Source organism: Jaculus jaculus, chromosome 7 (genome assembly GCF_020740685.1).
Source record: "Jaculus jaculus isolate mJacJac1 chromosome 7, mJacJac1.mat.Y.cur, whole genome shotgun sequence".
NCBI classification, from domain to species: domain Eukaryota; kingdom Metazoa; phylum Chordata; class Mammalia; order Rodentia; family Dipodidae; genus Jaculus; species Jaculus jaculus.
This window is the reverse complement of record NC_059108.1, coordinates 94,270,559-94,336,969: the sequence shown is the minus strand read 5'-3', so window position 1 is coordinate 94,336,969 and position 66,411 is coordinate 94,270,559. Positions and strand designations below refer to the sequence as shown.

Below are 66,411 nucleotides of genomic sequence, written 5' to 3'. Positions count from 1 at the left end.
AGCTAGTTCTCTTCAGCACAAAGGTATACAAACAGCTGTGACTAGATTTAATTTGAACATTCCTGGGCTGAATTATAAATTAAGTAATTATTTTGAAATGTTTGGTAAAGCTCATATATGTTAATACATGCCATAAATCCATACAGTTACCACATATAAACTATCAATGAATATATGTAGAAATATAAATCTTATGTTAATAAGAAAATCCTTAAATTACCTCACCTTATTATTTAAATCCTTTTGATTTGATAAATTGATAAATAATTTGATATAAAATAAATTGATATAAAAGTTTGTAGGGCTGTACATATGGCTCAGAAGTTAAATGCACTTCCTGAACAAACATGAGGGCCTGAGGAGGCCTAAATTTGCAGTGTTTAAATCTATATCCCACATAAACAGCTAGGTGTAGTCATGCATGCTTATAACCCTAGTCACACAAAAGAGAGTAGAGACTAGGGAATTGCCAAGACTTTCAAAAACCAGCAAATTCAGGTTTCAGTATTCTTATGTCATATTTCCCCCCTCCACCATCATCTATGTCAAAATGTAGATGGGTTAAACACTGTGCAGGTGTTATGGAAGTAGTGAACTCCCTGTGAGTTCTTAAATGCACAGTACTTTCAATTTGGGAAGATGCACCAAAATACTCCTCCCCACCCTCTGACTTTGACATTCTTTCTGCACACCTTTCCAAAGTGTTTCCTACACTTTAAAGGTAAGAGAGAGATGTCATTTATAGTGCTGCTTTCAGTGCTTTTCTGTGTTTAGAGACTTCCCAGCCATCCAAAAAAAAAAAAAAAAATCACTTCTCTACCATGTGATGAGAACAGTGCTAATATTCTTGCCACCTGTTCTGTAATGTTCCCTGAATACGGAAGGGTGTATTAGAAATGTGGTATCTTCATCAATACAGTCTTGCCATCTTGTTCTGGAAAATAATGAAAAACACTGTCAATATTCTTGTTTGGCGGCCTCATGGGCCTCCTTAAGTAAAAACTCATTGGGTGGAGAATATCCCATCCATGGAATAGAATTTACGTACAATTTAAGACTTCAGAGGACAACATTCCCCACCCAACAGAGTATGCTTTCACTTGCTCTCTCATTCTGTCTTTCTCATTTTCTATTCTATATTCCATCCTTCAGACATTTCTTTCTTTTTATTATAAGCTAATATGTTTTAGTTATCTGACCATGATATAGACTTCAATATCATTTGCTTACAATGTCAATAGTTTTGTGGAAACTTCTTCTGTCCTTTCTCCCTTTTCCCTTATGCACTTCTTCACTTCCTGTCTTTTGTACCTTCCTCTTACTTTGCCAATGAGGTGAGTTTCTTGGAGGCAATATCTAATTTGATTATTTTCATTTTAATGCTTTTTTATTGTTATTAACAAGATGTTTCATACGGATACATCATGTCTTGGTACCATCTTTTCCCTAATCACCACCATTCCATTGGGGACACTTCTCAGAGGGGTTGCAGCTATTCCCCACAGGGTTGTGGTTTATGCATTGTGGAAGCAATAGCCAGTCATTCTGGGAGGAAGGAAATGGCTCTTGGCATGATGTCTGGACCTGTGGCCCTTACAATCTTTCTGCCCCCTCTTCCACAAAATTCCTTGAGCTGTGTGGATCAGTTTTAAAGTCACTTCAGTGATGAGCTCTTAGAAGCCTCAGGATCTCTGCTTTGGTAGGTATTGAACGTCCTCAGGATCTGTCTCCTACACCCTCTCACTGATTGCCAGGTACAGTATCCAAGCAGCGCTCTTGCTTGTCTCCCCAGTCTCTCTGTGGTTTCAGCTATGGCATAGCTGAAGTGTGAGGGGTACTTTATCTCCCACAGTCACATTACCTTGTGAAAAACAAAAAGAACAGATTCTTAAATGGAGAATGAAGTCAACATAGTTTAAATGGGATAAGCATTATTAAGTTAGGAAGAATTTAATGTATGGAAATCCTCTTTTAACCAAAGACTAGCAAGAGCTTGACACTAGAGAACTTAATCTTTCTCTCCATAGGATTCTGATCATGTTCCCAATTCCAGATATGAGTTCCTTTACACTAAGTGGATCTCTTAGCCAATCAGAAAGCTATTGATAACCCACTGAGGCTGAGAGCCACTATTACATTGGTGTTTACATCCTTTCAGGGTGTTTGCTTCTGAGTAGCTCAGACCTCTGGTTGCTGAAACTGTTGTTGGCCAATATGCCCCAGTAGCTCATATAACACTTTCCAGCACTAAATAGGCTAACTATCTGGGGACTGGCTTTCTTCTAAATTCCATCCAGGTATCTCTATACTCTGTGTCAGCAGCATATGGTGTTTTCAGCAACAGGGACTTAGATTTTGCCCCCAGCAAGTAATCAAGTACTTAGATGGAAAGTTATCTTGATTTGGAGACCTGATAGGTCTCTCTGATCAACAGCTTAATGTGGGTCCCAACCAGTCTTTGGTACTGGGAATTAAAGGTCAGAGACATACACACAAATATTGCTTTTAAGCTAAGTCTTCATCCAACCCTCACCAGAGCCCTACTTTTCAGGTTCCTCCTCCTTACTCCTTTTGAGGGTTTTAACTTTTAGGCTATCATCAAGGATAAAGGTTTCTATGGTATCATCTCATTTTTGGTTTTAACTTTGTGTTTGTTTTCCCACTCCCCTAACCCTTCCCCCATACCCTTCCAACCCTACTGGCTGGGCCTTAGTTACTTATCAGGTATGACAGCAACTCCAGCAGGTTAAGGTTAGGAACTACAGATAAGTGAAACCATGTGGCATTTGTCCATCTGTGATTGTGTGAGTTCACTGAGTATGATCTGTTCCAAGTCTGTCGATTTTTCTCTAAATGTCATTATGTCATTTTTTACTACTGCTGACTAGAATTCCATTGTAAAAATGTACCACAATTGCATTATTCATTCATCCAATGATGGGCATCTAGGTTGACTCCAACTTGTAGCTATATTGAACAGCTATAAACATGGCTGAACAATTGTCTCTGTATTGATGCATGGAACACTTAGGATAAATGCCCAGTAAGGGATAACTGGGCCTGTTGGTAACTGTATGTTCATCCTTTTCAGGAATCTCCAAATTGACCTCCATAGTGATTGTACAAGTTAACATTCCCACCAACAGAGGATGAAGGTTCCTCTTAACCCACATCTTTGCCAACATTGTTAGATTTTTTTTAATGATTGCCATGCTTACTGGAGTAAGGTGAAATCCCATGGTTGTTTTAATTTGCATTTCCCTAATGGTTAGGGATGATGAACACTTTCTTAAATATGTGCTAGCCATTTGTAATTCTTCCTCTGAGAACTCCATATTGAGTTCTCTGCCTCATTTATGGTGGCTTGTTTGATTTTTTTATTGTTTAGTTTTTTGAGGTTTTTATAGATTCTAGATTATGAGGCTTCTGTTAGTGGTATAGCTGGTAAAGATCTTTTCCTATTAAGTGTGTAATCTACTGGCTCTTATGATGTGTTTGTGCAAAACCTTTTTAGCTTTATGAGATCCATTGGCTGGGTGATTAATTTCCTGGGATGTTGGTTTTTTTTTTTTTTTTCAGGAAATATTTCCCCATTTCTATATTGTGGAAAGTGCCTCCTCTTTTGTCTTCTAGTATGAGAGGCATTTTAGGTCATATATTGAGGTCTTTAGTTCATTTGGACTTTTTTGTGTGTGTATGGAGACATGAGTGGTTCTAGTTTCTTTTTTTTTTTTTTTTAACATATGGTCATCTAATTTGCCCAACACCATTTGTTGAAGATACTGTCTTTTCTCCACTCTACATTATTAGCACCTTTGTCAAAGATCTAGTAGTTGTAGTTACTTGATCTAATGTCTGGGTCTTCAACTCTGTTCCAATGTTCTGTGTTTCTGTTCTTATGCCAGGACCATGCTGTTTTTGTTACAATGACATTGTAATATAGCTTAGATAATGTATGGTGATGTCACCAGAGGGGTTGTGTGTGTGTGTGTGTGTGTGTGTGTTTTCCTGAGGATATGTTTTGAATATCTTTTGATATATGAGGCCTGCTGCCATTCCATATGGATTTTGGTATCATTTTTTCAATCTCTGTGAAGAATGATGCTGGTATTTTTGTTGGTATTGCATTAAATCTTTATGTTGCATTTGCTAGAATTGCCATTTTCTCAATATAAGATCTACCTATCCAGGAGCATTGGAGGTGTTTCCATCTTCTTACATCCTCCTGTATTTCTTTCTTGAGGTTGTTTATTTATGTTTTCTTTATACAGGTCTTTCACATCCTTGGTTAGTATTATTACAAGGCATTTAATTATTTTATTGCTAGTAAAAATGTGACACCCTCACTGATTTCTTTCTCTGTATATTTGTTCTTTGCATATAGAAAGGCTACTGATTTTTTGTGCATTGATTTTGTATCATGCCACTTCACTGAAGTAATTAATCATTTTTAGAAGTTTTGAGATGGAGAATTTCAGGTCACTTATATACAGGATCATGTATTCTGCATATAGGGCTAACTTGACTTCTTCCTTTCCAGTTTGAATGTCATTTCTTTCTCCTGTCTTACTGCTTGTGTTAGTCCTTTTGTAGTATGCTTAAGAGCAGTGGTGACAGTAGGCATGTCTGTCTTATTCCCCAACTCAGTGAAAACTCCTTGAGTCTATCCCCCTTAAGTAGTATGTGGACTTTGGGTGGTTTACATATAAACTTTATTGTATTGGCATATAAATCCTCCATGCCTATTCCTTCAAGCATTTTGATCATAAAGTGGTATTGTATTTTGTCAAAGGCCATCATCTCTGCATTAACTGAGATGATCATGTGGTTCTTATACTTAAGTTTTATGTGGTGTATTATACTTACCAATTTTCATATATTGAACCAACTCTGCATCCCTGGGATAAAGCCTTCTTGTTCTAAGTGGATAATGCTTTTGCTTTTGATGAGTTGTTGAATTCAGTTTGCAATGATTTTGTCAGGATCTTTGCATCTAAATTCATGAGGGTTATAGGCCTAGAGTTTTCATTTCTTGTTCATCTCTGACTGGTTTTGGTATTAGTATGATGCTAGTTTCAAAAATGGAGTTGGGAAGGACCCTTTGTTCTCTGATTATGCAAAATATTTTGAACAAAAATGGTTTCAGTTCTTCATTGAAGGTTTGATGGAATTTGGCTTTGAATCCATTGATCCTGGGCTTTTCTTTGTTGGATGTCTTTGATTAACTTTTCAATCTCAATAGAGGTGATAGGTTGGTTAGGAGATTAATCTACTCTGAGCCTAGTTTTGGTAGGTAGTATGTGTCTAGGAAGTCATGCATTTCTTCCAGATTATCCAGTGTTTTGGAACAGAGGATTTGGAACTATGCCCTAATAATTCTTTCATTTCATTAATGTCTGTGGTGACCTCTCTTTTTCATTTCTGATTTTGTTAATTTGAGACTACTATTTTTATTCTTGATCAAATTGTCCATCATGTTATTAATCTTGTTTATTTTTTCAAAGAATCAGCTCCGTGTTTCATCAATTTTTAAATTGTTTTCTTAGTTTCCAATTCCTTAATTTCTACTCTGATCTTCATTATTTCTTTCCATCTAGAGCTATTACTCTTGGATTCTTCTTGTTTTCCAGTGTCTTAGGTGGACAATTGGGTTATTAATTTGAGACCTCTCTGTCTTTGATATGAAGACATTTAATGCTTTGAGTTTTCCCTTTAGGAATGACCACATTGTGTCACATAAGTTTTTGTAGGTTATGTTTTTGTTATCATTCAATTCTAGGTATTTTACAATTTCTTTTTGATTTCTTCCCCAACACATTCATTGCTTAAAATTGTTTTATTTAGTCTCCAGTATCTGGTGGAGTGCTTGATGTTTCTTTTTTTGCTCATTTCTAGTCTTAAAACATTTTATCTGATATGATGCAGGAAGTTACTTCAATTTTCCTGAATTTATAGAGGCATGCTTTATGGCTTAATATATGGTCTATTTTGGAGAAGGTTCAGTGGGATGCTGAGAAGAATGTTTATTCTGCATATTTGGGGTGGAACACTCTGTAGATGTCATAGATGTCTGTTAGGTGTAGTTGATCTATGGTATTGTTGAGTGCTATTATTTCCCTGTTGATTTTCTACTTGGCTGATCAGCCTATTGATCATAGTGGAGTATTGAAGTCTCTGACTATGATGGTATTTGTGTTTATTTTTCTTTTGCTGTCAAGTATTTACATTTATAAACTGTGGTGCACCTGTGTTTGGCACATATAGATTTGTGATTGTTATGTTCTCATGTTGGATCATTCCTTTGATGAGTAAGAAGTGGCCTTCTTTTTCCTTTTTGCTTACTTTTGGTTTTAAGTTTTTTTTTTTTAATCAGACATTAATATAGCAACACACACTTTTCTATTTTCCTTTGCCTGGAATATCATTTTCACCCTCATAAGGTGTTTATCTTTAGTGGTAAGGTGGGTTTCTTGAAGATAGAATATATAACAGTCTATTTTTATACACCTTGTTAAATAGTATCTTTTGATGGGTGAGTTAAGACCAACAATATTTAAATTTATTACTGTGAGGTTCATATTCATCCCTGCCATGACGTGGTGTTTTATGGGATTTGGTGGCTTATTATGTTTGCACTTTTTTTTGATACTGGTCTAAGTTTGGTTATTGTGATCTTCTTTTTGTTGGCTTTTGAGATTGCTTGTTTAACTGTTTTGTGTAGAATATTCCCTGAAGTATTCTCTGTAGATTTGACTTTTTGGTCATATAATCATTGAGTAGACTTTTTTCATGGAAAGTTTTCCCTTAACTGTCTATTCTGAGGGATACTTTTACTGGACATAATTGCTTGGGTTGGAAGCTATACATTCTTAGACTTTGAAATGTTCCATTCCAGGCCCTTCTGGCTTTCAGAGTTCCCCTTGCGAAATCTGAGGTAATTCGATGGGATTCACTTTGTATGTAGTGACTTCTTTCTGTCTTGCTGCTTTTATCACTATTTCTTTGTTTTCATTGTGAACACTTTTAACTATGATGTGCCTTGTTCTCATTTTCTTTTTTTTTGTTTGTTTATTTATATATATTTGAGAGTGACAGACAGAGAGAGAAAGAGGCAGAGAGAGAGAGAGAGAGAGAGAGAGAGAGAGAGAGAGAGGGGGGGGGGGGAGGGAGGGAGAGAATAGGCGTGCCAGGGCCTCCAGCCACTGCAAACAAACTCCAGATGTGTGTTTCCCCTTGTGCATCTGGCTAACATGGGTCTTAAGGAATTGAGCATCGAACTGGGATCCTTAGGCCTCATAGGCAAGTGCATAACCACTAAGCCATTTCTCCAGCCCCGTGTTTTCATTTTCTTGATGCTTCCTGGAATTCATTCTTGCATTTGTTCAAGTCTTCATTAAACTCAATCAATTGGTTGTTGAGATCTTACTTTTGTTGACTCACCTTCAATTCATTCATATCTTTTTTTGATTTTCTTCAATAAAGACTCCTGTGAAATCTGAATGCTCTAAGAGATTATTCTGTTCAATTTTATTAATATGATTGTTGCTCTTTTGATTGTTTGTTTCCAATTCAGCAATTGCTTTAACCAGGGTCTCATTGGTTGCTGTGTTTTCATTTTGTGATTGTATTTATGTTTATTGCTCTATGACTTCATTGGAGGATTTCATTGGGCAACTGGGCTTCCTTGGTGGACATCTCTCGGTTTTATGACATTTGTTGGCTGTTTTGTATTATGGTATAGCCATATTGGGGGAATGCATTATTCTATTGAGGGAGAATCAAGTTTTTGTCCTTATAAAATCTTCAGATTGTGTTCAGACCAAGGAACAGGGAGGCGCTGGGGAACAGGGAGCTCTGGCCTAATCACTGTGCACACATGCTCCAGCATAGTGTATCTGGAAATTCTTGATCATTTAATATATATGAAAGAGATAGGGAGGTAAAGAAAAAAGAGGAGAGAGACTGGATGTGCCAGGAGCTCATGCCACTGCAAATGAACTCCCGATGCATGTGCCACTTTGTGCATCTGGCTTTATATGCTACCAGGGGTCAAACCCACACCTTCAGGTATTGCAATAAAGTGCCTTTAAGCACTGAGCCATCTGCACAGCCTTTGATATATTTTTTTAAATTAAATCCATCTTCATCTTTTAGTTGATGAATTGCGTTCACTGGAATTACATATATTTCAGTCCTGAACAAAAGATGATGTTATCTAATTTCCCTATATTCTTCTTCAACATCTCTAATATAAAATATATAATTACACTTCATTAAAATTTCACCAAAAATTCCAGATGATGTCCTGTATAAGTAGTTTTTCTGTATTTGCAAGCTGCATGCTCATGTAGCTGTCTACAGATACTAGGTATCTCTTGTACTCAAATTTCTGCTTAAGTTTTACTATTGCTGGCTTTTCTATAAGTCTATCAGGAAAGGTTTGGGGTTGAGAGTCAAACTCATTCTTAATTCAAGTGAATGTTGCAGGCTACTAGCTTATGACACAGTTGAATCTGCTCCCTGAAGACTGGAACAGCAACTGCAGGCCTAGTCCAAAGAGAGTCAAAAGAAATCTAAATTCAGGCTGTATATTAGCTCAAAATTTGTCTCTTGATTGTGTACTATTGATGGAAACTTTAGTCATACTACTTGTTTTATTTCCCTCTACATATGTCTGTAGATCAACCTTACATTTCATCCCTGTTTATGAAGTCTTGTATGGTATTTACTTTCTACACAAAAAATTTTGTGTGATCTATGATTAGTTTATTTCCAGAATTTTTATTTGTTTCTTTCTCAATTCCTTGCTGAATTTTTCTTCCTAGTTTTTGAGTTTCTCTTCCATGCTACTAGCAATTTTGTTTCCTTAGGTAACTTTTTTCTTGAAGTCCTGAGTTCATATTCTTACCTCACTCATCTGCTTATTTGATTATTCTCCATGGTCATTGATGCTTGTCAAGAGTATGAATAACATCTTTGTTACTATTTTTATGGTATTAAGGAGACTTGCTGGCTGCTCCTTTTATGACAAACTACCACTCAGTTTTCTTCTGCTTTTCTATACCTATTTATTTATTAATAAGGTATATGGTGTTTTCATGTTAAAAAAATTAATTTTACTTGATTAAACAGACACAGCTTCTAATGTACCAGATTGTCCTGAAGCCCCTAACATAGCTCCAATCAGCCCCATATTAGCCCTACCTGGTAATTCTATCTAGGCAGGTATTGACAAACAAATACAACTCTAATTATTTTTGACAAATATTCTCAGCCTAAGTCTGCTTAAACTAAGTGACATTTAATTCAAATCAAATACAAAAAGCCATGAGAATGGAGACCTTCGTGAACTAGTATACAGGTCAATTTTTAAAAATTTAATACGTTTTAGCCTCCTTCAGTATTAAACAAAATGGTTAATTTGCACAACTTTTATATGCTCCAATGTGTCAAAGTGGGCTTTGGGGGAGTTATTATTATTATTATTACTAGTAGTAGTTATCGACATATTTTGTATGTTAATGTCACAAAATGATACCATCCTTTCTTTCCTCCCTTCTCCTTTTCTGAACAGGCCTTCCTCATTGGGGATGCAGGTCAACCCCATGGGGATTGTAGGTCATGCATTTTGGGGGCAGCGGTCATTTATAGGGAAGAGGCAATGTCTCTGGGCAAAATGCCCCAATTTGTGGCTCTAACAATCTTCCTGACCCCTCTTCAGCAAAATTCTCTGAGCCATGCTGAGAACATTTTAAATATACCTCAGAGATGGGCAATTAGGAGCATCTGGATCACTGATTTGGTAGGTGTTGAGTGTCCTCAGTATCTTTCTCTATCACCCTTATGCTGTTATCAGATTAATTAATAGAGCAGCATTCTTGCTCATTTCCCCAATTCCTCTGTGGTTTCAGCCTGGGTAAGGGTGGAGTGAAATGGGTTGTTTATCTCCTCAAGTCCAGTTCCCATCTGAAACAAAAGAGAAACAGATTCTCCAATGGAGAATGAAGTCAATGCCAGTTAAATGACATAACCATTATTAATTTAGAGAGAATTAAAAGGGGTTAGAAACTCTGATAGTCTAAGGTTTGTGGGACCTTAACAATGCAAAACGGAATTATTATCTGGATATGATTCTGACTTGTTTTCCAGTTTCAGATATGGTTTCCTTTCCATTGAGTGGATGCGTTAGCCAATCCAAGAATAGTTGGTTACCCACCATGGCAGTCTGCCACTATTGCACTTGTATGAACATCACATCAAGTTGTTTCCATCTGAGTCGCTTATACTTAGAGTTGCTTGGACAGATGTTGGCCACTTTCCCCTGGTAGCTCATGTATTGCCTTCCAGCATGAGATGGTATAATTATCTGGGGACTGGATCTCCTTCAGATTGCAACCAGGTCTCTTCATGGTCCACACCAACAGCATTTGTCTTCAGCAGTAGGATCTTACCATTAACTTCTCGTGGGTAATCAAGTGCTCTGAAAGATATCTGTCTTGTTCATTTTGGGAGATCTAGTAGGTCAGTCTGATCAACAGCTCATTGTGGAAGTAGACCACATCCTGGTACAGGCAATTACAGGCCAGCACCAACAGAAAAGAAAGAAAGAAAGAAAGAAAGAAAGAAAGAAAGAAAGAAAGAAAGAAAGAAAGAAAGAAAGAAAAAAGAAAGAAAGAAAGAAAGAAAGAAAGAAAGAAAGAAAGAAAGAAGGAAGGAAGGAAGGAAGGAAGGAAGGAAGGAAGGAAGGAAGGAAGGAAGGAAAAAAAGGAAGAAAAAGGAAAGAAAGAAAGAAAGAAAGAAAGAAAGAAAGAAGAAAGAAAGAAAGAAGCCAGAAAAGAAAGGAAAACAGTAGAAATTTGAGGTTACATTTCATCTCACTCTCACCAGGGCCCTTGAATTCAGATGCTTACTCTAAGGTTTGCTAGAGGATTCCACCTGTTAGTCTGATTTCTAGGATATAAGACTCTATAGTACCAGTTCTATTTGGGTGCAGATTTTGTTTCTCAACATCCCCATGTCTTTTCTCTTCCCCCAAGCCCTTCCCTCCTTATTGTCCAAGCCTCAAAATACTATTCAGTTATGTCAGCAACTTGGGCAAATCCAGGTTAGAAACCACAGAGTGAGATCATGCAAAGGTTGTCTTTCTGTGATTGTGTGAGTTCACTTAAAATGATCTATTCTAAGTTCAAACATTTATCTACAAATTTCAATGTGTCATTTTTTCTTACTGCTGAGTAGATTTCCATTGTGTAGATACAGCACATATTGGTGGATTCCAGTTTTTAGCTATTATGAATTGAGCAGCTATAAATATGGTTGAGCAAATATCTCTGAACTGAGATGTGGAGCTTTTAGGGTAAATGCCCAGTAAGGGAATAAAAGGGTCTACTTTTAACTCTATATTCATCCTTTTCAGAAGTCTACAAACTGATTTCCACAGTGGCTGTACCAGCATACATTCCCACTGAGAGTGAGAGTTTCTATTTCTTTACAGCCTCACCAACATTTGTTTTCATTTGATTTTGTTGATGCTTTCTCTCATTACTGGGGTAAAATGGAATCTCATTTTTGTTTAATCTGCATTTGTTTAATGGTTATGCATGTTGAATATTTTCTTAAGTGTTTGTTAGTCATTTGTAATTCTTCCTCTGAGAACTTCCTATTCAATTCTCTGCCCCACTTTTAGAGTGGGTGGATTGTTTGGATTTGTTTATTGTTTACTTTTTGAGATTTTTGTAGATTCTAGATATTAGGCTTCTGTCAGTGGTGTATCTAGCAAAGATTTTCTCCCATTCAGTGAGTAACCTATTTGCTCTGTTTATGGTATGTTTGTATGTGCTAAGGATTTTTAGCTTCATGAGATCCCAGTGGTTGAATGCTTGCTTAATGTCCTTGGCTACTGGATTTTATTCAGGAAGTCTTTTACCAGTCCTATATCATGAAGAGTGCTTCCTATTTTTTCTTCAAGTACTTGAAGAGTTTCAGGTCTTATATTGCAGTCTTTAATCCATTTGGACTTGATTTTTGTGGATGGTGAAATGAGTGGATCTAATTTCATTTTTCTACATATAGTCATCCAAATTGTCCAACATTTGCTGAAGATGCTGTCTTTTCTCCAGCCTACATTATTGGCAACTTTTTCAAAGATCAAGCAGTTGTAGTTGCTTGCCCTAAAGCCTGAGTCTTCAATTCTGTTGATTGGTCTATGTTTCTATTTTTATTCCAGTATTATGTTTTGTGTGTGTGTGTGTCACTACAGCTTTGTAATATAGCTTTAGATCTAGTATATTGATATTACCAGAAGTGTTTCTTTTGCTGATGATATGTTCAGTTATCTGAGTCTTCTGCCATTGGATATGAATTTTGAGACTGTTTTTTTTTCAGTCTCAAGTAAGAATGTTGCTGGTATTTTTATTTGGTATTCTGTTAAATCTATGTATTTCTTTTGGTAGATTTGCCATTTTCAGAATATTAATTCTACCTCTTCAGGAACTTGGGAGGTACTTCCAGTTTCTCAAATCCTTTCTTTAGGGTTTTTATGTTTGTTTTTTTTTTAATTATTAGTTATGTACACAGTGTGGATACAAGCATGTTGATACCATTGAGAGCCTCCTCCCTGTCTTCCTCCCTCCGCAGGAACCCTCCACATTGGAGAATATGGGTCATGCATTGTGGTGTTAGCCATTAGTTGTAGGTAAGAGGCAATGTCTCTGTGCATAATGTCCTAATATGTCGCTCTAACAATCCTCTGACCCCACTTCTGCAAATTTCCCTGAGCCCTGATGCACTCGTTGAATGATCTGTTCCAGGTTCAACCATTTTTTTTTTTTTTAACAAATTTCATTGTGTCATTTTTCCTTACAGCTGTGTAGAATTCCATCATGTAAATATACCACATCTTGGTTATCTATTTGTCTAATAATGGAAATCTGGGTTGATTCCAGCTCTTAGCTATTATGAATTGAGTAACTGTAAACATGGTTGAGCAAATCTGTCTGAGCTGAGGCATGGAGCTTTTAGGGTAAATGCCCAGTAAGGGAATAAATGGGTTTGTTGGTAAATCTACCATTTTAGGAGTCTCCATATTGCTTTCCACAGTGCTTGTACCATCTTACATTCCCACCAATAGTGAAAGGGTGTTCCTATTTCTCCACAACTTCACCAGCATTTGTTTTCATTTGATTTTTTTAATGTTTGCTATCCTTACTTGGGTAAGGTGCAATCTCATAGTTGTTTTAATTAGCATTTTCCTAATGATTAGGGATGATGAAAATTTTCTTAAATGTGTTTGTCATTTGTATTTCTTCCTCTGAGAACTCCCTCTTCAGTTCTTTGCCCCACTTTGTGAGTGGGTTGTTTGACTTTTTATTGTTTAGGTTTTTGAGTTCTTTGCAGACTCTCGAAATTAGGCCTCTGTCAGTGGATAGCCAGCAATAAATTCTACCATTCTGTGGGTAATCTATTGGCTCTGCTTATTGTATATTTGTCTGTGAAGAAACTTTCAGCTTCATGAGATCCCAATGGTTGGGTGATTGTTAAAGTTCCTGAACTACTGGGGCTTTGTTCAGTAAGTCTTTTTCCATTCCTGTATCATGGAAAGTTCCTGTTTTTTTTTTTTTTTTTTTTTTTTTTTTTTTGTTGTTGTTGTTTTTTTCAGTAGCAACCAAGTATCTGGTTTTATATTTAGGTCTTTGATCCATATGGACTTGTATATTGTGCATGGTGAGATGTGTGGATCGAGTTTAATTTCTTGCATATGATTAACCAGTTTTCAGGCACCTTTGGTAGAAGATGCTGTCTTTTTCACCACCTATATTGTTAGAGCCTTTGTCAAATACCAAGTAGCTGTAGTTACTTGACCCAATGCCCATGTCCTCAATTCTGTTCCCTTGGTCTATAATTCTGTTTTTATGCCAGTACCATTCTGTTTTTATTACTATGGTTTTGTAACATAGCTTTAGAACAGGTATGGTGATCCTACAGAGGTGTTTCTTTTGATGAGGATATGCAGAGATATCCTAAGCCATCTGCCTTTCCATCTGAATTTTGAGATCATTTTTTTTCTTTGTGAAGAACAATGTTGGGATTTTGATTGATATGGCATTAAATCTGTATATTGCCTTTGGTAAAATTGCCATTTTCTTTCTTTTTTTTTTAAAAAAAAGTCAGAATGATAAATGCTTATTTTTTAAAATTATTTATTTATTTATTTGAGAGCAACAGACACAGAGAGAAAGACAGATAGAGGGAGAGAGAGAGAATGGGCGCGCCAGGGCTTCCAGCTCTGCAAACGAACTCCAGATGCGTGCGCCCCCTTGTGCATCTGGCTAACGTGGGTCCTGGGGAACCGAGCCTCGAACCTGGGTCCTTAGGCTTACAGGCAAGCACTTAACCGCTAAGCCACCTCTCCAGCCCGCCATTTTCTTTTTTTTTTTTTTCAGATGATTATTTAACTTGTAAATTTTAATAGCTTAAATTGTATATACAGCCAAATAAAAACTTGCATTAACAACTGGCTTGTGGCCTATGATCAAGGCTAACTTCCTTTCCTTGCTCAGGCTATAGATGAGAATGCTGTGGGGTCACCAAGAGGAAAGATGCCAAGATTAAACAAATAGGAAGATATATCCACTTTACATGGAGAAACAGCCTTGGGTTCAATACCTAGGACAGGGATCCAGCAAGGCAGCCAGGACCTGGACTAACCAGTGTGATATAAATTTGGAATGGGATAACAGGGATGAAAAGCCTGAATTTTCCTGCCTGCTAACCCTTGTCCAGCCTTGGGCTGGGCTACAAGGAGTGTTCAAGTACCCACTTGTGGCCAGGCCACCCAAAGCTAGCACTTCCTGGGGGTGGGAACCCAGTCAGGCCTAAGTCTGGTTTGGAATGGAAAAGGGACCAAGACTGGGTCTCCTGCTTTCCTACTTAGCTGATAGGGCATTCTGCCCCCACCCCTAACTTGTACCTGCAAGTCTATTTTTCCACAATGTTCATAGAGCCAAGGATGTGTCAAATGGGTCTTCTCTGTGAACCTCATTTAACATGAGTTAGGCTATTGCTTCTACCAGATAAATGCTAGAATTTGAATATGACCCAAAGGATCAACAAGAAATGGGCACAACAAGGAGAGGGACAACAGCTAATGCCCACCCTCATTAGCTTGGTTCTTCCTGGTAGGTCTCATGCTGGAAAGCCTTCGCCCAGTGGATCCCTGTATGTAGGAGGGTTTTCTCTTTATGGAAGCAAAGCCTGATAGCAAATTCCTTTAGCCCTGGCTGAGCCCAACTCTTTGTTCCTGTCCCAGAAATTCCAATGTCCACTTCTTCTTTAGGTCTCCTGGGCACCCATAGGTGGTGGACACTGCCACACAGGCCTATCAGCAGTTCTCAGAAGCCCTTCTCAAGAAGCCATGCTTTAAGCTGTTCATCAAAGTAGCCCTTGATGCGCAGAGTACCCGGCACCTCAACCTGGGTGACAGGTGTCTTCCCTAGAAGTAGTCTCAGAAAATCTTTCACATCCTTTTGCAGGGCCCAGATGTCCCCTTCCACCTTCCGGATCACAGTCATGTGGCGGTTGCATGTGTGACGTCCTTGTACACGGGGATATTGTGCATTAGAGAGCGTTGAACAGTGTAGGGCAGGTTGGGTGGGGGATCAGCCAGCAAATGCCGCAGCTCAACTGGAAGCTGACTTTCCCCTGGAGCAGGGCAGCCTGGAACAGAGCAGCTGCCATCTTGGACTGCCGTCTGCACAAACAACCAGCTCGGACCGCCAAGAATGCCATTTTCACAATGTTAATTCTGCCTATCGAGGAGCATGGAAGGTCTTTCCATTTTCTCAAGTTCTCAATTCATTCTTTGAGAGTTTTTTTTTTTTTTTTTTTAATGTTTTCATGGTATAGGTCTTTGACATCCTATGTCATTCCTAGGTATTTTTTGTTGTTGTTGCTATAAAAAATGGGACAATGTCACTTCTTTCTTTCTCTGTGTCTTTGTCTTTTCCATATAGAAAAGCTACTGATTTTTTTTTTTTTTTGCATTGATTTTGTATCCTGCCACTTTTATGAAGGAATTTATCACGTTTAGAAGTTTTGAGATGGAGACTTTAAGGTCACTCATATGTAGGATCATGTCACCTGAAAATAGGCCTAACTTGACTTCTTCCTTTCCAATGTGAATCCCTTTCATTTCTTTCTCCTGTCGTATTGCTTGGGCTAGTATTTCTAGTACAATATTCAAGAGCAGTGGTGAGAGTGAGCATTCCTGGTCCTGTTCCTGATATCAGTGGAAACTCCTTTAGTTTTTCTCCATTAAGAATTATTTGGGGGGCTCGCGGGGGAGGCGGCCGAGAGCGAGGCTGCGGCGCCTGGGGCCTCCGCTCCGCCCTCTTGTTCAGCTCGGCTGCCCCCCCCAGGCCCCGAGGGAGGGAACCGTGTCCCCGCCCGCCGCGCCACCACTCAGACCCTCGGGGCCGCCGTGGGAGCAGCCGGCCGGGCGCATCGCGGGCCGCATCGCCGCGCATCGGACGTCCCCTCCTGCAGGTGCCTGGGACGAGGCGCCCGGGCCGCCCAGCCCGTCCTCCGCGTCCTCGCTCGCTGGCCCCCCCCCCTCCACCTCCGGGGAAGCGGCCGCCGCGGGCCCGGCACTCAGCATGAACCGTAGCCACCGGCACGGGGCGAGCAGCGGCTACCTGGGCACCATGGAGGTGAAGAGCAAGTTTGGAGCAGAGTTTCGCCGGTTTTCATTGGAAAGATCAAAACCTGGAAAGTTTGAGGAGTTTTACGGCTTAGTGCAGCATGTCCACAAGATTCCCAATGTTGAGGTTCTGGTGGGCTACGCAGACATCCACGGAGACCTGCTGCCCATAAACAACGACGACGACGACAATTATCACAAGGCGGTTTCCACGGCCAGCCCACTGCTTAGGATTTTTATACAAAAGAAGGAAGAGGCCGACTACAGTGCGTTTGGTACTGACACGCTCATCAAGAAGAAGACTGTGCTAGGCAATGTGTTACGCCCAGACAACCATAGGAAGAAGCCTCACATCGTCATCAGCATGCCCCAAGACTTCAGGCCCGTGTCTTCCATCATAGACGTGGATATTCTGCCCGAAACCCACCGCAGAGTCCGTCTGTACAAGTATGGCACCGAGAAGCCTCTGGGGTTCTACATCCGGGATGGCTCCAGTGTCAGGGTGACCCCACACGGCTTGGAGAAAGTCCCAGGGATCTTTATATCCAGGCTTGTCCCAGGAGGTCTGGCTCAAAGCACAGGACTGCTAGCTGTTAATGATGAGGTTTTAGAAGTGAATGGCATCGAAGTTTCTGGAAAGAGCCTAGATCAAGTGACAGACATGATGATTGCCAACAGCCGCAACCTCATCATCACGGTGAGGCCAGCCAACCAGAGGAACAACGTTGTTAGGAACAGTCGGACTTCCGGCAGCTCTGGTCAGCCTACCGATAACAGCCTTGTTAGCTACCCGCAGCAGGCAGAGCCAAGCTTTGAGCCCGATGACCAAGACAGTGACGAAGATGACATCATTATTGAAGACAGTGGGGTACGGCAGCAGATCCCCAAAGCTGTGTCCGATGCCCAGAGCCTGGAGTCCTTGACACAGATTGAACTCAGCTTTGAGTCTGGACAGAACGGTTTTCTCTCCTCCGCTGAGGCGAGCCCTGCTCCCGCGGCTGGCCGCGCCAGCCCGGAGTCTGAAAGGCGTGCTCCAGAGCAAAAGCTCTTAGAGGAAGATGGGACCATCATCACTCTATGAACCTTGTGTGGATGTTTCCTGAGTGAGGGTGCCATGGGGACCTACCTGGACGTTGGGCTCATAATTAAAGCTATATACCTCTGACTCAAAGCTGGGAGTAGGCATGAGAAAGATCCTCACGCTGACACATTGCTGGGAAGTACGAAGCAGCTCAGAGTGCGTGGGCGTGCGCATAGGGCCTCTGCTACTTTTTCTCTGAAAGGTGGATGCCAGGCCCCATGCTGAAAGTTCTTTGGAAGTGGTTGCATATTAACCTGCTATTCAGAGCCTGGTTCATTTGGCTTCTTACTATGTTTAAAAAAAAAATTTATGGCGGGGGGGGGGGGGGAGATTGGCGCACCAGGGCCTCTAGCCACTGTAATTGAACTCCAGGCACTTGCGTCACCTTGTGCGTCTGGCTTACATGGGACCAGGAGAGGAGACCATGGATCCTTAGGCCTCGCAGGCAAGCGCCATAACCACTAAGCAATCTCTCCAGTCCTGTATTTTTAATCTGTGATGGGACGAAGTTGATGCTTTTGGCATGCTGAATCTCAGCTCTAGATTCCTAAGACAGTTTTAACTTTTAAAAATGTGCCTCTGTTGTTAATTGGGACAGATTTTTTTGTTCAAATGCAGTGTTTTTAGTTTAGTGTTTTTTCCTTTCTCAGTTCTAAGAACCAAACCAGTTGTCTATGCTTCCTGTTACCCATCTCTGGGTGGTTCACTGCTCCAGGCTTGGGTCACATACAGCTCTCACTGGTGTCCCCACCACGTAGCTTCACAGTTTCAGGCTGCCGTAAGCCCACTGACTCCTGTGACCTGCTCTTGTCCAATGCACTGGAAATCATTCCTGTGTTGCTCGTGTGAGCCGTGTGGACTGGGAAGATGCCTGGATTAAGAGAGGCACACGCGGGACATACTTGTGCACTTTTTACTAGAACTACTGGGTTGTCCTTTATGATAGTCTCGAGGAGCACAGCTGACACTTGGTGACCCGTCTGTACTGCTCTCCTCCGGCTGGGAGGGTCACTTATGAGGCTGTTTACTACTGTCCAGTGCACCAGTGAGGGTCTGGGAAGGACAGTGCTTCCTCCGTCTCGCTGAGGCCATAGCACCGCAGTCTGCCCCGTGACCCAGGCTCTGGGAGCTTTTGGAGAGTTATTTATTAACCTGATGGTAGGGCATGGATGCCTTTAGTAACCATCGTGTGCTATGAAAACTATGAAGATTCCAATGACTCCGTTGTGAAGGATGTTCTCTGTACATGGTAGGCTCGGAATTGAAGCGTCAGTTGAGTGAACGCCACTAGACTCGGCCCTCTGCCGTGCTGAGCACCTTGCCGCCCAGCACATGATCGCGAAACCTAGCTGAGGGCGTGTCACGTGACACAGTACTCCTGTTGCAGTCTCCACATTCTTCCTCCTGCACCACTACCTGATAATGGCATTCCAAGTTCCACGCTCAGGAGTCGTCAATATTTGACTCTTGAAAGGCAAGATAATGCCAGGTGTGGAAGGCCTCCTTTCCTTTCTACTAGGAGTGGCGCAGGGGCTCAACATGTTAGTAAGTAAAAGTACTTTTACACACCACCTCTTTTTTTTTTTTTAAACAAAGTTTTAACATAGAACTTTTCTCTTGGGGAAAAACACTTCAGGGCTTGACTTTTGTACAAATTTTAACTGTAAAGTACAGATTTATCTTAATCTGTGAAAATGGAGAAGAAAGCTGCTAGCTACTCTTAGCTGTCCTGTGAGGGTGTGTCAGTGTCAGTGGTGTCTCCATCTCTCTGTCTTAAATTTCTGGGGAGATAACTGATGGATGGCATGCTGTAAAGCCAGCGGCCTGGGTTCTACAGCGGATGCTGACTCACGGGTATCAGAGCTGCTGCTTCAGATGCACCTTAACGAAAGTGTCAGCGGCTCTTGTGGACAGGCCGTGGTCCTGACCGTCAAGCCCGGCTGAAGTCTCTTCTGTCTTCAGATTGACGACGTTCTCAAGCTGTCAACATGACATATGTGCTTTTGTGAACCATGAATTTTCTAATTAAATTTTACATGCTATAACATGATTTTTACATGAATAATACTTTGTTTAAACTATCAAATGTCAGTATTTTACTACAATTTTATTATAAAATGTACATTATCACTAAATGAACTTTGATTTTAAAAATCAAATTAGCTTTAGTTGTATATTATTTTTTAAAAATAAAGATAGACTTGTATAAAAAAAAAAGAATTATTTGGGCTTTTGGAGCTTTATATATAAGCATTATTGTGTTGAGATATAAACCCTCCATAGCTGTTCTTTCCGGTGTTTTTATAATAAAGTGGTGTGGTATTTTGTTAAAGACCTTCTCTGCATCAATTGAGATATTCATGTGGTTCTTAAGTGTTACATTTATTTAGGTGGTGCATTATGTTGACTGATTTCCATATGTTGAACCAACATTGAATGTCTGGGATGAAAGCCTACTTGATCAAGGTAGATAATGCTTTTGATAAGTTGTTGAATTCAGTTTGCAACAATGCTGTTCAGGATATAGGCATCTAAGTTCTTTAGGGATGTAGGCCTATAATTTTCTTTCTTTGTTTTGTCTCTGTCTTGTTTTGGTATTACAGTGAAGCTACCTTTATAGAAGGAGCTGTGGAGGATTTCCTGGTCTCTGTTTATGTGGAATAATTTGAGAAAAAAATTGTTTCATTTCTTCTATGAAGGTTGGAGAGAATTCAGCTGAGAAGCCATCCTGTCCTAGACTTTTCTTTTTGGGAAGTTTTTGATTAACTTTTCAATCCCCATGAATGTGATAGGCTTGTTTTAGAGATTAATTTGCTCTGAGTTTAGTTTTGGTAGGTGGTATATGTCTAGGAATTCATCCATTTCCTCCAGAATATTTAATTTTGTGGAATAGTGGTTTTGGAAACATGCCCTGATGATTCTTCCAGTTTTGTTTATGTCTATAGTGATCTCTCCTTTCTCATTTCTGATTTTCTTAATTTGAGACTTCTCTCTTTTTTAACCTTTGTTTATTTTTTATTTATTTGAGAGTGACAGACAGAGAGAGAAAGAGACAGATAGAAAGAGAGAGAGAATGGGCACGCCAGTGCCTCCATCCTCTGCAACCAATCTCCCGATGCATGTGCCCCCTTGTACATCTGGCTAACATGGGTCCTGGGGAACTGAGCCTTTAGCTGGGATCCTTAGGCTTCACAGGCAAGCACTTAACCCGTAAGCCATTTTTCTAGCTCTCTTCTTTTTTCTTGATCACTTGGCCAGCAGTGTGTCAATCGTATTTATTTTTTCAGAGAACCAGATAGAAGGGTCCAGTCTTTTGATCTATCCTGATAGCCCGTTTCTTTTAATGGGGGAGGTAAGACCATAGATATTTAAGGTTATTACTGTAAGGTTTGATTTAATCCCTGCCATCATGAGATGTTTTATGAAATTGGGTGCTTACTTTCATTGTATACTGTTTTGATTATGGTTTAATTTGGTTATTATGATCTTCTTGTTGGCTCTTGGTATTGGTTGTTTGACTGTTCTGTGTAAAGTATTTACTCAAGTATTCTCTGTAGATTTGGCTTTGTGTTCATATAATCATAGAATTGACTTTGTCATGGAATTTTTTTTTTTCCATCATCTATTATGAGGGATACTCTTGCTGGGTAAAGTAGCTTGGGTTGGAAGCCAAGGTTTTTCACACTTTAAAGTGTTCCAATCCAGGCCCTCCAGGCTTTCAGTGTTTCCATTGAGGAATCTGATGTTATTCTAATGGGATTACATGTTGTGAAATGCTTCTCTATTGCTGCTTTTAACACTCTTTATTTTCATTGTTAAAAGTTTTAACCATGATGTGTCTTGGAGAATTTTGTCTTTAGATCTGCCAATTTGGTGTTGTGTAGGCTTATTGTATTTGAATGAGCCTCTCTTTTGCAAGATCCAGAACATTTTGTTCAATAATTTTTTCAGTATGTTTTCTTTGCCTCTGGTCTGGATTTCCTCTCCTTCTGGTATACCCATGATCTGGATGTTTGGTCATTTTATGGTGTACTACAGTTTCCATGTATTCTATTCACTTGATTTTTTGAACTTAGCAAAGTTTTTGGCCTCCCAATCAATTATTCTGTCTTATCTTCCTGGTCAGATGTTCTGTCTTCCACTTGAGTACCTCTATCGGTGAGTGGTTCTAGAAAGGCTTTTTAAATAATTTCTATTTGATTTTTGTTTTCTATTGTGTTATTTTATATCATGCCCATCTCTTTTTTTGAGGTATGAAAATATGAGGAACTTCAGTTTGAATTCCAATTTTCTTGATGCTTCCTGTAGTTCATACTTGCATTTGATAAACTCTTAATTTAGCTTAATCAACCAGTTGTTTAGGTCTTCTGTATCTTGACTTACCACAATTTATTCATATGTCTTGGAGGGTCCTAATAGTTTCTTCAATCAAATTAAGCCACTGTCAATGGCTGAATCCCCTAGGAGATGATTCTGTTCAATTTTCTTGATATGAATTTTGGTTCTTTGGTAGCTTGCTTCAAGTTCTGCAATTTATTTATTTATTTATTTATTTTAAATCAGGGTCTCATTGGTTGTTTTGCTTTTATATTGGGAATGAATTTCTGTTGAATTCTCTATGATTTCATTGGAGGCTTCTGTAGTAAGACTAGGCATCTTTGGTGGAGATCTCTCAGTTTTCTGACTTGGCCTTTTACATTGTTGTCTACCCATTTTAGGAAGACTCTTTGTTTTATCAAGGAGGAAGCAAGTTTGTGTCCTTTGGCCCATTTACCCTCTGACTCAGGTGAACAGGGATGTTGGTTCTTAGTGTCCAGTCAAGATACCAGAGGAAAAGGCCTGAATCCACAGTTCATACACGGGCTAGCCCTCCCTGAGCAATGCACAATCAGACCTACCAAGAGTAGGAGACTAGGAAGAGAAAAGGAACAGGGATCTGGCCTACTTCATGCTGTGTCCTCGAAGACATAGACTAGTGCAGGCAGCCTAGACCAGGGCGCTGGGAGGAGTTCAGATATGGGTCCCACCTACTCACTCCAGACAGCTGAACCTGACCATGTACTGATCATATAGGAGCTCAGATCTGGAAGGAGGTGGGAGGGGTCCTGAAATGATACGGCCAACTCACTCCAGACCGCAGCACCTGTCCATACACTGTTCATGCAAGAAACTCAGACCTGGGTGCTGCCAGAGTGTGTTTAATTGGGATTTATTCTGTTTTGTATTTTTGTTTTTTCTCTGTTTTGTATTGTAAGGCAGGATTGTCTCCAGAATATCTGAGATTAAGGTGCCCACTGGGATTATGGTATCTACTCTGAAGGAGAAATAATATGACACTATATATCAGGGACACATAATTTTTGTTTTGTCATCCTATGAACTCATGATTCTCCCACATCAGCTTCCCAAGTGTTGGGATTATAGCCTGCACCATAAGATCCTGTTTTAAGAGTGTTAATTTTCAAAGGTATCTCAGACCTCACTATTCTCATAATGATTAAGCCATTTTTTCCTGGAGTAAATGCAAGTCTTTCCCAAAATTACAAAAATGATGATTATAAAATGTGCTCATTTTATTAGTTTGTTCAGCTTTTTCCATTGCATTGTAGATTTTTATAGAGCATGACTCTGCTTTTTTAAAGTGGCCCACTCAGGAACTACAATTGTATGTTATTTTGTTTTTCATTAAATGTGCTTACTTTGATAAGTTACTATGATCAATGTTATAAATGTTCCCTGGCTAATTTTCTAAATATATCTTTCTGAATCTTTTCCTGGATTCTGCTATGAATAGAGTATACTATTCCTTTTATTCCAGGCACAATTCATAGTTCAACCATGTTTTTCCAGTTTTTCAAAATTATAGTTCCAAAAGTGACTGATTTTACATACACTGTTCTCTCCCTTTCTCCCAAACAGTGGCTTTGTAAAGAATTCCCAACATTACTTTATTAGTAATATTGAGTAAAAAAAAATACTTATCAGTAATATTGAGTAATAAATCACTGAATATTCTCATCACCTAGAAAGTCTTCAGTATGATGTCACACTTGAATATTATTCTGAAAGATCCTGTGAGAAAACACCTCATCCCACAGGGCAGATCATTAAGCAGGGCATTCTTTTTGTTCTTTGGAGAAGACATGCTAAATACCTCCAAAGTAAATAAGGGAAACTACTCACTCAGTACTTGTTGAAGAAGCATACATGTGATGAGCATCAAGATGAAGCCTATCAACGAGCTGCATACAAAACTTTCCTTTAAAAAGGTAAACATGGCTCACATCTCACAAAGCACTGCCTTAGAACTGGTTGTTACTTTGAAAGGACCTATGAAAATTCCATGAGAAAATTTTAATTTCGCTGGACTCATTTTCTTGAGTTGTCCTTTTGTTTTTACATGCATATAGACAATTTGCTTGTGTGAATCTGTTTTCTCTTTCAATTGTGTTTTGTTTTTCTTTCCATATACATTTCAATTATGTATCCTTTGAGGACTTCATGGATGTGTTATGTAACATTATACTATACAATGCTGTTTTTAAAGTGAGCTGAGTTTATACTAGAAAGAAAATAAAATAGACATGATCTCAGACTAATGTCTGATTTTGCAAGATCTTTCTTCAATGAGAAGCCACTTTCTGTTTCAAAGGAACTGGGCACAATAAGGACTTGAGGTGTTCATGGGGATGTGGAATGTACTCTAAAAAGAAAAATAAAGTGATGTCAGAAAACAGGCATATGAATATGATTAGAATCTACAGCAAGAAAATCAGAAGCTACTTGTTTGTTTTCATCAATATGAGTGTTAAAGAATAGAAGTAAAAGGCTGGAGATCTGGTGAGGTGGTGTAATTCAGGTGTCCCCCATAAACTTAGGTGGTCTGGATTCTAGGTTCCCCAGCTGATAGAAATTGCAAATCAAGGCCTCCTGGCAGCAGTGTATTGTTGGGGCCAGGCTTATGAGTGTTATAGCCAGTTTCATCATGCCAGTGTTTAGCATACTCTCCTGTTGCTATCGTCCACCTAATGTTAGCCAGGGGCAGGGGGTGATGTCATGCCATCATTTTCCCCTGCCATCATGGAGCTTCATGTCGAGCCTGAAAGCCAAAATAAATCTCTTTTTCCCACAAGCTGCTCTTGGTTGGGTGATTTCTACCAGCAATAAAAACATGACTGCAACTGTAAAGTGGGACAGAGGAGTGGGATTGCTGCTACACAACTTACTGCATGGCTTTGGCCTTTTGGAGCTCATTTTCAAGAGAAATGTTGAAGGATTTGAAACCTAGGTCTAAGAGATGCCTTGCAATGCTGTAAGTAGAGCTTGATGGACTATTTTGGTCAGAGTTGAAAGACCTGAATGCAATAAGAACTATGGACTGGGGCTGGAGAGATGGCTTAGCAGTTAAGTGCTTGCCTGTGAAGCCGAAGGACCCCAGTTCGAGGCTTGGTTCCCCAGGTCCCACTTTAGCCAGATGCACAAAGGAGCACACGCGTCTGGATTTCGTTTGCAGAGGCTGGAAGCCCTGGTGCGCCCATTCTCTCTCTCTCCCTCTATCTGTCTTTCTCTCTGTGTCTGTTTGCTCTCAAATAAATAAATAAAAACTTTTAAAAAAAAAAGAACTATGGACTGTGAGGTTTCGCTTGTGAGGGTGAGAAAGAGCTTTGCTTGGATTGGGCTAGCACTTTGTGTGAAAAGCTTGCTGTTATGCCCAGGTCCTGAGAAGTTGTGCAGGGTTGCTTTGTATAGAAATGAACTGGTGTGAGCAGAAGGATATGGCACAGAAAATAAATGAAATCTTTGGGACTAAACTGCTGTCTGTTCACCTGCAAATTGTTTGAGAGATTACAACCATTGAGACTGGGCCAGCTGACCAGCCCTGGGGGAACAGAAACAATGTAGACTCTTTTGAAGGGGCCTAAGTGCTCAAGGAGTATCCTGTTCTTTGAAGTTTGCTTTATACTCCCCTCGACTAACAAATTGGCACCCTACCTGGTATTGTCGAGTATAAGAAATGGTGGAAAGAGGGTCATTGAGTTTTCAACATGGTCTTGTGTTTTGGAAATGGCCATGGTAAGTGCTATGCTCAGTTCTATGTTTTGCAGTGTGAATGTTTATTCTGTGCCATTATGGCTTTTTTAAGGTTATTTTTTGGTATTATGGCTCAATTTAAAGACCTTGGATTATGGGGATTCATGAACATCACCAGAATTGAAAACAAAACAAAACAAAAAACTATGAGGGGCTGGGTGTGGTGGCACACACCTTTAATCCCAGCACTCAGGAGGCAGAGGTAGAAGCATCAGTGTGAGTTCGAGGCCACCCTGGGACTTCATAGTGAATTCCATGTCAGCCTGGGCTGCAGTGAAACCCTACCTTAAACAAACAAACAAACAAACAAAAAACTATGAGGACTTTAAAACTTGCATTAATGCATTGCATTTTACATCATGTATGGTTATCAGTTTATGGGGGCCTGGGGCAGAATGTGGCAGTTCGATTCAGGTGTCCTCCATAAACTTAGGTGGTCTGGATGCTAGGTTCTCCAGTTGGAGGCAATTGGAAATTAAAGCCTCCTGGAGTTTGTGTATTGTTCGGGCCAGGTGTATGGGTGTTATAGCCAGTTTTCCCATGCCAGTGTTTGGCACACTCTCCTGTTGCTATTGTATACCTTATGTTGGCCAGGTAGTGATGTCACCCTCTTCTCATGCCATCATTTTTTCATGTGCTCATGGAGCTTGCCCTCAAGCCTGAAAGCCAAAATAAACCTCTTTTTCTCACAAACATGCATTTGGTTGGATGATTTCTACAAGTAATGTGAACCTGACTGCAAAAGATGGCTTAGTAGTTAAAGCACTTGTCTGCCAAGGCTAACAACCCGAATTTGATTTTCTAGAACTCACATAAAGCAGTGCAGAAGGTGGTACATGTGGCTGGAGTTTGTTTACAGTGCCTAGAGGTCCTGTTGTGTCCATTCATTCTGTCTCTGTGTCTCTCTCCTGTCTCTACTTACAAATAAACAATGAATATAAGAAAAATGCAGGGTATACTACCAAGGTTCCAGACTCCTTAGGAAGCCAGTCTTAAATAAACTCACCTCCATTCCAAGTGAAGAAGTTCAAAAGTTGAAGTGTTGCCTGAAAGCAGGATACTGTGAGTGGTATGTGAAGAAACAAACATTTATAAATCTGCTAATGTTCTTGTATCAGTTGAAGAAGCACTGACATTTTAAACTATTTATATTTTATGTTCTTTCATGTATTATTATGTTCTAATTTCTTTTTTTTTCTTATATCATGGCTCCAGTCTTCTATCAGTGAAGCTTTTCATTTAACATGTACATAGTAATATCACTACTTGAAACACAGTACACTTTTTACAAACTGAGAAATGTATACTCTGTAATATACATGTGCATTTTAAGATAACAGAAAGTTATTTAGCTATCTACACTCTATTGTCTTGGTTTGAAACAGATTTCCCCCACAGACTCTTGTGTTTTGAATGGTTTATCCCCAGATGGTGGCAATTTGGAAGGTTAATTTGCTGGGGATGGATTTAGTGATGTTATAATCCAGCTATCCCCTTAGCAGATCTTACCTCTATCTTTTACTGCTTTATGCTAGCTTCTGTAGCAAGAAGTGATGCCTAGCTTCTGTTCTACCATGCTTTTGAGCCATGATGAAAGTTCCTCTTGAGACTGTAACCAAAATAAACCTTTCCTACAGTTAGTATATTTGTTCCAGCAATACAAAGGTGACCACAACAAATTCATTTCTATTATTAACACTATTTACTTGGACAAAAATTGATTCATTAGAGTATGGTTTGTAATGCTCCCAACTATACTTGTCCAACATGTATTTATATGTGTGATGATTACTGCATACCATCACATTATTAGTCATAAAAATATTCATTTGCTGATGCTTAATGTCAAGAATGCATCATTATATTATAAAAAGTAGTTGTTGCAAGGCTGTTCAGATATTAAAGTTCAAATATACCAACAGAAGTTGCTAGTCAGCTTGGGTATAAGAAATTATTATTTTTTTAGTTAGAACACTATAGCTAAAGAAATATATTCTGCTGATATAGATATTTACACATTAGTGTTGTAATAGTCAACTTCTCATTTCCTGGGACAAATTACCCCACCAAAATCAATAAGGGAGCAAGGGTTTATTTCAGTTTCAAGTTTACAGTCCATCATGGTGGGGAAGGCATGATGCAGCTGGTCACATTCAGAGCAGCGAGGAGGCAGAATGTTCAATGCTATTGCTCAGCATATTCCTATTTATATAGTCCAGGACCTCAGCTCATGGAATGGGTTCATCTCCAGTTATTGTGGATCTTCCCACTCAATTATCATAATGAAGATAGCCCTTCACAGTGCCCAGAGGCTCACCTAATCTACATAATCTCTCACAGGATACTCTAGGTTTTGTCTAATTGATAATCACTATAAACCACTAAAGCTGTTATCAGTAGACTCTGGGCACATATAACTGGCAATCTTTCACATTTTTCATTTTATTTAGTATTTTTCCTTTGTGTACTCACTGTTTATGTGATTATTGATTATCTAAACTACCACTCATTATTTTGCAGACATTAAAGGATATACTCATGTCCTTTAAATAGGAGTTGAAGATGTAAGAATAGAAGATGAGGACTTTCAAGTTTGTGACTACTATTTATTTCCACTTTGTGTTCAGAGATGTGAAATAATTAAGTATGATATTGGCCATGTGGACAATCTCATTTAAACCAGTATTGTGGATTTTAAAAGTTAATGATTTACTTATACATCACTAAAAATATCCAGATAGTTCAGGTGTGCTTAATAAATTGTCAGAATTCTGAATGGTTTGTCGCCTTGGAGGCAACTGCTATTACATTCATATCAGTACTAAATAGTATTTCTTTTCTGGTGTGAGAGATTGAATTCAGAATCTTCAAGATGTTAGGGAAACATTTTACCTCAAAGCCACATCTCCAACCTGGTAAATTGACCATATATATATTACATTTGCATTAATTATATATACATGAACAGCAAGATGAAAACAGAATCTCTTTCTATGTAAATAAATACTTTGGGACCAGAGAGAAGGCTCAATGGTTAAAGGTACTTGTTTGCAAAGTCTGATGGTGTAGGTTCAATTCCCTAGTTCTTATGTAAAGCCAGATGCATAAAGTAGCACATGTGTCTGGAGTTCATTCCTGCAGTGGCAGGAGGCCCTGGCACACCTATGCTCATTCTCTCTTTTTCTGCCTGTCTATATCTCATAAATAAATAAATAAGTAAATACTTTGTAGAGGTTGATTTTTATAAAGTCAGTTTTCTGCATGTGTAGAAAATGTATTCACATATCAGTTGCAACTTGGGAGATAATGCATGGGCCAACACAGTGTCTTTTCCACATAACTCATTATCTTAGTCTCAGCTGAGAGAAAGATTTTATATTTTATAATTGTAGCTCATGTTAATAAAATGCTATGATTATTCACTTGCCATAAACCAGTTACATAGGGAAATGAGCTTAATGAAAACTGGAGCAAACAGGTTGTGTAGAGGGGCAAAGTACAGCAAGACATTATGAAACTCGGCTGTAAGTTACAACAGTGAATTCTGGAACTGGGAGATAAACTAATAATTTGGAGGCAGTTTCCATGCACCATACACTAAGTATAAAGGCATTGTTCTCAAATTGAAGTGGGAGCATTGATATAAAACTGACATTCTGTAGGGACGTAAGCAGTAATTGAATTGAACAAGCCACGTGTGTGTGTTTGCTCATTATGCGCACACACATTCAGGTGATGCATATGTATTAAGAATTTATCATGAAGCACCTGCTCAGCGAGGTGGTAAGCTCATGCATGGAGAGAAGTTTCTTGTACATTCTTCTAGATGCTCAGGCTCTTGAGCATCAGCAGTTCTAGCTTTCCTTCTTTGATAGACATATGCCTCCTTTCAGACATATTATTCATGAATTTGGTTTCCCTAAAAATAATTAATTTAAACATTAATAATTAAAATGTGAAATGTTTCATTACATGTATCTTAAAGGATACTATTATAAAGGTATCCCATGAGCAATCATGCAAATTTTTCTGTTCAGAAATTATGAGATTTTCAATTGTGTTTCTTTAACACTGCTACTATAAAACTTTCAAACATTCATACCTTCAAGACTCAGATTTGGTACTCCTTTTTTTTTTGAAGAAGGAGAAACTGAACTCTGCAAGACAAATAGTGCTTTTGGATCACCTAATATATATAAAATCCATGACTTACATGTGGATTCCCAACAGTCAGTCTTAAAAGACATACTGTTTGGAAGAATAACCAACAAACTAGAAAAGTACTCAAAAGCAAGACAGAACAAAATTTATTCATTATTGATCAAGTTTTAACTTTCTTGCAAAAATATCAAATATTTGGGCAAATGTGTGACCAAAGAAATAACATAATTGTTGGCATAAAGCAAAGGACAGGGGATGAATTTATCTTTTACCCTGAGATCAAACACCAGTGTCATAATATAACACTTCAATACTCCTCTTTAGTTCCCTTGGGAACTGCATGTCTTCATGGTTTCAGCAGAGTAGCTCATCACAAAAATAGTTTAGAAAATAATGCCTTTTAGAAAAATCAATCTAGTTTGTAATATAGATGGTATAAGATGACATGAATATATTTAAATACACTATTATGTTATTTAATATTTAATTAATTAATAAGCCAACATATTTGTTAATGGTCATAGAAATACAGAATCAAATCTATTAAAGGACTTTCTGAGTCATATTTTCTTTGCAAAATATTGATTATCTTTATACAAAGAAGTCCAGAAAGAGTTAAATTTTAAGCCATGTATAAAAGTGGAATATAACACAAATCATATTAACTCTGTTCTTACTTTTTAGTAAATGATCCAAAATATAAATTATTAATGTGATTATATTTTTTTTTATTTTAGCAAAATAAATTATAACAGAAAATGGTAGAGAAGTTAACTTCATTTTTTTTTCCTCTAACACAATTTAAATTGTTATCTATTCTTTGTAGCTGTAATTCATTTTAGGTGCTAAACTCATGAATAATGTTATTTTCAAAACCAAAATATGTTTTGTAATTATTGGTTACAAAGAAATATAAAAATGTTCACATTTAGCCAGTTTTCATAGGGTAGATTCTTATGGCAACAACCCTTTAAAAAATTAGTTCCCCTTGGCAGTGGAGACACACAGCCACCATGAGAAATTTCTGAATCCTGTGTCCAAGCACCTTGCAAGTGTCACATTTTGTTTCTGCAATCCAGTCTGGAGTCTGTATTGCCACTGGCAGACAGCTTTAATGAAAGTCATCTCCCAGGCAGCTGCAACTTCCACTTCAGTTTTAGTCACAGCAGCTCTCCTGATTAGCCCCTGCAGGAACTGCCACAAGACTGAACCTAAATCTGCTCTCCAGAGCCATAGACATGCATAACACAAGGCCACTAGCTATCAAAATTCATAAACACAACACGATAACCTTTCCATGTACTTTAATCATTCTCTATGCTCAGAATAGCCATAGATGTTCATATAATGTGCATTGTCAAAGAACCTTAAGAATAAGGCTAGTAATTTGTTATTGTGCAGTTTTGCCCACTAATGATATATGATGTACTAGAGCATGGAGAGTTAAAATAACAGCAGTGCCCATGACCAACCACAGCTTCATTCTAATCCTTTGTATTTATTTTCCTGTTACCCCATTCTCCCTTCCTGAGTTTTTCTGTAGACCTCAACAGGTGCAGGAGTTGCATAGTTCTCTCCAGTTCTTATGTAGTGAAGGCACAGCATGCAGGTACAGTTTTACTCAGAATAAATTTCATAATCAAATAGTATAATTGGACTTTTATTTCACAAATTTGTTATGATTGTGCAAGATTTTATTATGATAAAGTTACAAGTTCTGGATTTTGGTAATTCTTTCTGACTTTATTCAGTCAGGTCAGATGTTGATAGATTATTCTGGACTCCTTGGATGTGTGAACATTTGAGTCTCTGTGTAACCTGTAGGATAGATTAAGTCCTGGGGCAAAGATATATGCAGAAGTGGTAATCATGTATGCAAAGGGATCCATGAGTGTAATATTTGCGGGGAAGAACGAAAGAAAATGACATTATGTTATAAAACAGAAGGTTTGGGGGAAGAGAAAAGCTCTTTGTGTTAAGTAAAAATATAGTCAAGTGTGGTGATATATTCCAAGTATGAACTTGGAAGGTGCAAGAAGGATAATTAAAAGTTCAAGGTCAGCCATGACAGAATTTAGGATGATCCTTTGGAAAAAATGTAACTAAATAAAATGAGTAAGTAAATAAATAAATATGTGAAATGAAGCAAGAAAGGAAATACGAACACTAATCACCTATGAAGCTATGGTAGAAATTTACATAGTATCTCCATATTATACCTCTGTACAAGTCTCACAGAGAGTTTTAAGGACCCTCTGAACCACATTCTTCCTAATATCTTACCACTGCCAATGCAAACATTTTGGAGACATAAAGAGGAGAGATTTGAGCTATGCTAGAGGACACCTGAAAATGTAGACAATGACAGGGTTTAGAAGAATAGCAGTAAAATAATTATATAAGCTGATATTTATTGAGTATTGCTATATTTAATACTCTTTAAAGAAAGAGTGTCAAAATAGATTCAAAAGAAGTCTGTGCTCATGAAAAATGAACAGCAGCTAGGTCCCATATGAGAATAGGTAAAGCTGTGCTCAAACTAATTCTGGGATGGATATGGGACTGAATAAAGCCAGAATAGGAAGATTGCAGAGGAGATAAGAATTGAAGTCAAGAAAGAAGGGGAACAGGACATGTATATTTGCCAAACTTCTCACAACAAAAGTAATGTTCTTACCATACCTGAGGTTGCACATAGTGCTATCTGTAGGGCAGCACTTAAGAGTTTGAGCCAAGCAGAATCTGCATTTAGTCCTTGATCTGACAATAACAATAGGACAGTTTATAAACATTATGTATATGGAAAATGCAGGGCCCAGATATGACTTAATGTGGTCAATATGTGGTGGGATTTGCATTCTCCAGTATATGAAGATCCAAACAGCAAAAGCAGATAGCAGCTGAGCATAGCACAGAATGGAGTTGGACTTTCCTCTGTCTTGACTTAAGCAGCTGCCTGATAACAGATAAGAAGGGTGGATATCAGAGTGAGGCTGGGATATTTATGAGTTATGTAGACAGATGCTGGAAAGCACTGAAACAGTCAACTAGAGGAATGCTCAGAAAGAAGCCTATCTTTTGTATGTGTTACACAATACAAAAGATTTAACCCTAGGACTAAAGTAATTTTAGGATGTATGCCATCTCTTCCCCCTCTCTATGTTCCTCTCTGTCTCCTTCATCATTACCTTTACTTTTCTTTTTCTTTCTCCCTTTCTGACTGGCCTGAAATTATGTAGTCAAGTTTGGCCCTGATCTTGCCATCCTCCCATCTTAACCTCTTGAATGCTAGCATTACACACACAGATGGCAGTGTGACCACGTTTTTTTGTACCTATCTTTGTGCACAGATAAGAATGAGGCAAATATCATACTAAAAGTCACTCAGCAGAGTAAGGATCAGTGCATTTCAGCAATGTGATTCCAAGCACAAAGATTGACAAGTGGGTTGGCTTGAATACAATGTGCCCTAAGCCACAAGTATTTGTAATTAAATTTCTTACTTAGTCTCCAACACAAAGAGCCCTGATAGAGGAGGTCTATCATTGGGCGTAGATCTTGAGTCAAACTCTAAGGGGTGTTCTGAGCTAACATGGCCTCTGCCTGTTCTTTGTCTCACTCTACTAAGGATATATGAAGTGAGCTACCTAATTCTGTCATGAGAAATCTTCCCCTGTAAATGGTAAACCTGAAATAAACTTGTTACTCCCATAAGCTGTGTTGAAGTCAGGTTTGCATTGGTGGCAGAAATCACCTGACCAAGAGGAGCTTTTAAGAGAAAAGGTAAACGTTTATTTTGGCTTACAGACTCAAGAGGAAGCTCCAAGATGGCAGGGGGAAATGATGGCATGAGCAGAGGGTGGAAATTACCCCTGGCCAACATGAGGTGGACAACAGGAACAGGAGAGTGTGCCAAATACTGGCAAGGGGAAACTAGCTACAGTACTTATAAGCCTGCCCCCAACAATATACTGCCTCTTGGAGGTGCTAATTCCCAAGTCTACATCAGCTGGAACCTAGCATTCAGAACACCTAAGATAATGGGGGTCACCTGAATTAAGCCACCACGTTCCGTCCCTGGCCCCCATAAACTGGTAACCATACATGATGTAAAATAAAATTCAATGTATCCATCCAACTTTAAAAGTCCCCATATTTTTTTAATCAATTCCAATGATGCTCATACATCCCCATAGTCTAAAATATTTTAAATGAGCCATAATACCAAAAAGTAACCTCAAAAATCCTATAATGGTATAGAATAAACTTTCACACTGCAAAGGATGACATTGGGTATAGCAAAGAAATATTCAGCCAGTACAAGATTTAAAGCAACCAGGGCAAACATCAAACTCTGCAGCTTCAAGTACAACAGTTCTAATTAGTGACACATCTCCAAGTCTGATAATTCTAACCAGCAACAAGTCTCTGGCATTCCAATTCTGCCCACCCCCAGCTAGGCTACTCACAGTCATGGCAAATATCATCAGGGCCGGCAGTTTTCCTTAGCAACCATCTCATGGTCCCAGCATCTTCACTGGGTTTGCACTGCAATCCACAGATATCCTCATGGCTCCATTGGGTCCCCATGCAGACAATCCTGCTTCATACTGCCCATAGCCATTTCCAACTCAATGACCTTCTTTTTCCTGCATTGTTTATACTCCACAATACCAGGTAGGGAACCAATTAGTTAATGGTGGGGGGGGCAGGCAGATAAAACAGACCTTAAAGAACAGGACACATCCTGAGCACTCAGGTCCCTTCAAAAGAGTCTACATTCTTCATGTTGCCCCAGTGAAGTCACCTGGCCTAATCTCAAAGGTCGTAATCTCTCAATTGCAGCTGCATGGGCAGCAGTTCACCCAAAGATTTTTGTTGTTGTTGTTTTGTTTTGTTTTGTGCCATATCCCTATGCTCACACCAGTCCACTTCTTTTTTTAATGTTTTTTTATTAATTAGTTTTGTATTCAGCAAATACAGTCAGTTTGGCAACATTATTAGGCTCATCCATGACCTACACCCTTCTCATTGGCCCCTCCTTGTTGAGGTATATGGGTCATGCATTCTGGAGTTAGCCCACAGTTATGGGTAGAATAAATGTCTCTGCATATCATGACTCAACATGTGGCTCTGACATTATTTCCATCCCCTCTTTGACAAAATTTCCCTGAGCCATGTTGGGTTCATTTTTGGTCTGCTTCAGTGATGAGGTGTTGGGAACCTCTGAGGCCTTGGCTCTCTGATTTGGTAGGAGTTGAATTTTCTCTGTGTTGGTCTCCTTCCCCTTGTGCTGGTATTTGGTTTATCAGGAAAACAGAACCCATGCTAGTTTTGCCAATTTTTCTTAGTTTCAGCTGGGGCCCTATTGAGGTATGATGGGGTGGCTCTCTCCTTAGGATCTATATCTAACTGATAAAGAGAAGCAGATTCTCCAATAGAGAGTAAGTTAGCAGCAGGACAAATGAGATAACCCTTACTTTTTTAATACAGAGTTTAATAGGTGTAGGGCCTCTTGTACCCCATGATTGATGGTAGCTTGATATTGGAGAGTGGGCTTCTGTTTGGATATGGTTCTGACTTGTTTCCCAGCTCCAGCTATGGGTTCCATACCACTGAGGGGATCAGTTAGCCAAATCAAGAGCAGTTGGTTCCCCACCATGGCTGTGTGCCACTATTGCACTTGTGTGGGCATCACAACAGGTTATTTGCTGCTAAGTAGGTTAGACCATGAGTTGCTTGGACAAATGTTGGTCATTTTCCCCCCAGTCACCCATGTAGTACCTTCTGGCACTAGACATGCTGACTGCCCGGGGACTGACTGTCTCCCAGGTTCCAGCCATGTCATTCCACTTTAGGTGTCAAATGCATATGGTGTCTTTAGCAGTAGGGCCTTATCACTAACCTTTGGTGGGTCGTCAAGTACTCTGACATAAATCTATCTGTCTTTTAGGAAACCTTGTAGGTTTCTCTGATCAAAAGCTCATTGTGGATGATAGCCCCATGCTTGTACTGGGAGTTACATGTCAGTGCCCACTAAGAAAATGAGGAAAAAGATAACTAATATACAAGAGTTAGAGAGAAGAGAGAGAGAGAGAGGGAGGGAGGGAGGGAGGGAGGGAGGAAAGATGTAGAAGATTAAGGTTAGCCTTGATCCTATCTTCTCCAGTGTCTTGTGGTTCAGGTGTTCCCTCTAAGGGCCTGGTGAAGGTTCAGCCATTTGGTCCACTCCTATGCAAAGCAACCCTGCACAACTTCTCAGAACATGGGCATAAAAACAAGTTTTTCACACAAACTGCCTTTATCCCAGTCTAAGCAAAGCTCTTTCTCACTGTTATAAGCCAAACCTTACAGTTCATAGTTCTTAATGCATTCAGGTCTTTCAATTCTGACCAGAATAGTCCATCAAGCTGTATTTATAGCACTGCAAGGCTTCTCTTAAGCCAAGGTTTCAAATCCTTCCACATCCCTCTTGAAAGTCAGCTCTAAAAGGCCAAAGCCACAAAGTCAGGTGTTTAGCAGCAATCCTTCTCCTTGGTACAACTTTACTGTTGCAGTTAGGTTCATATTGATGGTAGAAATCACCCAACCAAGAGCAGCTTTTGGGGAATAAAAGGATTCATTTTGGCTTCCAGGCTTGAGGGGTAAGCTCCATCATGGCAGGGGAAAGCAGTGACATGAGCAGAGGGTGGACATCACCCCCTGGCCCACATAAGGTTGACCATAGCAACAGAAGAGTGTGCCAAACACTAGCAAAGGGGGAGTTGGTTATAATACCCATAAGCCTGCCCCCAACAATACACTGCCTCCTGGAGGCATTAATTACCATCAGTAGGGACCCTAGCATTCAGAACATCTAAGTTTATGGGGGACACCTGAATTAAACCACTACAAGCTGCTTCTTGTCCCGTGTTTGTTCTATCAAAAAGAAGGTAACTGTGAAAAGAGAACATCATCTCAGCACTGGAGACACTGAACTGCTATAAGAAAAACTAAGGGTACGTCTTACTTACTTGTGCTGAGATAATACTGGAAATGGACCACAGAAAATGAGATAAAAACCCAAGTACTAAAGTGAGTTTGAAAGATAGTAGGTTTACACTTCTGAAAAAAAGTGAAAAAGAGAAAGGACTATACTTCCTTAAAACTATGTGATTAACAAAAGTTGTCAAAATGAACTTTTTCAAAAGTCTGAAAATGAGTTAAAGACCTCTTGTTATTCAAGAAGCCTTCATTCAAAAATTTGACAATGAATTCTGAACAGGGTACACTGCTTGTAAAAGTTGACTAGAGCAATTTAATTTTGGCTTTTGGACCAAAAGTTTGGCAGCAGGAAGACAGAGGGAGGATTTTCATTCTTACCTAAGAAAGTTAATATATGTAAAACATTGACACTGGTATTTCTTCCTATGTCTCTGAAAGCAGCTTTTTGTCTAGCTTGATGTGCAGGGCTTGACACAACCTTTGCAGAAAGAATAAATGAACTTAAGCACACACGAGGGAATGCAGTTCTACTTGGTGGATACTGTTTGCTTAATGTAGTACCACTAATTATGAAAAGAAGCTAGCAATGACTAATGCTATCTTAGGACAATTCTAAATATCTCTGAACTATTGTTTTTAATTTGTAATTAGAAGATGCTATTATTCTCACTTAGAAATGAATTCTTGTATTAAGTTCCACACACAAAATAACAATAACTAAGTGGTAATGAAAAAAGTTAATCATGCCATTTACTGTGCATAGCAATGCTTTATGTGTGTATAGGAATTTCACTTATTCACTTTATAATAATTCACTAAGATACTAGAGGTGTCTTCATTTTACAAGGAGACATAGACACAGAGAAGCTAAATAAAATTTGAACCTAGGAGATAAAATGCCAGAATTGTTTTCATAATTTGATTCTATGTAATTTTCTACCCCATCTTGACTTAAAGACTTGAATTTTTCTTTACATCATTGAATAATAACATTTATTTGTTCATACTGCCTTGTAAGAAAAGAAGAAACAAAAAAAAAACATGTCCTGTAAAGTTAGACATCTAATGTGCACTAGGAAAAACCTAAAGAACTTAAACATGAAGCCACATGGAAGTCTTGTACTACGGAATTGTCCTCTATATGTGACTATGCCTTTCCCTTGTGCTCATGCTAAGTCTGTAATCAAATGATCTGCTTACACACATGTGTAGTTACTCATGTTCATATATGATGAAGTTTCATATATGATGAAGTTTCATATATGATTGTTTCTAGTAGAGGTAAAAGGTAGATAGCACTCTCAAATAAAACAGATAGGTATAAGAAGCTCCAGTTTGTAAAAGGAGCTGTGGGCCAAAAATATTCTGTAGCTAGAGACAGAGTATGGAAATTGCAGGGCACAAAATATTCACTGCCCCCTCCCTCTGAGTCCACCAATGGCCTACTTCCTCTCCCATGTCTGCTATAACATGAAAAGCTGAAGACCTAATTTATAAACCTTTCCAGTTTGGCGGCTCTCTCCTGATTGCTCCTTACCTCACACCTGATTTCAAATGTCAAAGAAAATCAGAGCCCTCCTGAGCGTAGCCTCATTGCAAGAAACCCACTTTGGGGTACCCTTTGGGCCACTAAAAGCTTTCTCTTTGGCTTAGTAAATTGTCTTTGCTTCCCTCACTCTTGATTGCCTGCAATTTATTCTTTGTGATTGTGAGACAAGAACTTGGCAAACAAGAAAATGCATGTGACTTTTCCAGGGGAGACATGAGCAAGTATCTAATCATCTCATATAAGGAACCAATATCAGAATGAAGAAGTGACTCCACCAGTGAGCATATTGGAGTTGCATATGGGAACATGGGTAAGGGGGTTGCTTACAGTATGGGGGAATCAGAGACAGCTGCATCAACAAAAAGCCCATCCCAGCTTGGGTGACAACTCACAGAAGGTGTGCCCTGGATAACTCGAGGCCAGCTTGGCTATCTATAGACTCTCCTTGACCTAAAAGTTGTGAATGCTTTTAGGATTTTCGGAAGGGGCTTTGTGAATCTTGCTACTGTTCTGAGCTCCATCCTTAAAAACTACATGAGCTTTTCTCCTTCCACAAGAGGAAGTGCTTCCTTGTCAAGAAAATTCCTACAAAAAAGTGACCTCTTCTAACCCAGGTTCAGGGGCTCTGTTCACAAAACACCTAACAAATATAGATGTTCTATGGTAGGAACAAAAGATTATATATTCAATTTGTTCTTTACAGTCTGTTCTCCAACTGGTAAAAAACTGGATTAAGTTGTCATATTTGCCATGCCTTTTTTTTTCCCCTATGTGTCAGAAGTTAACATTCTAGGGATGGCAAGATGGCTTGGCCATTAAGGTGTGTTCTTGCAAAGCCAGAGGACCCAGGACCCAGATTCAATTCCCCAGGACTCACATAAGCCAGTTGCACAAGGTGACACATGCTTCTGGAATTTAGTTGAAATGGCTGGAGGCCCTGGCATGCCAATTTTCTCTCTTGCCCCACCTCTCCCTCTCTCTCTCAAAATAAAAAGAAAAAAGAAGAAATAAAATAGAATAAAAAGTTAGCTTTCTACACTAAGCCATGGTCCATATTCCTATTACCACCAACCTTAGCTTGGGCAAGTTTGACTTGTCCTCTTTCTAGACTTCACTCATGTCTTCTTCCATTTTGTGACCCATATTCACTGGTCCCTATATTTTTTATTACATGCTCTTATCTAGACCATGCTATAGTTTAATCACTCAGTTCATTGATTTCTATCAAAGGTCTATAATAATGGGAAAAGTTTCATGGTTTAAATTAGAAGGCTTAAAGGTATAGTATTTTTTATAATTTTACTTTATTTTATTTGAGAGTGAGAGAGAGAGAAAGGCAGAGAAAGAGAGAGGGGGGAGAGAGAGAGAGAGAGAGAGAGAGAGAGAGAGAGAGAGAGAGAGAGGGAGGGAGAAAGGCATATTGACAGAGAGAGAGAGAGTGAGAGAATGGGCACACCACATTCTGTAGCCACTGTAGATAAACTCAGAAGCATGTGCCATTTTGTGCATCTTGGTTATGTGGGACCTAGGAATCAAACCTGGGTCCTTAGATTTCATAGGCCAGTGCCTTAACCACTAAGCCATTTATCCAGCCCTATTATTAATTTTTTATTATTGATAACCTCCATAATTATAGAAAATGAACCATGATAAATCCCTCCCCCAGTCATTTTCCCTTAACAACTCCACTCTCCATCATACCCCTCCCCTTCTTAATCAGTCTCTTTTTTATTTTGATGTCATCATCTTTTCTTCCTATTATAATGGTCTTGTGTAGGTTGTGTCAGGTACTATGAGATCATAAGTATCCAGACCATTTTGTGTCTGGAAGAGTGCATTATAAGCAGCCCTGCCCTTCCTTTGGCTCTTCCGTAATCACCCTGAGCCTTGGTAGTTGTGGTAGAGATGTTGCAGTGATGAACACTCCTTTGTACTTATTCTCATCACTATGGTGTCTTTGAATCATCCCAGAGGTCTCTACCTTCTAAAAGGAGAAGCTTCTGTAACCAAAACTGAGAATAGCATGAATACATGGGTATAAAGATAAAGAGAAGTGATAACTGGGCAGTTTGATGAGCATAATATATCCTTTAATTCAGACACCAGCAGGTGATTTGCCCTTACAGCTCATGACTTCCCCTGTCATAAGTTTTCAGTATCAGGCATAGATTCTCTAGTGGAATGGGTCTCATTTGGTTTCCCTGATCCCAAATAGGCCACTAATATACCCACTGTCTCATTTACCCTGAATGGCCCATGCTAAGGCTTGCAGTATCCACTGTTGTTTATCTTCACTGGTGACTTCTCTCTCTCCCATGGAGCTACATGCAGTATACTTTTTCCAGCTTTCCATCAGCTGGTCTGCATGGAGAAGGTTTTCATATAAACTCCAGAAAGAGTTCTCAGTGCTCTTGTAGTGCAAGCATGTGAAGTCTTCAGCAACAGCATCTTATCTTCTATTTCTTGTGGGAAACCAAGAGCTTAGGCTCAATAGCCTGTAATGTTTTGGGGGCATCAGGGACCTCGATGTATAACAACTCACTGGAAGGTATCCATTCCTGGCACTGAAAATTTTATAGTAACAATCTATGGCTTCTGAATGTGCCACTGTCCAAAAGTGTAGGTTTTCACATGATTTATTCATACCCTCTAAGATTTTCATTAGCCATATGTACAAAAGAATTTATGTCATTTGGCTTTCTGGGCCTGGGTTACCTCACTAAGTAGAATTCTTTCCAGATCCATCCATTCCCCTGAAAATTTCATAATTTCATTTTTTCTTTACTGCTGAATAGAACTCCATTGTGTAAATATATCACATCTTCATTATGCACTCATCAGTTGAGGGATTTATAGGCTGGTAAAATTTCTTAGGTATTGTGAATAGAGTGGCAATTATTTCAATTGTGGCAATGAGTCCTTAGGATATATGTCTAGGAGTGGTATAGATGGGTCATATGGCAAATCTATTTTTAGCTATCTTAGGAACCTCCAAACTGATTTCTACAATGGCAGTTTTAGATTACATTTCCACCAACAGTATTAAAAGGTTTATCTTTCTCTGCATTTTCCAAAAAAAATATTGTCATTTGATTTCTTGATAAAGATATTCTGACAGGAATGAAATAGAATCTCAAAGTAGTATTAATTTACATTTTCCTGAGGGCTAAGGATGTAGGGCATTTTTTACATGTTTATATGCCATGTATATTTCCTTTTTGATAACTCTCTATTTAATTCCATAGCCCGTTTTTAATTGGCTTGTTTGATTTATTATTTAGTTTTTAAGTTCATCATGTATCCTGGATATTAATCCTGTCAGATGTACAGCTGGTAAAAATTTTCTCCCATTCTGTAGGTTGCCTCTTTGCTCTATTCACTGTGTCCTTTGCTATACAGAAGCTTTGTAACTTCATGAGGTCCCAGCAGTTAATTAGAGATTTTATTTCCTAAGCAACTGGGATTATATTCTGAAAGTCATTGCCTATGCTTATATGTTGAAGGGTTTTCCCTACCTTTTCCTCTAACAGTTTCAGTGGTTTGAGTCTGATAGTATGGTCTTTGATCCATTTTCTACATGGAGAGAGATAAAGATCTATTTTCATCCTTCTACATGTAGATATTCAGGTTTCTCAGCACCATTTGCTGAAGAGGCTATCTTTTATCCAGTGACTATTTGTAGCATTTTTGTCGAAGATCAGGTGCATAGAGTTGCCCAGACTTATATCTGGGCCCTCTATTCTGTTCCATTGATCTATGTGTCTGTTTTGTGACAGGAACATGATGATTTCTGTTACTATGGCTCTGTAATATAGGTTAAAATTAGGTGTGGTGATACCAACAGCCTTTTTTTATTATTCAAAATTGTGTTGGATATTTGAGGGTGTTTTTGTGCTTCCAAATGAATTTTAGCAGAGTTTTTTCAATTTCCATGAAGAATGCCATTGGAATTTTGATGTGGATTGCATTAAATGTGTAGATTGATTTTAGTAAGATTGACATTTTCATATTGATTATGCCAATCCAGGGAGATGGGATATCTTCCATTTCCTAGTGTCTTTGGCAATTTCTCGCTTGAGTGTTTTAAACTTTTTATTGTACAGATCCTTCACTTCCTTGGTTAGGTTCATTCCAGTATACTTAATTTATTTACTTAATTTTTTTAGGTAATTGTGAATAGGAATGATTTCCTGATTTCATCATCAGCATATTTGTTATTAGTATGCAGAAATGTTACTGATTTCTGTGTTTATTTTGTATCCTGCTACATTGTTAAAAGTGTTTTTAAGTTCTGTTTGCTGGTAGAATCTTTAATGTCCTTTGTGTGTAGAATTATACTGGCAAATACTGATAATTTGATATCTTCCTTTCCAATTATTATCATATTTATGTGTATCTTTGCTATATTGCTATAGCTAAGACTTCTAGTGCTATATTAAATAAGAGTGGGGATAGTGGACAAGCTTGACTTATTCCTGATTTTAGTGGAAAAGTTTCAAGTTTAACCCATTTGGTATTATGTTGGTATAGGTTTGTCATAAATACTATTTATTTCATTTAGATATATTCCTTCTTATAGAGGTTTAATTCAGGTGTCCCCATAAAGTGAGGTGGTCTAAATGCTAGGTCCCCAGCTGATGGCACTTAAAGCCTCATGGAGGCAGTGTATTGTTGGGGGAAGGCTCATGGGTATGATAGCCAGCTTCCTCTTGCTGGTGTTTGGCATACTATCCTGTTACGGTTATCCACTTGATGTCAGCTAGGCAGTGATGTCCACCATCTTCTCACGCCATTGTTTTTTCTCCTGCCATTATGGAGCTTCCCCTCAAGACTTCAAGCCAATACAAACTTTTATTTATTTATTTTTTAAAGCTCCTTGTGGTCAAGTGTTTTCTGCAAGCATTGCAAACCTGATTGCAACAGTAAAGTTGGTATTGAGAAGTGGTGTCATTCTTGCTAGAAATCTAACTGCATGTCTTTTAGCCTTTGGGAACTGACTTGTGGGTGGAATGTGGAAGGATTTGAAACCTTGGCCTAAGAGACACCTTGCAGTGATATAAGTACAGCTTAATAGACTATTCTGGTCAGTGTTGAAAGACTTGAATGTAGTAAGAACTATGTACTGTGAAGTTTGGGTTGTGAGGGTGAGAAAAAATTTAGCTTGGACTGGGCTCTAAGCATTTGTATGAGAGGCTTGCTGTTAGGCCTATGTCCTGAGAACTTGTACAGGGTTGCATTGTGTAGAAATGGACTGGTGTGAGCATAGTGATGTGGCAAAGGAAAATGAAATCTTTGGGCCTAAACTGCTTCTTGTTCAGCTAAAATTTTATGAGAGCTTACAACCATTCAGATTGGGCCACTCGGCCTGCCTTGAGACAATAGGAAGAATGCAGATTCTTTTGATGGGATGTCCTGTTCTTCAAAGTCTACTTTATCATTCCCCCCTCAGATTACCAAATTGGCAGCCCACTGGTATTATGGAATATAACATGGAGAAAAGGGAAGGTCATTGAATTTGCAACATGATTTTGTATTTTGGAAATGGCCATGGTCAGTGTGAAGCAGGCTTGTTGGGTTACCTGCATGGAAACTTAATAGAGCCATGAGGATGAACCAGGGGGTTCAGCAGATACCTGGTGGAGAAGTCACGACAATGGGATGGATGGCTGCCAAGAAGAGTTTCTGGCACTGGACAAAGTTTTCTGTGAGTAGCCTAGATAGAGGGTTGGAATTAGAATCCCCAATACTTGTCAATATGGTTAGAATTATCTGACTTGAAGACTTTGCATTAACTAGAGTTATTGGACTTGGAGTTATAGAATTTGATGTTTGTCCTATCTAAATCTTGTATTGTTTGAAAATTTCTTTGCTATGCCCAGTGAAATCTTTTGTAGAGTGAATTTTTTTTTCTTTTTGAGTTTTTTGAGGAGTTTTTGGTATTATGACTCAGTTAAAAGACCTTGGAATGTAGGAATGGGAATTAGGATTGAGGGAAACTATATGGATTTTTAAAGTTGGACTGAATGCATTGAATTTTATATAATGAATGACTATCAGTTTATGGGGGTCAGGGGCAGAACGTGGTGGTTTCATTCTGATGTCCCCCATGAACTTAGGTGCTCAGAATTTCAGATCCTCAGTTGATGGCAATTTTGGAATTAAAGCCTCCTGGAGGCAGTACATTGTTGGTAGCAGGCTTATGGGAGTTATAGCTAGCTTCCTTTTCCAGTGTTTGCCACACTTTCCTGTTGCTGTTGTCCACTTGATGTTGGCTGGGTATTTTCTACCAGCAATGTTAGCCTGACTACAATACTTCTAATTCCCAGTTTTCTGTACGAATTTTATTAGAAAGGGATGTTAGATTTTGTCAAATGCCTCTCTGCATCTATTGAGATGATCATGTGATTTTTGACCTTCAGTCAATTTATATAGTGTATAAATTTATCAAATTGCATATGAACCATCCATGCATCTCTGGGATACAACCTGCTTAGTTAGGGGTAGATAATCTTTTTGATATATTCTTGTATTCTGCTTGCCTATACTTGTTGAAATTTTTTGCATCAATGCTTATGAGGAGATTCATCTGTAATTTATCTTTATTTTTCTTCTGTGTTTGACTGGTTTTGGTATCAGGGTCATCTGGCTTCATAGAAGGAGTTTGTTAGAATTCATTTTCTATTTTATGGAAAAGTTTGAGAAGCATCAGTGTTAGTTCTGTGAAAGTCTGATAAAATTCACAAATGAATCCATCTGGGTCTGGAAAATTTTTGGTTGTGAGAGTTGTTATAACTGTTCAGATCTCCATACTTGTTATAGGTTTATTTAAGTGGTTAATTTCATCTTGATGTAATTTTAGTAGGTCATATACATCAAAGAAATCATCCATTTCTTTCAGATATTGAAACTTAGTGGAGTATGTGTTCTTAAAATATGTTCTTATGATTTTCTGAATTCCTTTAGTATCTGTTGCAATGGTACCTTTCCACTTCCAAAATTATTAATTTGTCTCTCTTCTCTCTTTCTTTTGGTCAGATTTGCCAAGGGTTTATCAATCTTGATTATCCTTTCAAAAAATCAACTCTATGTGTCATTGATTCTTTGTATTTTTTTGTTTCTATTTCATTATTTTTTTCATAATCTGTATTATTTATTTCTGTCTATTGATTTTTGGTTCACCTTGTACTTTTTCCAAGGCTTTAAGATAAAGCATTAGCTTCTTATGACCATTATAATTTCTTAATACAGGCACTTAAAGCTATAAATTTCCCTCTTACTCCTGCCTTTATTGTGTCCCAAAGATTTTGGTATGTTGTGTTCCCATTATCATTTGATTCTATGATTTTTTTTTTTTTGATTTCTGTCTAGATTTCTTCTTTAACCCAATCATCATTTAGTAGTATATTGTCTAATGCCCATTATTTTATGTATGCTCGTTTTTCTTGCTGTTGATTTATAGTTCAATTCTATTGTGATCAGATAAAGTGCAAGGAACTATTTTATTTTTCCTGCATTTGTTAAGATTTGCTTTGTATCCTTATATACATGGGCTATTTTAAAGAATGTTCCACGTATTGCTGAAAATAATAGGTATTCTGAAGCTTTTGAGTGGAATGTTCTGTAGATATATGTTAGGTCCATTTCTTATATGACTTCATTTAATCCAGATGCTTCTTTGTTTATTTTATATTATTTTATTTTTGTTGAGATGACCTGTCAGTTGATGAGAGTGGGATATTGAAGTCACCCACTACAACTGTGTTTGATATTATCTCTGATCTTAATTCTAACAGTGTTTGTTTGATGAAATTGGGAGCTCCCGTGTTAGGTGTATACAAGTTTAGAATTGCGATGTCCTCCTTTAGGAGTGTTCCTTTAATGAAATCAAGGGATATTCTTTACAATTATGGAAGTTGTCAATAAATATATAAAAATTTAATAAAAAAATTTTAAAAATAGAGCCAGGTGTGATGGTGCACACCTTTAATCCCAACACTTGGGAAGCAGAGGTAAGAGGATTTCAGTGAGCTCAAGGCCACCCTGAGACTCCATAGTGAATTCCACGTCAGCCTGAGCTACAGTGAGACCCTACCTTGAAAAACCACAATAAATAAATAAATAAATAAATAAATAAATAAACAAACTGACCTTCTTTTAAAAAATTTTTTTTTATTAGTTTTCTATTCAGCAAATACAGGCAGTTTGGTACCATTCTTAAGCTCATCCGTGACCTACCCCCTCCCAACAGCCCCTCCTTGTTAATGTATATGGATCATGCATTGTGGAGTTAGCTCACAGTTGTTGGTCTGATAAATGTCTCTGCATATCAGGACCCAACATGTAGCTCTGACATACTTTCCATTTCCCTGAGCTATGTTTGGTTCATTTTTGGTCTGCTTCAGTGATGAGGTGTTGGGGGCATCAGAGGCTCTGGCTCTCTGATTTGGTAGGAGTTGATTTTTTTCTGTGTTGGTCTCCTTCCCCCTTGTGCTGGTATCTGGCTCATCAGGAAAACAGCACCTTTGATTGTCTTGCCAATTTTCCTTAGTTTTAGTTGGGGCCTTTTTGAGGTATGATGTGGTGGCTTTCTCCTTAGGATCTGCATCTATCTGAAAAAGAGAAGCAGAATCTCCAATGGAGAGTAAGTTAGCACCAGGACAAATGAGATAGCCGTTACTTTTTTAATACAGAGTTTAATAGGTGTAGGCCTTCTTGTACCCCATGATTGATGGTAGCTTGATATTGGAGAGTGGGCTCATGTTTGGATATGGTTTTGATTTGTTTCCCAGCTCCAGCTATGGGTCCCGCACCACTGAGGGGATCAGTTAGCCAAATCAAGAGCAGTTGGTTCCCCACCATGGCTGTGTGCCACTATTGCACTTGTGTGGGCATTACAACAGGTTATTTGTTACTAAGTAGTTTAGACCATGAGTTGCTTGGACAGATATTGGTCATTTTCCCCAGTTGCCCATGTAGCAACTTCTGGCACTAGACACACTGACTGTCTGGGGACTGACTCTCTTCCAACTTCCAGCCATGCCATTCCATTTTACGTGTCAGCTGCATATGGAGTCTTCAGCAATAGAGTTTTACCACTGATCTTTGGTTGGTCATCAAGTACTCTGACAGAAACCTGTCTGTCTTTTAGGAAACCTTGTAGGTTTCTCTGATCAAAAGCTCATTGTGGATGATAGCCCCATGCTGGTACTGGGAGTTAAAGGTCAGTGCCCCCTACGAAAATGAGGAAAAAGATAACTAATATACAAGAGTTAGGGAGAAGAGAGAAAGAGAGAGGGGTATGGAGAGGGTGAGGGAGGGAGGGAAGATGTAGAACATTTAGGTTAGACTTGATCCTATCCTCTCCAGTGTCTTGTGGTTTAGGTGTTTCCTGTAAGGGCCTGGTAAAGGTTCAGCCATTTGGTCTGCCTTTTAGGAAGTAGAATTTTATGGTACCATTGCCATTTGGGTCTAGATTAGTGTTTCCCACCCCTTCAATGCCATCCCCTACCTCCCCCTCCATCCTAGTGTCTAGTCCATGAGATGCTTGCTGGGTATGTAATGTATCTTGAGTAGATTAAGTTTAGGTGCTGTAGATGAGTGAGACTATGTGGAATTTTTTTTTTTTTCTGTGATTGGGTAAGTTCACTGAGAATGATCTGTTCTAGGCTCAACCATTTTTCCTCAAATTTCTTTGTGTCATTTTTTTTTCTTACTGCTGTATATAATTCCATTCTGTAGATATACCACATCTTAGTTATCCATTCTTCTAGTGATGGACATCTGGATTGATTCTAGCTCTTAGCTATTACAAATTGTGCTGCTACAAACATGGTTGAGCAAAGCTCTCTGGCCTGTGGTTTGAAGGTTTTAGGGTAGATGCCCAGTAAGGGCATAACTGGGTCTGTTGGTATCTCTATAGTCAGCTTTTTTAGGAGTTTCCATATTGGTTTCCAAAGTGGTTGTACCATCCTACATTCCCACCAACAGTGGATAAGTGTTCCTACTTCACCACATCCTCGCCAGAATTTATTTTCATTTGATTTTTTGATGTTTGCTGTCCTTATTGGTATAAGGTGGAATCTCATAGTTGTTTTAATTTGCATTTCTCTGATGATTAGGAATGATGAACAGTTTCTTAAGTGTGTGTTTGCCATTTGTGTTTCTTCCTCTGAGAACTGCCTGTTCAGCTCTTTGCCCCATTTTGTGAGTGGGGTATTTTACTTCTTACTGTTTAGATTTTTGAGTTCTTTGTAGATTCTAGAGATTAGGCCTCTATCAGTTGGATAACCAGCTAATATTTTCTCCCATTCTGTGAGTAATCTATTGGCTTTGCTTCTTGTATGCTTGTATGTAACAAAACTCTTCAGCTTCATATGATCTCATTGGTTGAGTGACTTTTTAAGATCGTGAGCTACTGGGGTTTTGTTCAGGAAGTCTTTTCCCATTCCTCTGTTATGGAAAGTACTTCCTAAATTTTCTACCAGTAGTATTTCAGTTTCTGGTCTTATACTGAGGTCTTTGATTCCTTTGGATTTGAGTATAGTGTATGGGGAAATGTGTGGATCAAGTTTCAGTTTTCTGCAAGTGGTTATCCAGTTTGTCCAGCACCATTTGTTGAAGATGCTGTCTTTGTCCTAGCCTATATTTTTCAGGCCTTTGTTGAATATCAAGTAGCTATAGTTGCTTGGCCCAAAGTCCAGGTCCTCAAGTCTATTCCATTGGTCTATACTCCTGTTTTTATGCCAGTACCATGCTGTTTTTATTACTGTGGCTTTGTAATATAGCTTTAGATCAGGTATGGTGTTGCCACCAGAGGTATTTCTTTTGCTGAGGATATGTTTGGATATTGAGGCCTTCTGCCTTTCCATATGAAACTTGAGATCATATTTTCTATCTCTGTGAAGAACACTGTAGGGATTTTAATTGGAATTGTGTTAAATTTATATATTGCCTTTGGTTGGATTGTCATCTTCACAATGTTAATTCTGCCTATCCAGGAACCTGACCTTCTTTATCTTTCTCAACTAATGTTAGTTTGAATCCTACCCTGTTAGATATTAGGAAAGTGACACCTACTTGTTTTCTACATCCATTTGCTTGAAATACCATTTTACACCCTTCCACCCCAATATACTGTCTGTCTTTTATGGGTAAGGTGGTGGCATAGGAGCCTAAGAAGGGAGATAAGCAGAATAACAACAAACTACATTCTTCATGTGAAAAGTGAAGGTGCATAAGTTATTATCTACCACAGCAGAGAAGCAGGAGATTCTAAAATCTTTTAGAAAGGAGGTAACCAGTCAGAATTCCTTCAAGGCACCATTGGCCCCAGTTCGTGCATATGCCCACCTGGCCAGTGTAGAGCTGGAGGAGCAGCAAACAGGTGAAGGGATTATCCACTCACATCAGCCTCCTCAAAGTCAAGAAACCTGAAGGAGAAGACAGCAGGGTCCAGCTGAGCAGAGACCACAATCAAGAGCAGCTTGGCAGCTCTAGTAAAACTCCAGGCATCTTGCAGCCTCCCATCCCCCAACTCTTAGTGCTGTAAATCATGGAAACCACTGGAGAACGCATTACCCCCAGCACCGTCAGTCAGAACATGAAAAACATAGCACAACCCAGAGGGATCAAAGTGGTTACTCAGCATTGGTGAGATTCAAAGCCATCCCAAAAGGTAACAGGGCCTACTTACACAAAGCCATGTACACAGGCCTTCACTGGCAGTGCTAATCTCTATATCCAGGTCAGGACAGGTTATGTGTTACATATTTGTGGTTGGCTTTACCATTCTCAAATAAACTATAGTTTGGGATTGACTATTGTTGCTTATGATGTTTCATGATTCACAGGGCCTTTGTCTTTTTCTTCTGTCATTATTGGGGGCAGGGTCTGACTCTGCCCCAGGCTGACCAGGAACTCATTTCAGACTAGGAATCTCAAGCTCCTAGGGGACAGGATTAAGGGTGTGCGGCAACACACACCTTTAGGGACTTTAGATTTATTAGATTATCTCTTTGTTTTAATCCCCACTCTTGCAAAAATTCTCTGTGCTGGTTTGGATTGAATGTGTATATTGTTCAGTTGAATTTTAGATATTTCCAATAAATTGCTCCACGAAGTCTGCTAAGATATAGGTTTAAATAGAATGCACTGAGGGCTGGAAAGATGGTTCAGCTGTTAAGGCACTTGCCTGCACAGCCTAAAATTCCCAGGTTTGATTTTCCAGTGTTCACATAAAGCAAGATGCATAGTGGTGCATGCATCTGGAGTTTGCAGGGGCTAGAGGCCCTGGCAGGTCCACTTCCTACCCTCTGCTCTCTATCTCTCTATACCTTCAAATGGTTAATAAAGAAATAAAAATAAATAAAATAGAACTCACTTCAAATTTCTATAGTTTAGAGAGGTGGAAACTCAAAGAAGTGAAAAAACTTGCTCAATATTAACTATTGAGTTCTTTGAATATTTTTCTTTGCAAAATTGTGCAAGTGTGACCTTTACCAACTTTCTCCTATATAGCATAGAGTGAAACTATAATTTCTGTTGCTAAATTTCTTCTCATAGAATTCTTTCTCAGGTGAAATGGTTGTTGTGCTGAAATATTGTGTTTTATTAGAGAAAAAAGTACACTATTAATGTATATTTCAAAGTTTAGCTTTAACAAAATATATGATTTGAAAAAGATGGACCCAGATAACATTATATCTAAAACCACATGGCAATGGTATACAACTCTACTTCCTAAAAGGCAGAACAAATGGCTGAACCTTCACCAGACCATTACAGTGAACACCCAAACCACAAGACACTGGAGAGGGTAGGATCAAGGCTAACATTAATCTTCTACATCTTCCCTCCCTCCTCCCACCTCTCTCTTCTCTAACTCTTGTATATTCGTTATCTTTTTTTTTTTTTCAGTTACCAAATCTTTAATAAAGTATTTCAAAATGCATTCACATACGAAGTCACTTAACTTCTGAAAGTTACACACACCTGGCATCTATCTTAGGTCAATTTTACTATTATTTACATTGTACTCTCTCATAACATTTTCCATTTTCAAGTATTCATAATTTCTGATGAATGATTGAGTTAACATTACCAAGTATATATTTTTTTAATTTTTTAAAATTTAATTAAATAGTTTTGTATTCAGTAAATACAGTCAGTTTGGTACCATTATTCAGCTCATCCATGCCCTACCCACTCCCCTTGGCCTCTCCTTGTTGAGGTATATGGGTCATGCATTGTGGAGTTAGCCCATAGTTATGGGTAAGATAAATGTCTCTGAATATCATGACCCAACATGTGGCTGTGACATTCTTTCCATCCCTTCTTTGACAAAATTTCTCTGAGCCATGTTGGGTTCGTTTTTGGTCTGCTTCAGTGATGAGGTGTTGGGGGCCTCTGGGGCTCTGGCTCTCTGATTCGGTAGGAGTTGAATTTTCTCTGTGTTAATCTCCTTCCCCCTTGTGTTGGTATCCGGTTCATCAGGAAAACAGCACTCTTGCTTATTTCACCATTTTTCTTAGTTTCAGTGGGGGCCCTACTGAGGTATGATGGGGTGGCTCTCTCCTTAGGATCTGCATCTATATGAAAAAAAGAAGCAGATTCTCCAACAGAGAGTAAGTTAGCACGAGGACAAATGAGATAACCAGTACTCTTTTTATAGAGAGTTTAATAGGTGTAGACCCTCTTGTAGCCCATGATTGTTGGTAGCTTGATACTAGAGAGTGAGCTTATGTTTGGATATAGTTCTGACTTGTTTCCCAGCTCCAGCTATGGGTCCCATACCACTGAGGGAATCAGTTAGCCAAATCAAGAGTAGTTGGTTCTCCACCATTGTTGTGTGCCACTATTGTACTTGTGTGGGCTTCACAACAGGTTATTTGCTGCTAAGTAGGTTAGACCATGAGTTGCTTGGACAGATATTGGTCATTTTCCCCCAGTTGCCCATGTTGCATTTTCTGGCACTAGACGTGCTGACTGTCTGGGGACTGACTCTCTTCCAACTTTCAGCCATGCCGTTCCATTTTACATAGCAAGCACATAAGGTGTCTTCCACAGTAGGGTCTTACTGCTAACTGTTGGTGGGTAATCAAGTACTCTGACAGAAATCTGCCTGTCTTTTGGGAAACCTTGTAGGTCTCTCTGATCAAAAGCTCATTGTGGATGATAGCCCAATGCTGGTACTGGGAGTTAGAGGTCAGTGCCCACTAAGAAAAGGAGGAAAAAGATTACGAATATACAAGAGTTAGGAAGAAGAGAGAGAGAGAGAGAGAGAGGGAAAGGGAGAAGGAGGGAGGGAAGATGTAGAAGATTAAGGTAAGTCTTCATCATACCCATTCCGGTGTCTTGTAGTTCAGGTGTTCCCTGTAAGGACCTGGTGCACGTTCAGCCATTTGGTCTTCCTTTTAGAAAGTAGAATTTTGTTGTACCATTGCCATTTGGGTCTAGTTTTGTGTTTCCCACCCCATCGATGCCCTCTCCTCCCTCCCCATCCATCCTAGTGTCTAGTCCACGAGATGCTTGCTGGGTATGTAAGGTATCTTGGGTAGATGCAGGTTGGGAGCTGTAGATGAGTGAGACTATGTGGCTTTTTTTTTTTTTTTTTTTTTGGTGATTGGGTAAGTTCACTGAGAATAATCTAACTCTTGTCTATTAGTTATCTTTTTCCTCATTTTCTTAGTAGGCACTGACCTGTGATTTCTGTCAGAGTACTTGATGACCCACCAAAGGTTAGTGGTAAGACCCTACTGATGAAGACATCATATGTAGTTGACACATAAAATGTAATGGCATGGCTGGAAGCTAGAAGAGAGTCAGTCCCCAGACAGTCAGCGCTTCTAGCGCCAGAAGGTGCTACATGGGCAACTGGGGGGAAAATGACCAATATCTGTCCAAGCAACTCATGGTCTAACCTACTTAGCAGCAAATAACCTGTTGTGATGCCCACACAAGTGCAATAGTGACACACAGCCATGGTGGGGAACCAACTGCTCTTGATTTGGCTAACAGATTAATTCAAATATTAGAATTCTATCTCTACAGTCAGAAAAATAGAAATGTCTCCAGTTCAAAATAAGGGTAGGGAGAGAAATATTGTTGTGAAAAGTAAACACAAGAGGAAAAGAGTTATGACTACTAAGTGATAATTGTTTGAGTATTCATAACTGTAGCCATATATTCAAGAAACCCTAAAGATAAAATACGCAGGTAATACCCTGGTTTTTTTTTGGGGGGGTGCTCTTCTAGGTGCAGTATTGCTCTGGCCCAGCCTGACCTGGAATTCATACTGCAGTCTCAGGCTGGCCTTGAACTCCTGATGATCCTCCTGACTCTGCATCCTGGGTGTTGGATTTAAAGTCATGTGCCACCATGCCCAGCTATTTGTATTTTTAACTGTGAATTATATACAGCAAATCAATTCTATGCTTCAATTCTCATATTATTTAAGCATAGAATAAGATAGGTGGAGAATAATTTCATATTGGCACATGTTGCAGTCAGGTTTGCATTGCTGGTAGAAATCACCCAACCAAGAGCAGCTTGTGGGAAAAAAAGAGGTTTATTTTGGCTTACAGGCTTGAGGGGAAGCTCCATGATGGCAGGTAAAAATTGTGGCATGAGCAGAGGCTGGACATCACCCCCTGGCCAACATAAGGTGGACAACAGCAAGAGAAGAGTATGCCAAACACTGGCATGGGTAAACTGGATATAAAACCAATAAGGTTGGCCTCAACAATGCACTCCCTCCAGGAGGCATTAATTCCCAAGTCTCCATCAGCTAGGAACCTAGCTTCAGAACACCTAAGTTTATGGTTGGTCACCTGATTCAAACCACCACATTCTGCCCCTGGCCCCCATAAACTGATATCCATATATGATATAAAGTATAATGCATTCAGTACAACTTTAAGAATCCCCATAGTTTTTATCAATTCCAATGATGTTCATAAATCCCCATAGCACAAGGTCTTCTAACTGAGTCATATTACCAAAACATCCCCCAAAATCCCATAATGGCACAGAATAAACTTTCACAGTGCAAAAGATGGCATTGGCCATAGCAAGGAAATATTCAACCAATACAATATTTATAACAACCAGGGAAAATATCAAACTCTGTAGCTTCAAGTACAACAACTCTAGTTACTGACAAATCTCCAAGTCTGATAATTCTAACCAGCAACAAGTCTCTGGCATTCCAATTCTATCCCCCCAGCTAGGCTACACACAGTCCTGGAAAACTTCATCAGGTCTGGCAGGTTTTCCTAGCAGCCATCTCATGGTTCTGGCATCTTCACTGGGTCTTCACTGCAATCCAAAATTCATCGTCATGACTCCCTGGGGTCTCCATGAAGGCAACCAGCAAACCTGCTTCATGCTGCCCATGGCCATTTCCAAAACACAAGACCATGTTGCAAACCCAGTGAACCTATCTTTCCTACATTTCTTGTACTCCACAATACCAGGCAGGGTGCCAATTTGTTAATCCAGGAGGGAGACTTTGAAGAACAGGACAAACTTCTTGAGCTCTCAGGCCCCTTCAAAAGAGTCTACATTCTTCCTGTTGCCCCGATGCAGGACAGCTAGCCCAATCTCAAAGGTTGTAATCTCTCATTTTCAGCTAAATTGGCAGCACTTTCAGCCTAAAGATTTCTTTCTGCGCAATATCCCTCTGCTCACACCAGTTCTTTTTTTTTTCTTTTTTATTTATTTATTTATTTATTTGAGAGCGAGAGACACAGAGAGAAAGATAGAGAGAGGGAGAGAGAGAGAATGGGCACACCAGGGCTTCCAGCCTCTGCAAATGAACTCCAGACGCCTGCACCCCCTTGTGCATCTGTCTAACGTGGGACCTGGGGAACCAAGCCTCGAGCTGGGGTCCTTAGGCCTCACAGGCAAGCACTTAACTGTTAAGCCATCACTCCAGCCCACACCAGTTATTTTCTATACAAAGCAACCCTGCACAACTTCTCAGGACCTGGGCATAACAGCAAGCTTCTCACACAAACTGCTAGGCCAGTTCAAGCAAAGCTCTTTCTCACCCTCATAAGCAAAACCTCACAGCCATAGTTCTTACTGCATTCAGGTCTTTCAACTCTGACCAGAAGTTCATCAAGCTGTACTTACAGCACTGCAAGGCATCTCTTAGGCCAAGGTTCTAAATCCTTTCACATTCCTCTTGAAAATCAGCTCCAAAAGGCCAAAGCTACAGTCAGTTGTCTAGCAGCAATCCCTCTCCTTGGTCCCACTTTACTGTTGCAGTCATGTTTTCATTGCTGGTAGCAATCACCCACCAAAGAGCAGCTTGTGGGAAAAAAAGAAGTTTATTTTGGCTTACAGGCTTGAGGGAAAGCTCCACTATGGCAGGGGAAGTCGATGGCAAGAGCAGAGGGTGGATATCACACCCTGACCCACATCAGGTAGACAACAAGAAGAGGAGAGTGTGGCAAACACTGACACAGGAAACTGGCTGTAACACCTATAAGCCCGCCCCCAACAATACACTTACTCCAGGAGGCATTAATTCTCAAATCTCTATCAGATGGGAACCTATTTTCAGAACACCTAACTTTATGAGGGACACCTGAATCAAAGTACCACAGCATACAATGACAGGCATAAATATCTCTCAAATATATCTTTTGAGTCAAAAAAAAGTCAGTATGAAGGATCATATGATAAAATAATGAACAAAACCTTGGTGTTATAATATTTTTGGTAATATCGTCAGTGAGTCAGTGAGTGTATATGTGTGTGTATGTGTTCACATGTTTAGACAACCATCTATGTGCAGGTGCTCGTGTGTGAATATTCATGTGGGGCAGCAGAGGTTGGCATTGCTGTCTTTCTTGATAACACTACATTATTGAGGCAGACTCTCTCACTGAACCCAGAGCTCATGAATATTGCTGTCCTGCTAACCAGCTTGCCACAGGGATCCCTAGCTGCCAGTGGTAATATTATAGGCAGTCAAGAGCACCCCTGCATTTTTGTTATTTCTGAGGATCTCAACTCAGGTCCTCACACCTGTGCAGCAAATTCTTTATCCATTAAGCTATCTTCCCAGCCCTCAATTTTAATGTGATGGAAAGAAAAACTAAGACAGAACAGATGACCTGTTATTTTTCACAATTTTTCTGCCAGAAAATAGTATGTAAATCTAGAATTATAACAGCAAGTTGGCCAACCACTTCTTGCTTTGTCTATTTTTAAATATCTCTTTTATAGTATAAATATGGACGATTATTCTCAAGGCCAATGTAGAGATGCAGAGAAAACTTGGGGAAATCAGAGAATAATATGTATAGATTGTTCTGCCCATAATTCTCCCTTTACTAGAGAGCCAGAGTACTGGAACAAAAGTGGTGATCATAAGAAAACAAGCTAATAAAATTCAAAAATAGTTCAAAGAAGGTGGTGAGTTATACTGGTGGAGGGAAGAGGGCTTGGTAGACATGTGACTGTGGTGATACATGCTGCAGGTTGATGGGTAATTGGCTGGTGTCTGTCACTCTGGAATGGTGATAAGAGACTACTATTGTCTGGGAAGGGCATCATGTGACCAAGTTGCATGGTACTTGAAACAGCCTGGAGCATTAGGAAAAGGCTTGAGCACAGGAGGTATTATATTTATTGGAGAGTAGGATAAAGTGTAAGGAATGGTTTAAAAAACTTCGGGAACTAATGAGAACTTAAACAATGGATATCATTTATTTGGCACTAAGTTCTTATGAGGATATTAAAAGATTTTAAACAAAAAGTAAGTGATCACATTTTTGATCCAGAATGTCACTGCCATAACACTGAGAACAGTAGATTGATATACTAACCTGGAGTGACAGGCCCAATATGATAAAAATGCAATAAATTAAATGCAGGTAGTTGAGAAACAGTGCCTATTTGGGTAAAATCAAAATTTCTGAGCAATTACAAATGTAATAATAGATGTCTAATGTTATTCTGAATAATGTATAGTTCTGTATTTGCTTAAAAATAAGATCGATATTTATAATGTTGAACTTTGGGAGTCAGTACAGTAAGAAATGCCTACAACAGATAGAAAACTGGAAGTAACTATAGGTGATTTGTGTTCATATTACCCTTCCAGTTTCATGTCCCATATGCATTTATTTACTTACTTGTTTCATAGCCAAAAAGTGGATTCATCCAAGAAGTTAAGAAGACTTTAGAGAATAAATTTGCATAAATTATTTTCTTTCTGAATTATTTTAATATTATCTGAGAAAAAAAACATAATGCTAATACATGTTCAAAAATTTCAGAATGTGAATGTATTTGTAGCATTTATATACCTTACAAATATGCTAGGCACTCTGTTAGTGAACATATGATATTTAAAATAGTCATGATTTTCAATGATTCAAAAAGAAGACTAATGTGCTTAAAATAGAAAGAACTGAAAAGCCCAAGAATTCAGAAGCTCAGAAATACTATCACACTCCAAAGGGAGCTTAAGCGGGCCCCCTGCATACCTCAAACTCCAGGCTTTACTCTCTGTTAGAAGCAAGTAAAGAATCCCTCTTCTCATTATATCAGAGCCCGCTCCTAATATAAAACTAGGTAAAAAGGGCATGAGATAGCCCTCAAGGATGGGAAATGAGTAATAAAGTGAACCACTTATTTGGTTTCTGTAAATAGCCCACACTGTAAGCCTTAGTAGCTCACACCATAAGCTGTAGCAGCCTGCCTCAGACCACCAAGGTCATAGGAGGCTGATACCATACTCTGCTACCCCCACCTAAGGAATTGCACAAGTGCTGACCTCCAAGGTCATAGGAGACTGGTACCACACTCTGCTACTCCCACCCAAGGACCTGCGCAAATGCTGACCACCAAGGTCACAAGAGAATGATTGGTCCATGAGGGGCTTGAACAAAGTAAACTAATTGGCTTAGAAACTATGGGATGGCACAAACTGACTGGCTAACACCTTGCGGGCTCCTGATATTGTTAAATGATTGGTCTAATGCACAGGCTTTGTTAGAAACCCTATAAAAACTGTCCTGTTCCTGCATTCGGGGCTTTGCAGTCCTCTACCCCTGTGTGGTGTACGACTGTGGGCCCCAGCGCACTTGGAATAAAATCCTCTTGCAGTTTGCATCAAGACCGCTTCTTGTGAGTGATTTGGGGTGTCGCCTTATCCGGGCAGAGCGTGGGGGCCCCCTGCGGGGTTTTTTTCCTACAGAACAATCATGTTAAACAATACTGAACATTCAAATTTGTCTAAATATCTTATGGTCATTATTTCTTTTTTTTTAAATTTAATTTATTAGTTTTCTTTTCAGCAAATACAGGCAGTTTGGTACCATTGTTTAGATTCATCCATGATCTACCCCCTCCCAATGGACCCTCCTTTTTGACGTAAATGGGTCGTGCATTGTGGAGTTAGTCCACAGTTATTGGTACGATAAATGGTCACTATTTCTTAATAAGAGTTTCCATTAAAGGGACTGAAAATATTCTGTTTAAGAAATTATTTCATTTTTTTCCTGAATGCAAACAATATTTTGTATTTTACTTAAGTGTCCCTCCCAAACTGTAACCAGTAAACTATTACTATACCCACATGAGAGTGATAGATGATATATAACTTGTATTTCACATAGTAGAAAGTGTTCTTTGAAAACCCACTGAGGCCTCTTTATGGATTAAATCTGAAATGCTCACAAACAATGTGCTGAAAGCTTGCTTCACAGCCTGTCAGGAGTGTCATAACCTTAGGAGTTAGGTACTAGTGGAAGGAACTGAGCAACTCTTTGGAAGCTCCCGCAACATGAAGCTGATTACAATTTTGTAAAGGAAAAATTCATCAGTGCATAATTATGTAACTTGAGTGTTAATCTGTACACTACACAGTTCCATGTGGTTCTCCAGACTTGCTTTCTCTCATTCACCTTCTTTCTGTCTTGAAAAACTGATGAAATGGATAGCATAAATGAATCTCCCCTGCAGTCTGACTCCCAGGTGAAAGGAACAAGCACTGACACAAAATTAAAAGGCAGGAGAAGAGAATGATAAACTCATTAACTTTTGTTCTCATATTCTATGGTCTGCTTGGGTTTGTATGACAGCAGATAACTAGCTACTCAGTGTAGCTTTTTCAGCATATCTATTAATTCTTAACAGCTCCAAAAGTCTCTGCGTTTGGTAATACATTGAGCACTAGGAGTGGTCATAGTTCAAATTTAGACTTCTGTCCTTGTTGTTTTAAACACCATCTCTTCCCTTTGTAATTGTTTGTAAATAGGTCCTTCTGGAAAGAAGCTATTTGCATGCTCAAGTGCAGTATAGTGCAATATGTAAACTGGGATGCCTTCTTTCCTTGATTCCATTACTAAAAGTAGACGTAGGGCTGGAGAAATGGCTTAGTGGTTAAGGTGCTTGCCTGAAAAGCCTAAGAACACATGTTTGAATATCCAAGTCCCATGTTAGCCAGATGCAGCGATGCTAGTGCACAATGTTGCACATATGCACAGGGGCACACGTGTCTGGAATTCTTTTGCAGTGGATGAAGGCCCTGGCATGCCTATTCTTTCCACCCCTTCTCTCTAATGATTAAAAAATAGATGTAATCTACAAATCACAAGACAATAGACATGAAATACCATTCTAAAGGCTTGAATAATTTATTACTATAACAAAAAGCATATGATGAACAAAATACATATTTCTTTTGTTACTGAAGTTATTGAAGTGAATCTTTGAGTCTCTCAAAAATTCATTAATGTAAGCTCATTTCCAATAAGAAATATTCTTCAAGTGTGCTAGAACAATGTCATCTCAGTCTATTGTTACTAATTCTTATGTTTTCCAAAAATTATCTTGATCATCAAACCAAATAACTTCCTTTAGATGTAAAATTTTGTTTGAGATTCATCTATATATAAATTAGACAATATGCCAAAGGTTAAGATCTGTAATTTCTTAATGTTGGAAATGCATAATGATAAATAGCTCGCTCACAAATATGATTATTTGGCTTTGGGTTAGAATAGAAATAAACTTTACATTCAAGCACACCAAGTTTAGTACCCTTGTTCCTGTATTTAATAACTATAAGTCCAGGCAAAATCACAGAACACTCCATTGCTTTTCAGATAACAGAGCTATCTTGCAGTGTCACTGAAAGAAAAAAAAATAACAATGAAAAAGGTGGCAATGAAATATGTTGGAAAGAGTATAGGCTATATAATTAAAACAATTCATGTCAGTACAGGTTGTGATATTTACATATTCTTTTAGGCAAAATAGTTTGGTGACATCTCTAAGCCTCATTTTCTCTATCTACAAAATTACACAGGAAAATAAGTTCTAATTTGTAGAACCTTATATTTTCTTTTTTATTTCCTTTGAGAGAGAGAGAGAGAGAATTGGTACACCAGGGCCTCAGTCACTGAAATCAGACTCCAGAAGCTTCCAACACCTATTGGTCATGTGCAACCTTGCACCTTCCTCACTTTTGTGTATCTGGCTTATGTGGGATCTGGAGAGTCAAACATGGGTCCTTCGCCTTTGCAGGCAAGTACCTTAACTGCTCAGCCATCTCTCAAGCTCTTATTGACCCTTATTAAAAAAATGAATGGAAGTTATAAATGAGAGAATAGCATCTGAATTCAGGCTACAAAGCTTTTGAGTTGTGTGGAGCCTGTACATCCAAGTCCTTCCTTATATTGAAGTTCTTTGTTTTCTTATTGGTACGGCATGTTGTCCTTGATCTTTCAGTTATTGTCTGAGTCCTGTTCTTGAACATTTGCTTAAACTCAATATTTTTGCTTGAAAAGTAGACAAAATGCTATTATTTAGTTCTTAGTATTATCCTAAAATTGAATAATGTATCTAAGGCATTTGGTACAATAATTGACTTACTGTTTGCTAAATTAATGCCACACACACACACACACACACACACACACACATACGTGGTATGCAAAAGGGATTCATAAAATTAAATCAACAAACAGTTACACATACCTGTATTGACTCTCTAGAATGTTATCATTCTGCTTTGTCATCCTTTTGGTAAGTTTAAATAGGGAAAAAGGGGTCTATACAAGTTTCTACATTCCATTGCAACTTGGGACTGGTAGAAATATTGAATTTAGTGCCCATTATAGCAAAACATACACTACAATTGGAATGATACACAGAGTATTAGCATGGTCCCTTACCATGACATGCAAATTCATGAAGCATTCCATATAAATAAATATATCTAAAGATGATATTTGGAAAAGTGTAAAATACGAGGAATGATAATATTTTAAATTTGAAGCTGTGTAATAACACAACAAACACAAACACACACACATGCATGCACACACACACACACACGACTGAATTTAAAATTGTTTGTACTTTGTCTTCATAAAACATAAATAATTTTGTCTCCCACACCATCTTACCAGAAGAAAATTCTCTTTGTTCATGAAATTCCTTCTGAAAACACTATCATTCTCCGTAGATTTTATACGAGACATACAATGGTAGTAAATCTAATATTTCTATAGCCAAGTTCTGATTCTATGTGAAATTATTTTCATCACAGAATAAACATAACTAAGTGCCTGCAATGTTATTTCTAGCTGTATAGTTTACCTTGCATTGTTTCTTATAAAAACTGAGAGGTTTAGAAATTATTTATTGTGAAATAAATCTATCTCTAAAAGTTGTACAGTGCTAAGAGTCTTCACTTTCCTGATATTTATACTTAAAGCAACAGGAAAGGAAAGAGGGAACAGAAACAGCCCTCTGGAACTTTCTTTTTGTTGCTATTTACACCTTCCACTTGTAGCCCACCAGTTACTCTATGGCAACCAGAGAATTCAATCTTCAGAATCACTTACAATTTCAGCCACCTGGATTCATTCCTGTTGCCTCGTTACTGTCAAGCCCTACACAATTATCCTTATACAGTGGTTTCCTAATTAGTCTGTTCTGATTCTTTAATACTTTTAAAAATAACTGCTTCGGAGCAGAGCATGGTGGTGCACATCTTTAATCCCAGCACTAGAGAGGCAGAGGTAGGAGGATCACTGTGAGTTTGAGGCCACCCTGAGAATTCCAGGTCAGCCTGGGCTAGAGTGAAACCCTACCTTGAAAAACCAAATAAAATAAAATAAAGTAAAATAAATGTTTAAAAATGGAGATGGTAGAAAAAAATCATGGCCTCGGTTCTGGAGATGGTAGAAAAAAAATCACTGCCTCGGTTCTTGTCAAAATAAGGGCTATGAGTACTTGCTGGCTGGAATTCTTGGGGTGGATTTTGTTTTTAACTGTAATTTCATGACGTGTAGGCATTTTCTATATCCTACCCAAAGAACCTTCAAGAAGTGTGAAATTTGTGTGTTGAAATAGCCCAGTGAGATGATGGATTATATTACTAGTGAAATAAACTACATCTAATGGGAAAGAAACAACTGGAAGCAAAAGTAAGTTATTTGGTTGCAAAGGGTTTAGAGAGAGGGCTTGAAAAGCATATCACCTAAGCTTTATAAATTTTAATCTGAGACATGATCATTATATATTTCAATTTATTATGTTAATTTTGTGATGTTTAATTTCAATTGTCACTTTGACCAGATTTAGAATTACCATGGAAACAAATACCTGGACTTGTCTATTAGGGACAATCTAGATTAGGCTAATGGAGATGAGAATTCCACTCTGGATGTAGGCTCTACCACCATTCTACAGGCTGAGAGACTAGGACTGTTAAAAAGTAGAAAGTAATCTGAGCATAATGTTTCATGACTCTCTGCTTTCTAATTGGATGCAATGTGACCAGTTGCATCCTATTTCTGCACCAGGATAGATTGTATTACTTTGAACTATGAGCCAAAATAAACCCTTTGTCCCTTAAGCTGCTTCTTGTCAGATATTTGGTCACAGACACAGAAAAGTGAAGCTAATTCAAATTTTTTTTTTAATTTTAAAGAAAATATGTATAACAATTATAGTTATTTACCCAGAGACAAGACAAATCACAACAATGAAGCAATTGTCCTATAAGGTGTTAAACATGTCGTGAAGCTAGATTAACTGTTTCTAGCTAGGTTTCAGACTTAATGATACAGATCTAGAGAAATGTCACTTAAATTATTTGGTTTCCAGGCTATAATTTCCAAAACTCATTATCATTGACTTTGACATTTTATGGATTGAAAAGAGATGACATATGCATGACAATGGTGATTAAATAATACTTTACCATTTGTAGACAATAGACTGTATCAATCTTTGTTTTTCCCACCTTTTTTTTTTTAAATTAATTAATTTATTTATTTGAGAGTGACAGACACAGAGAGAAAGACAGATAGAGGGAGAGAGAGAGAATGGGCGCGCCAGGGCTTCCAGCCTCTGCAAACAAACTCCAGACGCGTGCGCCCCCTTGTGCATCTGGCTAACGTGGGACCTGGGGAACCGAGCCTCGAACCGGGGTCCTTAGGCTTCACAGGCAAGCGCTTAACCGTTAAGCCATCTCTCCAGCCCTGTTTTTCCCACCTTTTAAATCAGCAACAATTTGTTGCTGATTATTACAACATTCTAAAATGTTTTTCTATGCAGAAATTTCAAAGCCTTTCAAAAGTAACTTCAGTTACATCCAAGTCACTGAAATTGCTAAGAGGCAAATAACTACAAGGAAGATAACCTGTCACAGTAATATTGCTAATTAAAAATGTAAAAACATATTTACAAAGTTTATAATTTTGTGAAAAACATATTAATACACTATATTTCTATGAACATTAGCTTAGCTATTAAATGATATCTCTGATAGTGTCTATCCCCTGACTATAAAATAAGATATGGGTCACGTTGAAGCTGTATGAATCTTACTGCTTATACTTCAGTAGTACTTCTCTCTACATTGTATGTCATGTTGGACTGTGAGCTTACTAAACATCACCTTTACATAACTAGGTATTTTTATATACCTTGTATGTTCTGTACACTACTCCAGATAATTTTCATTTCTTCACCATAATCTGATAATTTAGGAGGAAGTGTTGCTAATATTATACAAGCTCATATGCAACAGAGGAGGAAGCTGAAGCCCAGATGGGTAAACTCTATTGCCAGGGCTTGGCTCATCACAACCAACTGACAGAGCATCTGATCCCAGCCCACATCACCTGACATCACATTTTTAGCCACTGTATAGACAAGACCTGCTTCTCCTTCGTTCATTTAGTTTTGGATGGACCTAAACAGAGTATGTGGTGTTTCCTAGTTAATGTTTATATTTATATACAAGGAATAATCTTGCAGTTACAACATGGAGAAATGTCTCTTTCTCTTTGGTTCTCTATAAGAACAGAAACATTAATTTTTCCTTCCATTTAAATTATAAGAATTTCTTCTATTGGCTTATGAAAATCTTGTTCTTGCTGACAGTTTATAAAATTGGCTTGAAATATAAAGCAACGATCATTATATTAATACCATAATTTCTTTCAAATGCTTCCTCATTCAGATGTGCTTATTTTCATGTGTCAGAAAAATAGCATTTAAAATGAATTAGATATCACATTTCTTTAGAATAATTTTAAGAACAAAGTTTATTATATGGTAAGAATGTCTGGCATCATATTATAAGCTATTTTATAAAACTAGATAGTTACATATTAAATTTCATTAAAATAAATATCGTTATATATCTAAGTATGTATAAAGTCTTCAAATTGTATATATTGCATATAATTAAAAACCTAATTGTTTCTATGTATGGTGTATATTGAATGGGAGTGTACTGGTATAAACCTTTCCCCCATTATAGTAGAAAAACTGAAGGGTAGATTTTCCATTAAAAGAATGTCATTATGTTTAAAGGCAATGACTACTTTATTGTCCAATGAGTACAACACGTATAAGGCATACATTGAACAACACATATAAGGCATACATGTGTTATTTATATCTTGGATTGGTTTATAAAAAAAATGTCATTACCACATAATCACTCAGATGTTACACAACATTAACAGTAGTACATTCATTATTAGATGGCTTTTGTTTTATTTACATCTGTGTTACTTTATTTCCAGCAAGAAAAACATTCAACCATCCTAACTCTTTCTGGTCTAAAAAGAGCTGTAAATTAAGTGGTTGTCAAATTTCCACTTAATTATCATTTGGTTTGGAATCTTATAGATTGTAATGTGTCCAATAAAGTAAAGAAATGTATTCAAAAACTATTTCAAAGTGACCAACTGTACACAATCTTTTAAAAGAATAAAAATTTAGTGAGTATTTAATAAATGTCTGACACTCAACTCCTACCAACCTAGATATCCAGAGACACAGACGCTCCCAAGACCTCATCACTGAAGTAGATATAAAACGAACCCATCATGTCTCAGGGAATTTTGTGAAAGAGGGGGCAAAAAGATTGTTAGAGCCACATGTTGGAACATGAGGCACAGAGACATTACCTCTTACTGATGGCTAACCCCACAATGCCCAACCCACATTCCCCAAAGAGGAAGGTTCCTGCAGAGGGGGGAGGACAGGGAGGAGGCTAACAATGGTACCAACATAAAATAGAATAAATAAATAATAAAATATATATGTAGAGTATCTGCATGTGATCATATCAAAGGTTTATAAGTGTGGAATCCGTGAGTATTATTTAAAACATATGTCTAGAAGTGATACAGTTAGCATTTTTCAAAATATAAAATCTTGCACATTTTGTTGTTGCTGTTTTTTTTAGACAGGGTTTAAAGTGGTTCAGGCTGTACTCAAGCTTCCTGTGTAGCCTAGAGTACCCTTGAACTCCTGATCCTACTTTTTTGTTTCCAGAGTACTAGTATTGCAGAACTA

The 66,411-nt window shown here is 38.6% G+C and overlaps 1 protein-coding gene and 1 pseudogene across 1 annotated transcript; one reads left to right on the top strand and one right to left on the bottom strand.

Annotated features, from left to right (window-relative positions):
• Positions 1-8,281: 8,281 nt before the first annotated feature.
• On the bottom strand, positions 8,282-8,463 carry LOC123462334 (annotated as a pseudogene).
• An 8,189-nt stretch (positions 8,464-16,652) lies between these two features.
• On the top strand, positions 16,653-18,032 carry LOC123462220 (partitioning defective 6 homolog beta-like). The gene has a single exon (XM_045155112.1). The coding sequence runs from the start codon at positions 16,653-16,655 to the stop codon at positions 17,775-17,777; it is 1,125 nt and encodes a 374-aa protein (XP_045011047.1). The 3' UTR covers positions 17,778-18,032.
• Positions 18,033-66,411: the final 48,379 nt, after the last annotated feature.

Bases quoted from the DNA above. Each gene is read 5' to 3' on its own strand.
- LOC123462220 (XM_045155112.1), top strand. From the start codon at position 16,653: ATGAACCGTAGCCACCGGCACGGGGCGAGCAGCGGCTACCTGGGCACC.